General features: G+C 32.2%; 11 protein-coding genes, 1 non-coding gene and 1 pseudogene across 23 annotated transcripts; 7 read left to right on the top strand and 6 right to left on the bottom strand.

Annotated features, from left to right (window-relative positions):
• Positions 1-9,816: 9,816 nt before the first annotated feature.
• On the bottom strand, positions 9,817-12,984 carry LOC107432555 (uncharacterized). Its single transcript, XM_016043721.4, has 8 exons — positions 12,631-12,984; positions 12,171-12,287; positions 11,395-11,588; positions 11,211-11,316; positions 10,960-11,107; positions 10,675-10,814; positions 10,412-10,578; positions 9,817-10,328 (listed from the first exon to the last, which is right to left on the bottom strand). Exons 1-8 carry the CDS (start codon positions 12,689-12,691, stop codon positions 10,035-10,037), a joined length of 1,227 nt encoding a protein of 408 aa, XP_015899207.2. The 5' UTR covers positions 12,692-12,984; the 3' UTR covers positions 9,817-10,034.
• Positions 12,985-13,160: 176 nt separating this feature from the next.
• LOC107432557 (uncharacterized) lies at positions 13,161-13,766 on the top strand. Its single transcript, XM_016043723.4, has 2 exons — positions 13,161-13,322; positions 13,465-13,766. The coding sequence occupies exons 1-2, from the start codon at positions 13,250-13,252 to the stop codon at positions 13,581-13,583; spliced, it is 192 nt and encodes a 63-aa protein (XP_015899209.3). The 5' UTR covers positions 13,161-13,249; the 3' UTR covers positions 13,584-13,766.
• Positions 13,767-18,614: 4,848 nt separating this feature from the next.
• LOC107432482 (protein DOG1-like 4) lies at positions 18,615-19,946 on the top strand (the record flags this gene model as incomplete). The annotated part of the gene is made up of 2 exons (XM_016043628.3): positions 18,615-19,130; positions 19,265-19,946. Coding segments are annotated over 2 exons (789 nt in total), but the record flags the coding sequence as incomplete, so codon positions are not given.
• A 4,080-nt stretch (positions 19,947-24,026) lies between these two features.
• On the bottom strand, positions 24,027-25,027 carry LOC107432481 (epidermis-specific secreted glycoprotein EP1-like; annotated as a pseudogene).
• A 2,066-nt stretch (positions 25,028-27,093) lies between these two features.
• Positions 27,094-28,763, bottom strand: LOC107432504 (epidermis-specific secreted glycoprotein EP1). The gene has a single exon (XM_016043648.4). It carries the CDS (start codon positions 28,713-28,715, stop codon positions 27,381-27,383), a length of 1,335 nt encoding a protein of 444 aa, XP_015899134.3. The 5' UTR covers positions 28,716-28,763; the 3' UTR covers positions 27,094-27,380.
• Positions 28,764-31,727: 2,964 nt separating this feature from the next.
• LOC132799814 (protein trichome birefringence-like 33) lies at positions 31,728-32,360 on the top strand. Its single transcript, XM_060812514.1, has 2 exons — positions 31,728-31,878; positions 31,979-32,360. Exons 1-2 carry the CDS (start codon positions 31,754-31,756, stop codon positions 32,148-32,150), a joined length of 297 nt encoding a protein of 98 aa, XP_060668497.1. The 5' UTR covers positions 31,728-31,753; the 3' UTR covers positions 32,151-32,360.
• Positions 32,361-35,446: 3,086 nt separating this feature from the next.
• On the bottom strand, positions 35,447-37,056 carry LOC107432500 (epidermis-specific secreted glycoprotein EP1). The gene has a single exon (XM_016043645.4). The coding sequence runs from the start codon at positions 37,005-37,007 to the stop codon at positions 35,667-35,669; it is 1,341 nt and encodes a 446-aa protein (XP_015899131.3). The 5' UTR covers positions 37,008-37,056; the 3' UTR covers positions 35,447-35,666.
• Positions 37,057-38,974: 1,918 nt separating this feature from the next.
• Positions 38,975-39,048, top strand: TRNAI-AAU (transfer RNA isoleucine (anticodon AAU)). The gene has a single exon. It is a non-coding gene; the product is annotated as a tRNA-Ile (tRNA).
• Positions 39,049-45,200: 6,152 nt separating this feature from the next.
• Positions 45,201-49,556, top strand: LOC107432542 (tubby-like F-box protein 7). Of its 2 annotated transcripts, XR_001582715.3 has the most exons (5): positions 45,201-45,651; positions 46,621-46,708; positions 47,428-47,557; positions 48,538-49,177; positions 49,332-49,556. XR_001582715.3 is itself a non-coding variant. In XM_016043698.3 (4 exons), the coding sequence occupies exons 1-4, from the start codon at positions 45,298-45,300 to the stop codon at positions 49,115-49,117; spliced, it is 1,152 nt and encodes a 383-aa protein (XP_015899184.3). In that variant the 5' UTR covers positions 45,201-45,297; the 3' UTR covers positions 49,118-49,556. The 2 variants fall into 2 exon arrangements, 1 of the variants encoding a protein (XP_015899184.3); XM_016043698.3 differs by having other exon boundaries at positions 48,538-49,556.
• Positions 49,557-50,263: 707 nt separating this feature from the next.
• On the bottom strand, positions 50,264-54,461 carry LOC107432541 (uncharacterized). 6 transcript variants are annotated; one of them, XR_009634799.1, is made up of 6 exons: positions 53,494-54,461; positions 53,247-53,399; positions 51,865-52,473; positions 51,629-51,787; positions 50,941-51,026; positions 50,264-50,796 (listed from the first exon to the last, which is right to left on the bottom strand). XR_009634799.1 is itself a non-coding variant. In XM_048465068.2 (4 exons), exons 1-4 carry the CDS (start codon positions 54,367-54,369, stop codon positions 51,704-51,706), a joined length of 1,722 nt encoding a protein of 573 aa, XP_048321025.2. In that variant the 5' UTR covers positions 54,370-54,461; the 3' UTR covers positions 51,210-51,703. The 6 variants fall into 6 exon arrangements, 1 of the variants encoding a protein (XP_048321025.2); XR_009634800.1 differs by having other exon boundaries at positions 50,264-50,557; XR_009634796.1 differs by having other exon boundaries at positions 50,264-51,026.
• A 1,194-nt stretch (positions 54,462-55,655) lies between these two features.
• On the top strand, positions 55,656-59,238 carry LOC107432498 (peptide-N4-(N-acetyl-beta-glucosaminyl)asparagine amidase A). Of its 4 annotated transcripts, none has more exons than XR_007238442.2 (2): positions 55,656-57,749; positions 58,925-59,238. XR_007238442.2 is itself a non-coding variant. In XM_048465615.2 (1 exon), exon 1 carries the CDS (start codon positions 55,787-55,789, stop codon positions 57,650-57,652), a length of 1,866 nt encoding a protein of 621 aa, XP_048321572.2. In that variant the 5' UTR covers positions 55,656-55,786; the 3' UTR covers positions 57,653-57,859. The 4 variants fall into 4 exon arrangements, 1 of the variants encoding a protein (XP_048321572.2); XR_007238441.2 differs by lacking the exon at positions 58,925-59,238 and adding an exon at positions 58,656-58,902; XR_007238440.2 differs by lacking the exon at positions 58,925-59,238 and adding an exon at positions 58,487-58,633.
• Positions 59,239-59,454: 216 nt separating this feature from the next.
• LOC107432520 (peptide-N4-(N-acetyl-beta-glucosaminyl)asparagine amidase A) lies at positions 59,455-61,912 on the top strand. Its single transcript, XM_016043670.4, has one exon. It carries the CDS (start codon positions 59,836-59,838, stop codon positions 61,606-61,608), a length of 1,773 nt encoding a protein of 590 aa, XP_015899156.3. The 5' UTR covers positions 59,455-59,835; the 3' UTR covers positions 61,609-61,912.
• A 4,721-nt stretch (positions 61,913-66,633) lies between these two features.
• LOC107432506 (protein LIGHT-DEPENDENT SHORT HYPOCOTYLS 10) lies at positions 66,634-69,436 on the bottom strand. Of its 3 annotated transcripts, none has more exons than XM_016043652.3 (2): positions 68,675-69,432; positions 66,634-67,089 (listed from the first exon to the last, which is right to left on the bottom strand). In XM_016043652.3, the coding sequence occupies exon 1, from the start codon at positions 69,295-69,297 to the stop codon at positions 68,722-68,724; it is 576 nt and encodes a 191-aa protein (XP_015899138.1). In that variant the 5' UTR covers positions 69,298-69,432; the 3' UTR covers positions 66,634-67,089; positions 68,675-68,721. The 3 variants fall into 3 exon arrangements, with proteins under 3 accessions (XP_015899138.1, XP_015899136.1, XP_060669046.1); XM_016043650.3 differs by having other exon boundaries at positions 66,634-67,107; positions 68,675-69,425; XM_060813063.1 differs by lacking the exon at positions 66,634-67,089 and adding an exon at positions 67,127-68,128 and having other exon boundaries at positions 68,675-69,436.
• Positions 69,437-70,012: the final 576 nt, after the last annotated feature.

Genomic DNA, 70,012 nt, shown 5'->3' with positions numbered 1-70,012 from the left:
CAAAACCAACACATTTTGAAAAAAATGTCAACTTTAACTTTGAGTTACTCAACCCACACCGTCGAATTATTTCATATATATATATATATATATATAAACAAATTAAAAACTTACTTATACATATGAATTAATAATGTTTCAAAAAGCAAAAACAAAGAGTATAATAGATGGATTAGCAGCCGGCGAAGAATCTTTACAACCCACCTACCAAAAGTTTATATACACAATTACTTTTATACATGTGAATTAATAATATTTTAAAAAAGCAAAAATAAAAAGTACCATTGATGGATTAGAAGCCACTGTTCCAAATTTTTAAAAGTGATATTTTAATTGATAATTAAGTTTCGAAGAATCTTTACAACCTGTCTATCAAAAATTTATATATACAATTACTTATACATGTGAATTAATAATATTTTAAAGAAGCAAAAGCAAAAAGTATAGTAGATGGATTAGCAGCCACTGTTTCAAATATTTTAAAGTGATATTTTAATTGATAATTGAGTTTCAAAGAATCATTACAACCTGTTTACCAAAAATTTTATATACACAATTACTTATACATGTGAATTAATAATATTTCAAAGAAGCAAAAAGAAAAAGTACAATAGATGAATTAGCAGCCTATGTTTCAAACTTTTAAAAGTGATATTTTAATTGATAATTAAGTTTCGAAGAATCTTTACAACCTACCTACCAAAAATTTATATACACTTGCTCCACCTAAAAAATTTAAATGTAATATAATTAATATAATAGCATTGATTCAAGATAAAAGGTAAAACTGTAACTAAATAGTGGCTTGACAAGCCTATAGAAAGCGAGTTCAATGAAAAATACTCAAAACTAACCATCCTATGGTCAACTAGGAACATTATTATTCCAAGGTATTAAACTTGCATTAAATTGTCAACTTAAGAATTAGTATATAATTTACTAATTATTTGTTATGGCCACTAGTTGTCTACTTATAATGATCATTCGTTTTGGAATATTTTTCATCCAATATATAGATATGGTTAGATATGTATATGCGTATCGACATATTACTTTTATTGGAAATTTCATTTTTCATTTAGCTGCCGTTGTAAAAATAACAGACTTCAAAGAAACAATATGCGCAACCCACCTACCAAAAATTTATATAGGCTTGAGTCCTACCTAAAAGAATTTGAATGTAATTTAATTGTTATGACATTAAGTCGTGAAAATTTCTTTAAAACAAAATAATAATAATAATAATAATAATAATTTAAGCAAAAAAAAAAATTGAAATTAATCATCACGAATATTTAAAAATATTAAATTGTTTTGACATCAGTATACTTTTGGTGAAATATTAATATATACTAAATATAAATAAGTGAATAAAAAAATAAATTAATTAAATATTATCATATTATTTAAAATAAAATTATTTAATATTTTTATAACCTTAACAATATTGATTAATTATTGGCTGGATATACTTTTATATATATATTTATATACAATATTCTCTTCCTATTATGTAGACAAATAATTTCTCTAAAACATCCAAATTTTTCAATATATATATATATATATATATATATTTCTATGTCTGTTGTTTTCTTTATTTCTTTCAAAGCTTTGCTCCTTCAAATTATAGTCTCTCTTCTATACTCCAAAACAAATAAATAAATATAAAAAGCTATATAATTCGTCTCTTACAAACTACAGAGACCTTCTGGCCGATCACTCTTTAAGCACTTGTTTTCAATCTCAAATGACGATACTTCAAGCAAATGCATTTTTTCACTGTCCAAAATATACACACAAACACACACACACACACACACACACACGTATATATATATATACACATTTTTTAAATGCTTAAATTTTCATTAAGAAAACAAATTACTAATGACAACTTTTTGAAGCAAGTGTTAAAGCCACAATACTATGGCCTTCTCCAAGTCAAATATCCCAACTACATTTAAAGCAATTTTTTATTAAAGTAATAAATATTATGAAAATTTATGGGTTATCATATTAATTAATATTATTTATTTTAATAATTAATATACTCACTAAAACGAAAATTAGATTTAATAACATTCACGATTGTCCGTTAAAAGCTTGTTTTTAAATATGCTAATTGACAGCATCTAATAAATATGGTTATAAGCTAATTTATATACTGGAACCATTAGAACAGGAAGGTGCTAATTTGAATGAATTTACTATAACATCTAGTAAACGTTTAGATATACTAATTGACAACGTCTAATAAAATGTGGTTCTGAGCTAATTCATTCTTGTGAACACTAAAATTATATATTGGGGGGCTGGGGAAGAACCCAACAACTTTCAAGAGGGCTATAGTATTCATAGATAAACTTAGCTAGGCATTTATTAATCAATGCATACTTATATCAATATACGTACCAAATTAAGAATTTTAAGGGTGTAAATAATAATGGATATCTTCAATTAAACTTGCACTAATTTAATATATATATATATATATTATGCAGAGCAAGGTTATAATGAGACATATGCATACTATTTGATTTATATATATTCAGCTGAATATCCAACAATAGGAAAAATAATGAGGAAAAGCAAGAAATAAAGTGATTTACAACATTTAGACATTTTTACCTTCCACATAGTCCTGTATGTGTATTTATGCATAGCTAGATGCAAACATTATATTTATAAAATATTTTTACTTATTATTTGTAAAAGTAAAATGAAAATAATTTGCTATGGTTAAAAAAATATAACATTAAAAAAATTAGCTAAACTTTATCCCTCCGTAGATCGTTATGTTTAAATATTTAATTAAATGAGTAAATATAAAAACATACAAAAAGGCAACAAACTAGACCATTCCTGAAGATATAATTAACCAGTCAAGTAATTGATAAACGGCAAGACTCTAGACCATTCCCGATGATACAATTAATCAGGAACGGATCCCTCAACATCAATATCAAGAAAAATAAAATATTAATAAAAAATAAAAAATTTGTATATACTAAAATAATTCATGATTGGCATTACTTTTAAAATAAGGTTTGACTTTAGCGTCTAAATTAAATTTAAGCCGTTATAATGCAAGTGTATGACTTGTTATTATCCCTTTGCTATGCCTCTATATATAGATTGTGTATGTACTCACCTGAAGATCTGACGGCAACAAAGGTGATTACAATCACGTAAACCAATAAACAAAAGGAATTATAGCACCTGGACATTTTCACCTCTCATACTATATGCATTTATGTCAAATTAGTCGTCTGTATTTATGATATAAATTGCTACATTTCGTCTATATTTATGATATAAATTGCTAGATTTGTTTTTTTTTTTTTTTTTTTTTAAGAAACATAAATAGCTATATCTACATATATATTTTTTTCTCTTGATATAAATTGTGACATCTATATATTTGTTTTGAATTTAGACATTTTTTTTCACTTATTTATTTACTTATTTGAAAATTTAAAACCTATATTAACAAATTGTTTTTTGTTAACCAATTTTATAAATCTCCTTAATTACCTTTTCGTGTGTGTATAACAATTAATTAATTAAAGTTTATAAAAAAAAAACTTAATTTATTATTATGTGTGTGTGTATATATATATATATATATATCTCTAACGATATCTAATTATGGAAGGGCAATAGTATGGAAAAACTGTCTAAACTTAGAATTTCGGCATCTTTTTCTTGCGAGGACTATTTTGACCTGGTCACAGGAATGCTCTGCTTGGATTCATTTGGTTTTGGATGTTGATGTTTTTTAATACCTCTTATTGCGAAAAAGAAAAATAATAAAAATAAAAAGAATCGTATTCAAAGATCAGCACAAACCGAGTTGGCATTGAGAATGGAGAAGAGATGAATTGGGTAGTAATTAGTGAATTTAATGCTAATTGTTGAGGAACTAATAATATAGCGAGTCTAAGGATTTATCTCACACGTCAGCAGGTCATAAATTTGCTTAATCATACTAAGAAGAAACCAGGCTTCCTAATCCCTCAACGATCCTAACAGTGAGTCTGTTGTGGCTTATAGGTTAATTAATTTTGCCGCTTCCTTCAGACTTTAACAGAAAAGAAAATCAACTAAAAAAAAAAAAATTATTAAAGATCACTTATTCGGATTGAAAACTGGACCAGTCATGCCTTCTTTGAAAATGGACACTACAATTGGAAGCTATTGAAGTATCAGCAGAATTACAATTTTCTTCTATGCTAGAATCAGAGATAGACTTTCCCTTCAAAAGGCCACCAAATAGCTCAGCAGGATCGTAGTAAATTTCAACCTCTTCAGCCCTCATAAATTCATCAACCTGTTAAACACATATATGTTGAATTTATTCCAGCTTTAATATTTTTGAATTGTTAAGAAATACAAACATAGTCCCATATCGGTAAGAATTAAACTCAAGGAAAACTTAGATGAATTATTCCACCCATTACTAATTTGTTTTGGATAGAAATTTCGTTTGGATATGGACAAATGGACTGCAAACTCTCTATAAGTGAGTATCAGAATCAGAATTTATCTCCTTGAGAGGAGGAGCATGTCCTTTCTAAGACATCTCAAGTAAAAAATTATTGCATAAAAATAAATAAATAAAAAGACTATTACTATTATTACATACCATAAAAAACTATTATTATATTTTCACCACAAATAATACTGTGTTATTAGAAAGAGAGAGAGAGAGAGAGAGAGTTGAAAGATGGTTAACTATTAATTAATGCCGGCAGGATAAAGTTCATTGAGTCAGAATGAATTTCGAATTTCTGCAGTTAAAAATTCAGATTTCGTCTTTTCCCGTCGCAGAAGAAAAGAGAAGAAGTAAAATTGACATACGGAGAGTTTCAAAAGGATTTATTTTTATTGTGAAATAGTAATGTCATGATACCAACAAATTCACCAAATAGTTTTTTTTATCAAATAATATAATAAAAATGATGTGCCATATAACTTAGATTTAAATGAGTTAGTCCTTTAAAATATTAATGTTACTAATTTTTTAAATGAGTTAGTCCTTTAAAATATTAATGTTACTAATTTAATATGCAAACCAATATAATAATACTATATTATTTAATAAATTTTTTGGTTTTTTTTTTTTTTTTGTTGGTTACATGTAGTATTATTGCTTTAGAATCTTACCATAAGATTTCTTCTCTTAAAAGAGAAAACAAGATAATACATATATATGGTTCATTTTTATCACTTTATTTTTATTTTTATTATTATTTTAAGAAGAAGTTTGATTAGGACAATATATATGAGAAGATTACCATTGCATACCTATCAATATATAGCCCAAAAAGAAACTTAATTTGATATGGCATATAGCGTACATCCTTTTTAATTTTCCACGTTAAAGGTGGAGATTTAAACTTAAAAACTCTCAAAATTTGAATATGGAATAGTCTTTGGAAGAGAATCCATATCTTACATAAAGGTATACAAAAGTTAAAAATATATATGATTAAATATATGTATCGTTTTGTTGTAAAATACGTGTATATCCACGATATAAAACGCTATAGATTATATGTAATTACTAATTTATATATTTCACGTAACATGGTAATGTATCCTGCGGTGCAAGCGTTGTATAACGTGGTAGTGAACGCATTTTATAATACAATTATCCTATAAATATATGTATTTGAATTCATTAGTTGTCTCTATCTGCAAATTGATGATAAATTTTGCATAGAACACTTGGCAGTTCTCCACTGTACAGTTCAGGATAAGTGTGTTGAAATTGAGTTCATGTGTAAAGAATCTAGAAGTTAAGATCCAGTTTTATTTCATAAATTAATTACTTAATTTAAATTTTGTCAAATGCACACGTACTACATTTATATTTTTCATTCAACGAACCTATAGAGACTTAAAGTGAATGCACAAAAATTAAAAATACCAAGAATACTACAACGTTCAGTTGACATTTGGATGTAGATGTATGATAGAAGTTTTTTCTTTTTTTATAGACATCGAATTGATTATAGATGTATAAACTAATCCAATTAAATATTCCCATAAAATGTCAAGGATTAGCTAATGATCTTTTCATTGACCGAGTCCATATATTTACTCGCCTGGTTGAGATTTGAAAATTTTGTTTTAGTCAATGATTTTTCTAATTTAATTTAATATAACAAAAGTTCTCATACCATTATATAATATTTGAAAAAAGTTATACCAAAGTAACAAGAATATGTAAATAAAATAATAAATATTTATTAAAAAAATAAATAGTATAAATAAAATGTGTTGTTGGAAAACATTTTAAAATTTTACTATTTATTTTAAAATATATATTTTTATTCTAAATAGTCAATTGGATGGTCGGCAGATACTTTTATTGGATATTTCATTTTCCATTTAGCTAGAAATGTAACAATAACATACTTTCTAAAAACAAGATGCATATCCAATTAAGTAGAACTCCTAGCATCTCCGTTCTACATTCTTTTGATGTTCTACATCGTGGCCCAGGAGCTACTATAAATTTAGCTTTATCACCGCTTTGAGTTGATGTTGTTATACAAATTAAGAGAAAATTAAAATCTAGATAAGAAAATTAATATAATCTATTTATTGATAAATGAATTATTAAAAGGATAAACATAATTAAATAGATACTAATTAAACATTGATTCCTCATTTCTTTGTCAACATTTTGATACCTCATAGGCTTGGTTTAATGGCTTACACACTAAAGTGCATCCTCATATCCAAAGTTCAATCCTTATCCTGATGAAAAAATAATAAAAAAAGTTAAGCAAATAAAAAACTTTTATGGTACGTCTATAATATATATATACATATATATATAATTGTGATATGATAATGATTTCATAAAATATTTATAGACAGAGACGTCAGGTGCCATAATTTTCAACCATTATAATAATTGATAATAGAAGATTGGTGTTTAGTTAACTCTTTATACTAGAAAATATTGTAATTTGAACAAACAAACAAATAAAAGAAAAACCACTAATAATAATAATAATATTAAATGTTGGGTCCTACATAAACTTTCGGTTACTCTTTTCCTGTTTAAATTCAATTTAAAAAAAAATTAAATAAAATATTTAAACGATGTGTCATTGTTTAGATTGTGTAAATTGACACATAAGGTTGGTCTAATGGTTAGTTCTTTACACTAGAAAATATTGTAATCCTAACAAATAAATAAGCCCCACTAATAATAATTAATGTTGGATCCGACATAAATTTAACGTTGTTGTTTTCCTATTTAGATTTTATTTAATATAAATATATATAATATATATATATATATATATATATTAGTTTAAATTATATGTCATTGTTTAGACTGTGCTGGTTGACAAATACATGAGCCACTAGTATACATACAGGAGAGTATTCAATATACCAATATATTTGACAAATTATCTTGGTCCTTGATTGAGTATATCCAAGGATGTATAAGCATTGGAAAGTTATGGATAGTTATGCTTATACTATATTCATTTAATGGGCAAGATAATATCTATAAAATATTTTGGTATATAGAATTAGTCTCATATGTATAAAGAAAATTTTACTATGTGTATATGTATATTTTGCTAAAATATACATATAATACAGTGAAATAATAAGAATGTGGATATCCATAGTTTATTAAAATGTAAATATTCATATGGTAGAAAAACATATGATCTGTTGGAACTATTTTTTAATTTATTCTAGAAGATATAAAAATGTCATGTAGAAAATAAAATGGAAGCTACATTGACTAATTTATTATATTAACTAATCTATTTGATTATATGTTGATATGGATGTCCAAGTCATTGAATTATTTCAATTTTTATTTTGTTTTGTCCAAGTCATTGTTTTATTTATACTACATTCATTTAATGGACAAGATAATATTTATCAAATATTTTAGTATATGAAATTACTCTCATATATAAATAAAATCATACTATATGTACATGTATATTTTGCTAAAATATACATGTAATACAGTAAAATAACAAGAATGTGGATACCTGCACCTTGCTAAAATGTGAATATTCATATGGTGGAAAAATATATGATCTGTTGGAACTATTTTTCAATTCATTCTAGAAAACATAAAAATATCATGTAGAAAATAAAATGATAGCTACATTGACTAATATATTATATTAACTAATCTGTTTGATTTTACATGTTGATATGGTTGTCCAAGTCATTGAATAATTTCATTTCTTTTTATTTTGTTTTGTCCAAGTCATTGTTTTATTTACATTATATCCATTTAATGGACAAAATAATATTTGCTAAATATTTTGGTATATAATCTCATATATATAAAAAAAATTCTACTATGCGTATATTATATTTTGCTAAAATATACATGTAATACAATGAAATAACAAGAATGTGAACATCCGCACCTTTTTAAAATGCGAATATTCACATGGTAGAAAAATATATGATTTGTTAAAACTATTTTTCAATTTATTTTGGAAGACATTAAAATATCAAGTAGAAAATAAAATGGAAGCTATATTGACTAATCTATTTTATTTTACATGTTGATATGGATGTCCAAGTCATTGAATTATTTTATTTTTTTTATTTATTTTGTCCAAGTCGTTGAATAATTTCATTTTTTTTCATTTGTTTGTATTTATCTTCCATGACCCATTTAGTTTTACATACAAACCTTTTATTTTTTCTTTTGGATTACCATGTACATGAGACGTCTTGTAAACTAGTTTTGTGTGAGAGCTCCATTTCCCATCACTTCACAGCATTTTGAACTGCTTCTTCTAGTGATCCTTTTGGCCATTCCTGATGATCTTGCTGGAAGGCAGAACCAGTCAATAAATAAGCACAGAGAGACAGAGAGAGAGAGATAGAGAGAGAGATGAATTAGGGTACGTTACCTTGGTTCTGCCTTCCTCAAAGAGCTTTTTAACTTTATCAAATATGGGAGGAGCACCATGCCTCCACTCTGTGTTCTCTGCCTCTTCCAGCAAGATTGAACGGTACTTATCTCCTGCTAAATTTATATCCTCATCCACTACTTTCGCTAAGTACTTCACCTCCTCCTCCTCTTCACTTGCCAAGATATACATTACTTTGGCGCAAAGTCGCAGTTAAGAGAAGAGATTCTTATGGTAAAACATTACTGCCATTAGATATATGCTAAATACAGCAAATGAATAAGAGTTTCATGACTTTCTTTGCTAACAAATTTTATTACCTGAAATTGATAACTTTGCAGCATGGTGATCTAGGATGACCGTGAAAATGAGAAAGCGTAGGCAAAACTAGAAACCTTGGTTTTTCTATAACAGGACTTGAAGTTATAAGATGAACGAGAGCTAGAAGATCGAAGAGCTTGCTTAAAGCTTATCCATTAGCAAAGGATTAATATCAATTGTTGGTTCGAGAAGATCAGATGGCTTCTTTGGTGCTCAGTAGTTCCAAATTGCTGGCTGGCATTGCAGCAAATTCAGCAGGGAAGTGGATGTAAGTCTTCGGTTTTTCATGCCAGAAGTGGGGACAGGGAGAGGAGTGAAAAACTATATAGAAGTTAGAAACAGACAATCCCATTGCGTACCAATAGAATTCAAGACTAGAATAATAAGGGACATTTATATAAGATACAATACGAGTCAACTCAACCATTGCTTCTCAAATTTTGGGTTGGAATAGTGTCTCTCCCCAAACCATTTAAGGTAATCAACATTAATCACTTCATTTTTAAGAAACATACAATTTTTATCAATGTGCATTCTTGTGGCTAGTATCTATACAGAAGTAAAATCATAATCACCAAAACACATTTCTTATATTGATTCTCATTGTTACCACACTTAAAAACACATGGTATCTAATCAAATAATCCACAATCTAAGTGGGTGCAGAAAACAAAAATATTGGTTAGGGAAGCGAACAAGAAGCAACGTTGTCTGTTTTCCAGCATATCTTATATAAGGTCCAGGGAAATGATGTCATCTTATTAAATCAAACTGTATTAACGATTATCAGTCTATCTTATTCTGAGCAACATCAACAAGGTATTGGTTCAAACGCCGACCAAATATTTTTGTAGAGAAGGACTCAGTGACATGACGCCGAGCTTCAATACCCATTCTCTGTGCCATCTGTGGGTCTTCAAGGAATTTAGCCATAGCCAAAGAAAACTCTCGTGGAGTAGGGTCACAAAGATATCCTGTTACACCATTCTTAATCGTCTCTACAGGGCCCCCACTATTGCATCCAATTACAGGTTTTTGAGCTGCCATTGCTTCTAGAGGAACAATTCCAAAGTGTTCATCCTGCATCAGTTGGATTTTTTGAATCAGATCTTTGCCTTTATCCTATTCCAGTCAATTTTGGGAGGAAACCATAATCAGCATACCTTTGGTGTATAAAGGACACATAGACATTGAGAGAGAAGTGCATTTCTTTCAGCTGTTGAGCAAGATGTGATGAAATTAACCTTCGTGGACACTCCTTTCCTCTCTGCTAAACTTTTCAACTCCTCCAAGTATTCAACATTCTCCTTTAGTCGTTTATCAAAACCACCTGGCACATGGGCATTACAAAGATTTATCCTTCCACATATGCAGAACCACGCACTTGTTATACTAGGGTATTCAGTCAGATGATAGGTAGACTAACCTACAATAGTTAATGAAGCTTCAGCAAGATCTGGACTGTGAAGAACATCTCCTTCAAGGGTGTGAAGCATAGCAAAAGCTGAAATTGCCAAGTCTATATTCTTTTTCCTCTCAAAACGGTTGATGGACAAAAAGTTCAACCTATAAAGATAGAAGAAAAACAAAAACAAAATAAGTTAAGAATAGTAAATACAAAAAGGGGTTCACAAAAATGGTTACATATCGAATCCACAAAGCATGACAGGAGACAAATAAGAACCAACATATATACAAACATGTTCGTTACCTAGAAGAATTAGGTTCGTTAAACTGGTCTATGTTGACTGAAGGGTAAAGAACAGCTGGTTGAATCCCTCGTGCATTAAGATGCCTGAATGTATTTGCAAAAGTAGAGGCTGTAAATTTGCTATTAACAAGAATCAAATCTGCCATTCCTGCAGTGCTAATAAGGGAATTGATTAGAAATGGAGTATATATATCGCACAAGATGTGGAAGACACTTAAAATGAATCTGAAGGACAAAATATGGAGTCAGACCAGTTGTCATTTCCTCCACCAAGTCTATGGGTTTTCTATATATCCTCCTTAATAAAGTGGTGTGTTGAGCCAGCAATAAATCTGGAAAATGACAATAGAAGACAACCTGGATACAAAATATAACTAATGAACACAATGCAATACATCCTCAGATAATAGTTCAAATAAAATGGGTATAAAGTACCTTTGCTGACTTTTTAAGTTTCAATAGTGGAATGACAACAGAAACTTGATCCGCTAGTATTACATCAAAAGATGGCCACATGACCAGCAAACAGAGAGCAACAAAAAGACACCGAATATACGCACATAAAGCATGAAGACGGTAGAAAATATGTCGAGGTAAGAAAGCACCATATACAGTAACTGGAAAGGTGCCTGCAAAAATAGGGAGAGTACAGTATCATATAACCCACTATTATACAGAAAAGTAGAAATCAAGAGGGGGGGGTGGGTTGGGGGGGAAAAAAAAGAGATAGAAGAAGTAGAAGAAGGTAAAAGCTGCAGAAAAAGTGACAGAAATTGTTGTAAGAGGGAAACAACATGCTGCGAGCTCAACTCAATTTTCAATAAACTAAACATACGAGTTCCAAATGAGTTCTCCCCACTTATCTTACTAGATTTAACTATCCACATCGTTAAGAATTTACATTCTTTCCTACTATTCATAATAGTCTTCATAATTTCCCATTCCTTCTAGTATTATTACTGCTATTGAACCATTTAACCTGCACATCAAATTACACTCACAAGCACACATCATATGAAGCACACATCCTGACTCGAAGCCAATAGCAGCTAATAGAAATTAGAAAAACAAACAATAATAACCAAAAAAACAGAAAAATTCACCAGAAACAGAAAAATTACCACCAAACTAATGCATCAGACTGAAAAACCGAAAAATTAACACCAAACTAATGCATCAGACTGAAAAGAAAAAAGAGAATAAAAATTCACCAGAAACAGTCTCCTCAAAACATCGATTTTTGTCATGGTGTGCAGTAAATATATGAACGGTATGACCATGGGATGCAAGTTCAACTGCCGCATCAACAATTAATCTCTCCGCTCCACCTGAAGATCATGAAAACGTTACCACATTTATTTAATAACTAACCCATGAACATATTAATGCAGGGTACAACATCTTCAATTTATTTTCTTTAATTTTTTTTTTTCCAAGTATTAAACATAATTTATAATTTGGAACAAACACCTTTAAATTTCCATACAAACCAATGAAACAAATCAACAGAAAGACAAACCCATAATAAAATTAGCTTATAAGTCTACGGAAATAAATCTAAAGGTCCAAACTTTTCAGCTCATTCGTTTACATGATTAAAAAATATCAGAACAAACCAAATATATATATATAAACAGTAATGATAAAGAAAATAAGGAGATGAAATCTTACCTATACCAAGATCGGGATGAATGATGGCTATGTTCATCTTTGAGGCCAGTTTCTTAGCCATTTGGAACTTTCTCTCCAATTTCTTTCTCGTTCGTCCAAGAAATTATTTCACAAAAAAGAAACAGAGTAAGGGAGAAGAAACTCCATTCATATAGAACCCGAGAAAGGAGCAAAAAGAGAGGGCTGTCAGAGACTGCGACGATTAAATTCAAGCTTAAAACGGTGCCGTTTGAAGGGTTCAGTCAGAAAACGTTTTTTTTTTTTGGGGTCAATGGAGGAAGCGCAGCTGGGTTTGTATTTTGGTCGACCCAAAAAGAAGCGTGGAGGGCATGAAGATTAAGAAGAAGAAGAAGAAGGAGGAGTGAGAATATCCAATTAAATGAAATTTTACTAAAATTAAATCTTTTTGCTGATATGACAAATTTCTAACAAATGGCAGTAACCCATTGGTATAAACTACCACGTAGGACAAGGTGACGTGGTGTCACCGTTTCAGGGAAGAACAACGCTCGCTGAGATTGTGTTGTTCAAGTTCAGACTATTTGTGTGTGCGTTAGGATCAGAGAGAGAGAGAGAGAGAGAGAGAAGAAGAAGAAGAAGAAGAAGAAGAAGAAGCAGCATGAACGGTGAGGAATTGGCGGGCCCCGCCGGCCCAAAGCTCGTCCGCCTGCTATACTTCCTCGGCGCCGGCTGTAAGCTCACTGCTATTTTTTTCTCTCTCTACTCTCAATCTAGAAATATACATGGAAAAAAAAATATATATATATATATATATCTGATTTTGATATGAATCCGTGATACACTAAGATCTGCTTAATCTATTTCGGTTTTCAGTTATCTGCGTGGCTTCAATCAACAAGTGGCGTGATCTGCAGCGCAAGTCCATGGTTTTACAACAGCAGCAGCAGCAGCAGCAACAGAACCAGGAAAATCCCGCAAATGCCCTCAAATAGTCTCTCCAGGTTTTTTTTGTTTTTGGTGGGTGCTAGAGCTTTTGATGTGTAATTTATGGTTAGTGATAATTGATGAAGATGGTGATGAAAATTATTGCCCTTTTCTGTTGAATCTCTGTTACATTTGAAAACAATATTGTGTACGCTTACCATGTTATAAATATCCATTAGGATTCTTTTTTCCTTTCAAGTCTACAAGGGTTTTTTTTTTTTCTCGCTTTATTTTCTCTGAATATTTTATGGCATTCCCAGAAAGGGGGAGATTTGCATCGTTTCCTTTCGGATATATTACATTGACCAGAAGGATTTCTTGTACGTAGCTTTACCAGATATTGAAAGAAAAATAATTCACCAATAATAATTGGCGAAATTAAGGAATTTTTTTTTTTAAGAGTTTGTCTTGTTTATGTGCTCAAGTATTTTGTTGCAAACTAGTAGGGAAGGCAGTCAACAAAGAGAATGAGAGAAAGAAAGGAGGAAGACAAAGTATAGCATAGCACCAAAGAATTGTTGGCATAATGCATAGAATTGTGCAAGATGCTTGTTAAAAGGCTTGGCATATTGTTATGGAAAGAAATGGTGTGGCTGTGAAGAAGTTGATTGGCTACTTAAACAGGCAGTTTTTTATGGGTGTTTAAGCAATGGAATTTTAAATCCTTTATTTTCTGGACTGGATTAAGTCAGATAATGGGGCATTTTTGTCTGCCAGCGTAATTACTTCCGCTTTCCTCCTTCCTAAAGCTGTTTCATAGGAAAAAAAAAAAGAATTCAACTGTAAAAGAATTCCTCGCAGTGTGAATGCTGTTAAAAAACATTGTTCTCGGTACAGAACTTTCTGTTATCCAACGAATTAGACCATTTGGAGTTTATGAGGCTTGTTGACTAGATTTAGGTAATAGGGGGCATGCCAAATGTAACGTCTTCATGAGCGTAATAAGTTGTTAATCTTCTTAAAGGTTGAAATGGTTGGTATATAGATTTTCTGCTGATTGTAATTGGTTAATCCCAGGTTAAACCATAAAGGTTTTGTATGTTGTCTTGGAGAAAATTTCTGAGTCGAGTTGTCTGATGAATGGTGACTAAGAACGAATGCTTTTGTGGATGATATTTGGCATTTTCATGTGTCATCTTTGGGAGTAACACATGACGTTATTGGAGGTAGGGAAGGCCCATTTTTCACTGCTAAAATGCTTTTGCAGCTTAGAATATTTATTGCTCCTGATCTTGCTTAGGAGATGAATTCATGGATTCCAATTAAAATTTAGGTTGACTTATAAAGTTACTTTGGCATAGAGTGGTTTAGGTTTCCAAAGGCATTACAACAAGTAAATAAGCTACTGCTGTCCTTCCATTTGTTATGAGGATATAACATATTTTTATTTGCAGATGAACGAAATACTTGGTTGGTCCTCGGCACAATTTGGTTGGAGAACGGCGGAATTTGTAGGTTATATACTTGTTTAAACCTTTAATCATATTTCTTGGACTCACTTTTGCCACTGGGATGAGCTATATGTAAAGATGTGGTTGGTGGAATGCTGATTGATAAATTTGGTTCATGTTAGAAGTTGAGAAATATGTATGCTTTTGATAGTATGTTGGCATTTGTCAAAGCTGTTTAGTTTACAGCTATATGACAAAGGTACTGTTAAACTTTGTTTAGTTTCGCTCAACCATAATCAGGTTGATTGGTGTCAGATTTTGTTTTTGAGCTTCCTTGGGGAAATTTGTCCTCTAAATTCGATATAGATCCATTGGTAAAGTTTAATAGGTTGGGAAAACTGTTCTACTATCCAGGATGCAATAACATATGTTCTTTGTTCTATTGTCATGGTTGTTTTTCGTAATTTCTTTTCCATTTTCACACCGTGATTTTTGTCATGGTGCTGAGGTCTCTTTAAGCACCAAACAGATGCAGCGTCCCTGGTACACATAAATTGCTGATTGCTGCCGTCAAGTGGGAAGAACTAGCTAGCAATTCTAGTGTAAAAGTCGAACAAGCTGACATTGTTTCTGTCAAATCCTCTATTAACTGTTGAGCCAACAATGTTCCACTTATGGCCTTTTAAATGTCCACTTATGGTCTTTTAACTTACTGTTACAGCTTGGACTTCACTTAAATAGCTTTTGTTAAATGCAGCTTTTCATTTAAATCAAAATGTTTTCTTTGGACGATCTAAGAGTTGGTTTAAATGTTGTCAGAGTTTGTTGCTGCTGATGCAGCATTTTGATTTCCTAGATGCTTCCTATGTGAAGCTTGTCATCCTCCTGGGGACACAGTTATCTTTGCTGCCATTTTATAAACTCAAGCTTTGAGAAAGTTGTGATTAATGAGATTGACTCTTTCTGGAGATTCAGATTTCTTTATCTGATTACTTCCACTGGGTTTATTTCAAATTCAACAGACTTTCTACATCAACTTCCAGTTTTGAATAGATACTTGAGCCCAAACCCAAGGAGTCATTTTGTCAATTACTTGGAAATGAAACGTTTCGTTGTTATGTCTAATTTATTTTCCCCAATGTCTCTTAAACCTCTATAATTATCGCCCTCTGTTAATTGAATTCCAAACCCTCATAGATTTATAACACAGAAAAACCTCTGAGAAATGTACTGGTATTTGCAACTTTGGAAAAAATTTAAAAAATAAAAAATAAACATTGATGAAATAAACAATGAAGTGTTTGATCATTGAACTTTGACATAGAAAACATGTCCAAGACATAAGAACGCAGAGAACTTACACCATTGAAGTTTGAGCATTTGGATTTGGTATCAGAAGCATCTCACCACAGTTGGTCTCTGACTGCCTGAATGAAACAATATTCAATCCAATCCACATGGGGATTGAGCTTGTATATTCTGAAATCAATATAATTTATAATCTTTTCACCAAAAAAAAAAAAATTATAATCCGACAGAAAGTTTACTTGCAAAAGTAATCTGACAGAAAGTTCACTTGCAAAAGTAGTGGGCTATCGCTTTGTTTACTTGCATATTGCTAGGAGTTGAAGCAACACCATATCAGAAACCTGGAACGAGAGGCAACACGACATGATTCTGCAAGCTTCTGCGTAGTGCTTGCTGCTCAAAATTTTGACCGGTGAGGCTCTAATTGGTCCATCTGTTGGTGGCCTTACTGATATTTGCTATAATACACAACCATCATGTGTATTATATTGATATATATGGCTGATTTATACAAGGTTTTTTAACATTTTTATACTAAAAAACAACCATATACCAATAATTCTATACAAATTTTCTAGCACACAGTAATGAAAATATATGACCACCTAGCTCACAACCTTAACCAGATTACTCACATGTATCTCCTGCCTCTGCCGATTGGCTGCCCTCTAGCCTTTCATGCAAGGCTTGAGCCCCCCATCATCGATGGTGGTAAACTATTAGATTCACATATTGCATCTAAATAAATCCGTAAATCCAGAAAAAAAAAAAAAAATCATATTCTTGCCATTTTGAGGGGACAATGAAAAAGCATCGCATATGACATACCTATTGTCACAAGCACAAATTAATTCCTTTTTTAATTCGTTTCTTCGACTTCCAGGCTAAGTACTTTGTACAAATGATCAATTATACAAAAAATTATTAAAAATTATTATTAATTATTTTTTGTTTTTTATATTTATGAAAAAACTCATTCGCTAATTTTATTGGATAATTTTAACAGATCAAAAAATTATTAAAAATTAATATTTTGTAACTGAATAATATTTTAAAATTACAGTTACAAATCAATTGATAATTCTCCAAAGCACAAGATTTAAGTATACTTAAAGAAAAACCGAAATGGTCTAAATTAAAGTTTCTCTATTTTATAAAAACCTAAAATTAATTATTGCTTGTAAGCTATAAATAGCATGTTGTTCAATTGGTGCTATAAGAAGAGGCTTATAGAAAATTCACTATTCTTTTTAATATAAAAATTTGGGGTTCATAAAAAGATAAAAATAATAAATAAATAAAATAGAGAAGAAAAAGAAGATTAGTTATATATATATATATATATATATATATTTTTAAGAATATACACACCTAGGAATTAAAAGATATAACAAGGAGAAATTTCGATTAACAACCCACTTCAATGGTTCATATTTCAATGCATTAACATCCCTTTTGTAGTTCATTTGGAGAAGGTTCAGTAATAATTTTCTTTATTTTCTTAAATAATGATTTGAGTTCAAAATTTTTCACTTTAATATTAAAAAAAAAAAACTTTTTTGGGTGAAGGATTTATTTTCTTTAAAATGTTAAAAAATTTACCATAATTCTACGTTTAATTTTTTTTTTTTTATTTAAGATTGAAAACATCAAAACCGCAATTGATCACGCATATTCGTAATAACGTTTTAGTATGTTTATTGAAAAATTACCCACTTGATGATTTTTAAAAAAATAATAATAAATAACTGATTTTAAAGAAATTATTTACAATAATTAACTGATTTTAAAGAAATTATTTTCTTTTTAGGAAGTGATTATATATATATATATGATTTCCAAACGGACCTTAATTTTTTTATATATGATTTTTCTTTTTTTCTTTTTTTACAAATTTTTCTGTTTTTAATAATTAATTTACGTGGAACATATAAAATTATAAATTTATAGTTAGTTAAACATACGCGTGGTATTCACGTTGTAATATGTTTATTTTTAAATATTAGTATTTATCATTAATAATGACAAATCATTATTAATATGACAAATTACTAATTAATAATATCTAATTAATTATATATTATTATTTTATTTTAAAATTTTAATTTTTAAAAACCCACTTCAATTATCAAATAACATTTGCGTTCTACTGATAATGCTTATCAATACAGACAAATAGGATTTTTTTATATATATATTTTTTTAACAAATTCATTTGTCTTTATTTTAACTTTTTATAATGCTAATTCATATTCATATGTCTTTCATCTGAAATATTGCCACGATTTTGTTCCACGTAGCCTGTAGCAGCTTACTTAAGCCATGCACATATAAACCCGCACACACCCACAGCTCCACATCCCAATTTCCCAAACCAAAGCCTCCTCCTCCACCTCCTCCTTTCTCACTCTCTTTTCGTCTGAATCAATTAAAAACCAAAACAACATGACCAGCTTCACCAACTTCTACGAGTCCTGGTTTGACCACCTTCAACACCTTCTACACCAACTCTCCTCTGCTCCAAGACCCCCTACTGAACCCCAACACCACCTCGACCTCCTCAACCTCGTCCATAAAGTCATGAACCACTATTCCGAATACTACACCGTCAAGTCCTTAGCCGCCGATGGTGATCCTCTCTCCGTATTTTCCGCTCCGTGGGCCACCACCCTCGAACGCTCGCTCCACTGGATCGCCGGTTGGCGTCCCACAACCGCTTTCCACCTCGTTTACTCCGAATCCTCAATCCTCTTCGAGTCCCGCATAGTCGACATCCTTCGCGGACTCCGCACTGGTGATCTCGGCGATCTCTCTCCTAATCAGTTTCGCCGTGTTAGTGAATTGCAATGCGAAACGGTTAGTGATTTTTACCACTAAGTCAAAACCTGTGAATATCTATATTTTTGGTTATTTGTTTGAGAATATATATATATATTTTTTTCTTTTTTTTAGGGGGTGTTGAAATGGTTTTATTATGTTGTGTGGAAAAGGTGAAGGAAGAGAATGCTATAACCGATGAGCTGTCGGAGTGGCAGGACAGTGCGAGCGAGCTGGTGAATGGGTTTACGGATCTCAACGAGAAGATCAGACGGCTGGCAGATATTCTGAGAAAAGCCGATGATCTACGGCTGAGGACGGTGAGGAGAGTGGTGGAGATGTTGACCGCACAGCAAGCCGTGGAGTTCTTGATTGCCGCCGCCGAGTTGCAGTTTGGGATCCGCGGTTGGGGACTCAATCACGACCGTCTACGTGGCAATGCCTGAAAAATCGACGGCGATCGAGAATATCTTAGCTATAGCGGTGATTTAGATTTTAGCATTTTGTGGTGGATTTTTTCGTTCTTTTTTTTTTTTTTTTTTTTTGGGTTATTGGTTCTGGGTGTGTTAGAATGATCGCCACCGTCGGACTGCTTTGTAAGGGTCTGATAGTGTCCTATTTTCGCTAATTTTTCGATTTTTTAGGTAGAACATGCTTGCACTTGTACGTTTTGTCGGTCGAATAGCCCTTTGATTTGACCTAATTAATGTGTTTTAAAGGGCTTTTGTGCTTCGCGTTGAGCTTGTTGAGTCTTACAATTATAAGGGGGATAATGTCTGGTACAACTCAATGCCAGCACCAAGCCGGCATGGTGGAATCAATCTTTTTAATTATTAAGCTCATTTTTACTTCTTCTCTGGTTTTCTCAGTTTGTTGCTCTTTGTTGGCTCTTCTTTCTTTTTTGAAAAAGATATTCATTCTCTTACAAGTAATTGTGTTTCTCTTTTTAAGAAAATTATTTACAAAAATAAAATTAAGGAAAATCTATTTGTAATTTCTAAATATAATGAGAATGCTAGCTATTTGTGTAAATTTACAATACTTGTTTCGTATATATTTATGTAGGCCGCATTTCGCCTTACCAACCCCAGCGAGAATCGAATCAATATTTTCAAGACGGGTTATTTTGAAATTGATTTCTCTAGTTTAATTGTATTCAAGCTGATATTTATTTTTTATTATTAATTCTAGTAAGCATGTTTATTTACATTCTTTCAATAATCTTTCTCATCATTGATGCTATTAAAATATTAGACTAGATTTATTTATCATGGGGAAAAAAAAAAAAAAAGGTAAAATGTCATTTTGACCGGTCCCAATCTAGTCAAGAAATAACTAGGCAAATTAAATCTTCTCGAGTAATTAGTTAAGCAAGCTTGAAAATAGCCAAATTAACCCTTGGAAACTGCCTATCTTCCTCAAGTTGAAAAACAGTACGTAAAACAAGAATACTCTAAATAAATAAATATTCCGAAGAAGAGGGCAATTATGTAATTTCAAGAGTATTGTACGTGTCTAGTTAACAGACCGATTTGGCCATGCATGGTGACACGTGGGAGATGGATGAGGTACGTGTCAAGCAAGACCAATATCAAAGCCTAGTCAAATATCAGTTAAGATTGCTGATAAACATAAGTGAGTTTGACCAATAGGGATACTTCCTGACTTGTACAATCTGTTATTCTTTCAGTAGTCAAGGCTCAAAAAAAATTTGCTTTTCCTCTCTATTTTTCGTTTTTTAATATAATGAAAGATTTTCATGTATAATATATAACTTATTTCTGGGTATGAAATGTACAACACATAACTCAGAGCATATATTTCCAGCCAAAAAAAAAAAAAAAAAAAAAAAAAAAAACTCAGAGCATATATATTTTTGTATTGGACTTAAAAAGAAAGTTTGATTTCATTACCATGGGAAGTGTGGTTGATTGTTGGTGTTTTGGAGTTTAGTATTACGAAACGATGCAAGCAGTCAAACTCATTTCTCTCTCCTCATTAGTAGATTTGAAAAAGTAAAATATGGTTTTCGAAAACAATTAATACATCATTAATTAGAGCAGAAAAGGTAAATTTTATATTAGGAATTCCGCCGTAGTCAACCTATATAATATTTTGTTTATGTATTATATTTAAAGATAATTCCATTAATGATAAATTAATTTCAGATTTTTCATTTGTCTAGGTTATGTTTATTGCATTTTGCTGTAAAGATCTTAACATGTTGACAATGTAATGGTTGGTTCTTTTCTATTTAATAAATATTCAATTTGTTAAAAAAAACGTTTTGGTATCATGTGTAATCAACAATTTTAAAATTGTTGGAATCATTGTTGCATTGTTGAGTGAGAATTGTCTTTGTATTGTAGTTTCTGTCAACATAGAAATAAATAAACATATATATATATATGTGTGTATAATTAACAGTGTAAATTTTTAGGATTAATGGTAATAATATAGCCATAATGATGATCAGCAGCAAAAAGAGACGATGATCCTTTCTGTAAAACCCGAGACACAGAGAAACAGAAAGCCAAAAAGAATCAGAAGAGAAAAAAGCAAGATAACCATAACCGAAGGCGCATTCCTAAATAAATCCTAATTCCTAACGGAAGCTTCCCTGCTAGGCCCGAAGAACGATGCAGAGTATGAGACCTATAGATCTCAGAAAGTGCATTCACCTGTACGTTTCTTTGAATTTATAAAACCTTTCAACTTAGATAATAATATTGGTGACATGGAAATACTCTAGCCTTCCACATTATTATCAATTACAGAATGGTGTATTTTGGTGAGATTTATATCTTTATACAATCAATATCCACCCTAATTATATTACCTCAAACCTAATTATATTACATTAATGATTTTTTTATTGGATTTGTTTAAATTTGTTTAGTTGGACTAAACTTATCTTTAAAAATTAGGTATAAATTGTTGATTTTAACACATACTAAATTTGTTTAGTATGATGTATCAAATCTATTGCAGGAAAAAAAAAAACAAAATGTACAATATATCAAGTCAGCCATATATAAAAGACAGGTTGCATGCATAAGTGTATATCATCTATGAAACCGACCAAGGGTCCACAATAGAGTTTGCCACTTTTGTAAAGATCCTCAATCCATTCCATATATATATATATATATATATATGCGAGCCCAACACCTTATCCGCTTATATGTGTATATATATAGAGACCGGCTACAATAAGGACCGGCCGTATACTATATATCAGGGCCAAAAATATGCTAAAATTGAGAGTTTTTGGATTTGCTCATTTGTCATGAACGGACTAGATTAAAGCCTCTTCACGTGTGAATTTTTGCCCAAAGCTTCCCTTCCATTCGCTGGTTTCTCTTCCCTTCTCCTCTTCTCTTGCCCTCTTCTCTTGCCCACACTTCCCTTCCCTTCCAGCCGTTAGATGGTAAAAAAAACATAAAAATTGGAAACTCCTTAATTTTCTTCTTCTGCAACTAATTAATTTATAACAATCTTTCCATCTCCTTTCCTCTTCACCTTCAACCTAAAATCTTAAAACCAAATTTATATCCAAACACAAGCCATAAAATAAAATCAGTATCTAAATGGAAGTTCTAGTCCAATTCTTCTTCTTTTTATTTTTATTTTATTTTTTATTTTTTATTTTTTATAAACTAATATGAGTATCTATATATATTTTGCTTTCTTTGGATGGGTAAGAGAATAGAGTGCGAGAGAGAGAGAGAGGAGATCTAGGCAGATTTCTTTGGATGGGTAAGAGAATAGAGTGCGAGAGGTAAAAAGAGAGAGAGAGAGAGAGAAAGAGAGGAGATCTAGGCAGATTTGAACTTGTGGGTATGTGGAAAGAAGAAGAAAAGTCACGGTTATGTGAGAAGAAAGAAGAAGAAAGAAAAAAAGGAGAAGACAAATCCACACGTGAGGAAGCTTTAATCTGATCCGTTCATGACAAATGAGAAAATCCAAGGCTTTCAATTTCAGTATGTTTTTTGTCCTGATATATTGCATAAGGTTGGTCCTTATTGTAGCCGGTCTATATATATATATATATATATGCGAGCCCAACACCTTACCCGCTTGCTGGTTATAGGAGTAGTCCAAATACTAGGAATGCTTTGTTGTTTATTTATTTATTTTATCACATACACTTACAATCCTTAGAGATAGCCCAAACAATATTAAATTAAATATAATGGGTAACCGTTGGATTAAAATGAAATAGCCATAGAAAATGAAAGAAAACTTTTTCACAACAATTTTTTTTTTTTTCCTTTTAATCCAATAGCCGTAGAAAATGAAAGAAAACTTTTTCACAACATTTTTTTTTTCCTTGTATGGAGAATCCAAACAAACTTTTATTGGTGAGATTTCAACCAACAGGTACAAACTTAAAAGCATACATTATACTACATTAAAGCCCCTCATCATGAATCTAAATTGTGACAAACAACATCATGAGTTGGAGAGACCATAATAGGAAAGTTATTACAATGATAAATAAAAAATAAATTAAAAAACAAAAACACACACACACACACACACACACACACACACGAAAATGTAACCAACCCACTAACCATATACTAATGGTTGTACTCATTATTCTCTTCGTGAAAGTTTGGTGCTTTAATGTAACCCACATGTGTAGAATTAGTTACTTTTGTCAATGTCTTTAACTCATTAGCCATCAAACACCTTGAACTCTGCTCATTATAGAAGTAGCCCAAACACTTTTTCTCACAATCATTCTCCTTCACAGCATTCCCTCTAGTGTACCTGCTCAAGAAATGATCCAACTCCTACTTTATGGTAATGGAAGTCACCATCTTTACAAGAGCTCACCCTTCTCAGCCTCACAATTTTTGCTCCAACCATTGGAACCATTTGGCAAGGGGCATGCCACACATTGGTTGTCCTCGCGTACACCAAAATTCCCACATCTCTCAGGCAATTTTCACTCACTTTCCCAATTCGATCCCCTGTCAAAGAGAGTGAACGTGACCTCCCATCCTCCCCAAAAGACCTTATCATCGTAAGTGTAGATTTTAACATTCCCATCTATTCCAAGCCTAAGAAATGAAGCTGTGGAATTGTATTTTGGCCTCGCAAGCATTACATTTCCACCTGTTGAAGAGTGGACAGCTTGGTACTCCAATATCAGCTCAAAAGCAAAAGCGTCGCCGTCTTCGGGGGAACTTTGGAATTTCACATAGTCCAAGGAACCTCTTTGAGTAAACCATGGAGATGAAACAAAGTATGGAAGTGGGTTTGCGGAGTTGTTGCTCTTGTAGTACAATGAAAAACCCTTTTTGTTCCATTACCAAACTATAAGGACCGTCCAAGTTCTCCTTCTCGGAGAGACGGCTCAAAAGCTTGTTCACACCCCCTGCCTTCAGAGACTGACCCACCAACAAAGTGTCCGTAGGTTGTTAGAAACTTTGCCAAACAAAGTTACCCTTTGAGTCATGAAGGACGATATTGCCATTTGGAAGCAATTTGAAGCCCACCACACCGTTGTTGCCTGTATTGGTTTGCCAAGCGACATTGCCATCCGTTCCAAATGTGAGGGTGGCGCTTTCTTTTACGGGGTTTCCAAGGTTGGCTTCCCAAACCCACCTGTAAATCGGCTCGGTGCGTTGGATTGCCATGCGGAGGGCTAGGAAGTAGGCATTTAGGTTGGTGTTGTAGAAACAGAATTGGAAAGGAGAGGTAAACACATCGAGAACTCGGTAGTTTCCATCGTATTCCACAATGTATACCCAAAGTCTCCTTCATTGACAAACTTGAAGGTGGCATTGGATGGAACCTGAGCGTGAGAATGGGAAAGAAAGAGTGAAAGAAGGAATAGGGAAAACAATGGCATGGTCATGATCAAGGAAGAAGAAGACATGTTTGTGTGTTTTGGGTCGTGTTTTAGAGCCTCCACAGGGGCTTTTCTAACTATGGTGATGGTAGGCATTTTTAAGTCTTGCAAGTCAATTGCTTTGTTATTATTTATGTTGATTTTAGATCTGGATCATCATTCAGATATTTTCCAATTGAAAATCCGTATATAAACACATGCACACATATATAATATAAATATTTCTTTTAGGCATTACTTTATCTGGAAAAATAAATAAATACAATTGTAATGTGATATGTTTAATTCGTCCACCGGCATGTATTATATTTATAGTCCACCACTCTGGCTCTGATTTGAAGAACTTCACTGCTGTGACAAGGATTTGAAAAGGAAGTATTCCATTTGTGCTTAAAGCTTTAATCCATTCCATTATAACAATATGTATATACATATCCAACTAGGTTAAAGCTTGAAAGTGGGTGACGAAATTTTTTTATGAAACATTTTAATATTATTACTTTGACTAAAGGAGGAAATTATGTCGGGACAAGACAAGTATAGCAGCCTTCATTATTCCCCTGCCTTGTTCCCCAAAAAAATAAATAAATAAATAAATAAAATAAAATAAAATAAGAAAGTATAGCAGCCTTCATGTGCCATATACGTAGTGGATAAAATTAATAGATTGAGCATAATTTGATTATTTTTGGTGGGCAATATTATTTTTTTTTTCCTGAAAAAGGAAAAAGAACAGAATATTCGTATAATATATAACTGATCTGAATTAATTATTTATATATATTAAATTGTCATTATGGTCGTTGGGCTTTAGTTTAAAATTAAGATGTGCATCTAGCTCTACAAGTTAACAGAATTGGACAACTCAAATTCGCTAGCCATTTTACTTGTGTATAATGTATTTATATACAAATAAAATTAATAATACGTAGACGCGCGACATGGGGTCAATAATTATTTGTAGTTTATTACTTTATAAATTAATGTGTGATTCCATAATTGTAATTGTTTTTTGGAAGCAAAATCTACGATATGAGACTATATTTGCAAGATCAGGAAACTATTCATTTTTGAATTCTATATATAAATATATATTTATATAAATATTTTTTAATTTTCGTAACGAGGAGGACCCAGGGACCCTAAACAAAAATGGAATATTTGTATGTTAATTGCATACAGTTACAGACGCTTGAAAAAACTTTTTTATACCACATGAACATAGCAAGGTGGTATCTTTTTTAATTTAGTAATTAAAATGTGGGACAAGTTTATCTTTCTATATAGAATTCTATATCAAATAAACTATATGGCAAATATTAAACAAAGCATGACACCATTTGACAATAACAAACTAGCTTTGTCAAAAATTCATTCGCTTTTCCAGCCTTATCCTAAAGTCTAATAAATTGGCGTTATTTTTAATATTTTTAACCGAAAAAAAAAAAAGAAAGGTAAGATTTCACTATAAAAGCTTCAAGTTGACATGTCTTTTTATTATTTTATTTTATTTATTTTATTGTTTTTTTTTTTTTGGTGAATAAGGTTGACATGTCATGTGAGCTTCTTTTTATATTTTTCATGAGATGGAAATTGCATTGAGCCCATCACTGTTGGAAATACAAGAAAGTAATGGGAAGAACAAAGCCTTGTGGACGATACTCTTGTATGGTTGAGTTGGCTCTGTTTTTTCTATTTATGGGAAAAAAAAAAATAAAACTTATTTTGATGGGTCCCATTTGATCCTTAAAAATATAAAATGTGATGAAATTATTATTGAAACATACGTTTGATATGAGATCTTTCTTGAGCGTCCAAACCATCTAATACTAATCAGGCATACAAAATATGGTTGTTTTGCTATTTAGTATTTTTACTAAAATGTATATTTTTAAGAGTTAAAAAAAAAAATTTAAAAAAGAAGAAGAAGGTTTCTTGGGGCCTTTTAGTATATAGTTAAGCCCAAAACTTGAGCTTCTTTTAAAAGGCTATAATGAAGTTATCATCCGGCAAGTTCATATTACATTGGGAAAAAAAAAAAAAATAATCTCTACGAATTTTGCTTGCAATAGTCTCATCAACTATATAATATAGAAGTAAATTTACCAATATATATAATAATACAAGTATAAAATGTCTACTCCAACAAATTAAAAACGATTTATTGCAATATAAAAGAGCTTCATTGTATACATTAATAAGTTTAAAGACAAATATGTAGCAAATAAATAAACTTTCTTATTAATAATTTTTGTTCTCCATATGGAGAACCAAAGTAAGATATTTATTAGTGCCAATTCAAAAAACAAAAACAAACTCCAAGCAAAAATAAAATAAAATTACTGAAAGAACATATAAGATTAAATTAAAACCTTCACGGAATAATACCAAATACAACAACTGAAGTGGGTCGTCCGATAATATTAGTGGTTGGGTGCCTTAATGTAGCCCACATGTGTGGAATTCTCTACCTTCGTGAGGGTTTTCAACTCATAAGCAATCCAACACCTCGAACTCTGCTGGTTGTAGAAGTAGCCCAAACACTTGCAATCCTTAGAACACTTGCTCTCACAGACACTTTCCTTGACAGAATCACCTTTAGTGAACTTGCTCAAGAAATGATCAACACCCACTACTTTATAGTAATGGAAATCACTTGGTCTGCAAGAGGTCACTTTCTCAGCCTGACAACTTTTGCTCCACCCAATCAACCCATTTGCCGAAGGGCATGCCACACACTGGTTGTCCTCGCACACACCCAAATTCCCACATCGCTCCGGCAATTGGCACTCGCTCACATCCCAAAACGATTCCCTATCGAACAGAGTGAAAGTGACCTGCCATCCACCCCAGCTCACTTTGTCATAGTAAGTGTAGATCTTAACATTCCCATCAATTCCAAGTCGAAGAAATGAGGATGTGGCATTGTATTTGGGCCTGGACAAGATTGAAGTTCCTCCACTTGAGCCATCTTTTGATTGGTACGCAAATCTCAGCTCGTAAGCATAAGCTTCATCTGTTTCTGGTTCGCTTTGGAATTGGACAGATTCTAGAGAGCCCTTTTGGATGCTCAATCTATCTGATGAAAAAAAGTAGAGAAGTGGTCTAGCTGAGTTGTTGCTTTTGTAATAAAATGACAATCCTTTAGGCTCCATTACCAAGCTGTATGGTCCATCTGCGTTTTGCTGCTCTGAGAGCCTGCTTACAAGCTTAGTCACGCCCCCAACTTTCAGAGACTGACCCACCAACAAAGTGTCGGTAGGGTGATCGAAACTTTGCCATACAAAGTTACCCTTTGAGTCATGAAGGACGATATTACCATTTGGCAGCAATTTGAAGCCCACCACACCTTTGTTGGCTGTGTTGGTTTGCCAAGCGACTTTGCCATCGGCCTCTGCCAACACAAGGTTGCCATCGGTTCCGAATGTGAGGGTGGCGTTTTCTTTTACTGGGTTTCCACGGTTGGCTTCCCAAACCCACCGGTAAATCGGCTCGGTGCGTTGGATAGCCATGCGAAGGGCGAGGTAGTAGGCATTTGGGGTGGTGTTGTAGAAACAGAGTTGGAAAGGTGAGGCAAACACATCGAGAACTCTGTAATTTGCATCGTATTCATTAACATATGGACCAAATTCTCCTTCATTTACAAACTTGAAGGTGGCATTAGATGGAACTTGAGCATGAGCTTGGGAAAGAAAGAGTGAGAGAATGAAGAGGGAAAACAATGACATGGTGGTGGTGATCAAGGAAGGAGAAGACATTTTTTTTTTTTTTTTTTTTTCAAATGTGTGAAAGTTTTGTGTTTTTCAGAGGCTGGGAAGGGATGTATTTATAGTGGCTAAAAGGTAAGAAGCTGCTTCTTTAGTCATCGATGTAAATTTGGTTTATTATATTTTTATATTTGATTTTAGATCTGGATCATCTGTAAAGAAGATTCTTTTGATTTTAAACTATCTATGCTATATACATTTTTTTTTCTTTTTTTGGGGGGTCAATAACACTGTATAATATAATACATATATATACACACATATATTTCTGTCATCCATTGAGTAGTCGCCAACTTTGATCAGTCGTACACTCTTAAAAGAACTTATAAAATAATATTTTAATTCCTCTAACTCATCTACATTGAAAAAAACTGTAGTGCTTCTTGGACAACTAGAACGGAGCTCAGCTACATGCATTCATCTCTTTGGTCTGAAAGTCATGTGGTCAAAAAGCATTAAAGGAGGTGGTCCAATTTGCCTAATTTTTTTATGTTAATCCATTTTGGATAACGATTTTTTTTTTTGGGTGAATTAAAAAAAAAAAGTTTCCTATATCAAGAAGGGTACTTTGACTAATCAATCTTAATTATATGATTGTCCTTTTTATCAAAAAAAAAAAATCTTAATTATATGATTGTGATGTATCAGAATTATTTGTTTAATATATGGTGTGGAATGATATTGACATAGACTGCTGCGTAAAAGCAACATGTTTATGCAAAAACTCGTTAATTTTTTTCTTTTATATAAAAGATAAAGGTGATAAAGTTTATATTTGGAGTTATAATAAAACAAAGTGACTTAAACTAAGGACATTGTCCATATTTCATCAATGAAATGTTTTTTTCCAATTTGAGTAGTACCAGATGGATATAAAATATATACCCCAATTTACAAGCCTTTATTGTAATGTTTTTGATATAATAATATAAAAATACCCCTAGACAAGGAAATTGAAGTAGATGGTTTGTTTGTCTTTGGTCAATAACTTCTTCTTTTTTCTTTTTCTTCTTCTTCTTCTTTTTTTTTTTTTTTTTTTTTTTTGGTTATTTTGCCCGGCATTATTGATGAATATTAGGAGCAAAGTATGATCAAAATCTGGGGGTAACGTTGTGCAGATTTGACTGATAGTAGACGTAGAGGTTTCAGGAATTCAGCAGCCGGAAGGAAATGCAAAGAGGCAAGTAGATGATGAACATGATCCCTTTAAGTTTTTGACTGGGTAGGAGCTCTGTCTTGTCTGCGTTTAATTTTGCTGTCTAGCTGTATCTTTGAATTTCTCTCGAAGCTTTTCTGGATAATCTTCACTTTTTTTTTTTTAATAATTTTTTGGGCCAATCATAATATACAATTTACAAGGGTTAATTGTTAGATTTATGTTCCAGAAGCAATCTAAACCGTTGATCAAGAGTCATAATTAATAATAGATCGTAGGATTCCAAACTAACTCATTAAATGACAGAGCCCATTTAACTGATTATTAAGATACAAAAAAGAGCTCATTAATTGGGCCCAAAGTGTTGTAAAACCCTACGAGGATTAGGGTTAGCAATGTATAAATACACTGTTTACTAGACTCCAAAAAAATATATTTTTACGTATTATTTTTTAGAGATTGAGAATCTCAGTAAAGAATCGAACACTGTGAGAGAAAAACATAAATTGTGAGTTTGAGAGTGTTTTTCAAATTAACCTTCTTGTTTCTTTTGCGATCAGATGCCACCCACATACAAATCTGTCACTTGAGAATAGTTTGGAAGATCCTGGTATAAAGGTTAGTAAAATAATATATAGTGACATTATTTATTACATATTTTATTCAGTCTTGTTCAGACTTCCACTGTGTATATGATATCAACATTAATATATATATATATATATATATATATATACACACACACATATATATGAATATATCGTGCAATTCCTTTTTCTTCTTTAATTCTTTAAAAAAATACAAGTAAAGCTAGTGATTGCATTTCCTTTGAATTTGTAGCTTTTTAGGCGAGGATTACAAGTACAAAGTACAAAAAATGACAAACTGATGAAACTTCTGAGACCAAAACCTGTCTTCATTGCCAAACAAAGTTACCTTTGGTGTGTGTTTGTTTCACCGAACTGGACAAGTCAGGACAGGACTGTGTCCCAATCCAGTGTTTGGTAACAACATTCACTGTAGGGAACAACTTGATCTATACAGTAAATGACTCCCACTTCAGCAGGACTAAACTACCCCGCCTCTATCCTTGGGTCAGTTTTGTCCCAAACTCACTGTTCCATTCTCGTCTCTCTCGTTGGTGTCTCTCACCGAAGCAGGTCCACCGTGTGTCTCCCGTGATAGATTGTGTCTTTCCCGGTGAACCATCCTCTCTCTCTCTCTCTCTCTCTCTCTCTCTCTCTCTTTCTCTCAGATTCGCACTCTAGCTGATCTTGACTAGTTTTCCAAATCTTCGCACTTAGTCAAATTTGCACCCATGCAGTAAACTGCTAACCCACCCCGATATCTCTCGATCGGCACTCTCTCTTGGCTTGCTTCTCTCTCACAGGATCTTCTCTCTCTGCTTTTTTAGGTTTGTTCTTTCCTCTTTCTAACTCTCTCTCTCTCTCCCTCTAGATTGAAACCTCTAATGATGGTCTCTGTTCTTATGTTTTTTTTTTTTTTTTTTTGGACTTCAATGTTGTGGTTTTGTGTTAATGCATTAAATTTCTGTTTCGTTTTGTATTTTGAGGTTCTAAAATGGTTGTTTTGGATCTTTGATTTAGTTGATATATGTTGATGTGTTGAAGAAGCCTGTTTGATTTGTGTGTTCCGTTTTGTTTTTTTCTTTTAAAGCTGATTTTTGAGGTGTTGATATAGTAGTGTCTAATACATATATGTGGTGGATGACTGGCTTGAAGATGAAGATCTTGTCAGTACATACACACTTTGCTTGTATTGACCATTTACATTCAGTTTTCTGTATTGTGAATGTCTCTAACTGTTCAAGTTTTGCAGACTTGGGTCTCTTGATGATGAAGTGAAAGATATCATGGAGCTGACAACTGAGGATGCTTGTCGCATGGAGATGAAGAGTATGTTGAGATGGGTTCGCTTGAATATGGACCCCAAGAAGACAAGAGTCTTCTTCACTAGCATGTCACCTTCACATGGAAAGTGAGTAAAATTTTCCAAATTTGCATAGTTCATGATCTTCCTTCCTCCTCTGAATATGCATCGATTTAGAGACTAAGTTCAAACTTATATTTCACCACAGGTGCATAGACTGGGGAGGTGTAGAAGGTGGAAACTACTATAATGAGACAACCATAATTGAAGACCCGGCATATTGGGGTTCAGATTGCAGGAAAAATGTAATGAAGGTGATTGGTGAAGTGTTCGGCAAAAAATTGTTCCCATCACATTTCAAAACATCACCCAACTCTTAAGTTACCGTAAAGATGCACACACATCAATCTACAAGAAGCAGTGATGCCCATTGACTCCTGAGCAATTAGCCAACCCTGTAAGTTATGCAGATTGTGTGCATTGGTGCTTACCTGGGCTTCAAGATACTTGGAATGAGCTTCTGTTTGCCAAACTCTTTTACCCTTAAGTAAGATGATCATATCGAAAATGGTCCTCTGTTTCTTTTTTTTCCTCAGATTTCCATGTTTTGGTGATGGCATCTTGCAGAAAAGGGAGCTGATTTGTTTTCATTTTATGGTTCAATATTCAACGTATCCGTGTTAATACTTTTTGGGATTCTTTCTCTTAATTAATTCTAAGTCCATTATTTCTGTTTTCTTATATATTATATTTCCGCAACAATGCTATCCAAAGAGGAATAAACATATGGACATACAAGAATCCTATTTTGTAAATGTAGAACTAAAATAACAATAGAGAGAGAGAGAGAGAGAGAGATAATGCAACTTCTATTGTAAAAGTATTGCTCAAAATTTGAAAGAAATCCATCAATATAAAAAGCTAAGTAATTCTTAGAAAAGGTTGTCATTTTGGAGGTGCACATAAACAAGCTTAAACACGTTTAGAAGTGTGGGAAACATGCATAAAATCAAAAGCAGAGCTGTATGAGCCAATGATTGAATTAGTTGGTTATAAAAAAGAAGGTATAGAAGAAACCGAAGAAACTAAAAAGAGGTGATGAAGTTGAGGGAGATGGGAGATTATGGTGATTGATGTTTTACACAAACGATTCAGTAAAATCCTATGTTATAATTCTAGTTATAAATACCATTAAATTATTTTTATTTTTAGTTCATTGTTATTTATGAAATATTATGTTATAATTTAATTTTAATTTATTTTTAAAATTATATATTAATATAATTTGTGGGTTTAGAAAAATATTAAAATTTTGTATATAATTTTACAACTTTAATTAAATATAATATTTTTTTATTGTAATTATAAATAGAATTTTATAATTTTTCATCAAAAAAATTAAAAAAATTATAAAATAGTCCAATTTTTCACCAAACATGAAACAACTTGTCCATCATTTAGTCCGAAATTATACCAAATATAGGACTGCATTATTTTATCCTGTCCAATCCTATTCTGTCCAATCCAAACCTGTCCTGGATACCAAATGCATCCTTGAGTCATGAAGGACGATATTGCCATTTGGAAGCACTTTGAAGCCCACCACACCTTTGTTGGCTGTATTGGTTTGCCAAGCGACTTTGCCATCGGCCTCTGCCAACAAAAGGTTGCCATCAATTCTGAATATGTGAGGATTGGCGTTTTCTTTGACGGGGTTTCCACGGTTGGCTTCCCAAACCCACCTGTAAATCGACTCGGTAAGTTGGATTGCCATGCGGAGGGCTAGGAAGTGGCATTTGGGGTGGCGTTGTAGAAACAGAGTTGGATAGGAGAGGTAAACACATCGAGAGAACTCGGTGGTTTCCATCGTATTCCAGAATGTAAAACCCAAATTCTCCTTCATTGACAAACTTGAAGGTGGCATTGGGTGGAACCTGAGCTTGAGAATGGGAAAGAAAGAGAGAAAGAAGGAATAGGGAAAACAAGGGCATGGTCATGATCAAGGAAGGAGAAGACATGTTTGTGTGTTTTTCGGTTGTGTTTTAGAGCTTCCACCGGGGCTGTATCTATGGTGATGGTAGGCATTTTTGAGTCTTCCAAGTCAATTGCTTTGAAATTATTTATGTTGATTTTATATCTGGATCATCATTCAAATATTCCTTTCCAATTGAAAATCCCTATATAAACTCTTGAACACATACATAATATAAATATATATTTTAGGCCGCATCACTTTATCTGGAAAAAATAAATAGAATTGTAATGTGATATGTTTAATTCGTCCCACGGCATATATTATATTTATGGTCCACCACTCTGGCTCTGATTTGAAGAACTTCACTGCTGTGACAATGATTTAAAAAGGAAGTATTCCATTTGTGCTTAAAGCTTTAATCCATTCCATTATAACAATATGTATATACATATACAACTACGTTAAAGCTTGAAAGTGGATGACGAAATTTTTTTATGAAACATTTTAATATTATTACGTTGACTAAAAGAGGAAATTATGTAGGGACAAGACAAGCATAGCAGCCTTCATTATTCCCCGGCCTTGATCCCCAAAAAAAAAAAAAAGAAAAAGAAAAAGAACAGAATTTGATTATTTTTGGTGGGCAATATTAACAGAATATTGGTATAATATATAACTTATCTGAATTAATTATTTATATCAATTAAACTATCATTGTGGTCGTCCGGCTTTCGTTTAAATTTAAGGTGTGCATCTAGCAAGACAAGTTGACAGAATTGGACAACTCAATTCGCTAGCCATTTTAGCTGTGTATAATGTATTTATAGACAAATAAAATTAATAATATACATAGATGCGGGATATGGGGTCAATAATTATTTGTAGTTTATTACTTTATAAATCAATGTGTGATTCCATAATTGTAATTGTTTTTTGGAAGCAAAATCTATGATATGAGGCTATATTTGCAAGATCAGGAAACAATTCATTTTTTAATTCCTTTTCTTCTTCTTTTTTTTTTTTTTAATTTTCGTAACGAGGAGGACCCAAGGACCCTAAACAAAAATGGAAGATTTGTATTTTTAATTTCATACAGTTACAGACGCTTGAAAAACTTTTTTATACTACATGTACATAGCAAGGTAGTATCTTTTTTTAATTTAGTAACTAAAATGTGGGACAAGTTTATCTTTCTATATAGAATTCTAATATCAAATAAACTATATGTCAAATAATACACAGAGCATAACAGCATGTAACAATATAGCTGTAAAAGAATAACAAACTACCTTTGTCAAAAATTCATTCACTTATCCAGCCTTATCCTAAAGTCTAATAAATTGGTGTTATTTTTAATAGTTTTAACCAAAAAAAAAAAAAAGGTAAGAGTTAATAATAAAAGCTTCATTTTATTTTTATTTTTTTTGAATATTATAAAAGCTTGAAGTTGACATGTCTTTTTATTATTATTATTATTATTTTTTGGTGAATAAGGTTGACATGTCATATGAGTTTCTTTTTATATTTTTCATGAGATGGAAATCGCATTGAGCCCATCACTGTTGGAAATACAATATATTAATGGGAAGAACAAAGCCTTGTGGACAGGACAATACTCTTGTATGGTTGAGTTGGCTTTGTTTTTTTCTATTTATGGGTAAAAAAAAAAAAAAAAAATATAGAATGTGACGAAACTATTAGTGAAACAAAGTAAGTATTTATTATTGCCAATTCAACAAACAAAAACAAACTCCAAATAAAAATAAAATGAAATAAAATTACTGAAAGAAACAAACAAAAACAAACTCCAAATAAAAATAAAATGAAATAAAATTACTGAAAGAACATCATATAAGATTTAAATTAAAACCTTCATGGAATAATACCAAATACAATAACTGAAGTGGGTCGTCCAATAATATTAGTGGTTGGGTGCCTTAATGTAGCCCACATGGGTGGAATTCTCTACCTTTGTGAGGGTTTTCAACTCATAAGCAATCCAACACCTCGAACTCTGCTGGTTGTAGAAGTAGCCCAAACACTTGCAATCCTTAGAGCACTTGCTCTCACATACACTTTCCTTGACAGAATCACCTTTTGTGAACTTGCTCAAGAAATGATCAACACCCACTACTTTATAGTAATGGAAATCACTTGCCCTGCAAGAAGTCACTTTCTCAGCCTGACAACTTTTGCTCCACCCAATCAACCCATTTGCCGAAGGGCATGCCACACACTGGTTGTCCTCGCACACACCCAAATTCCCACATCGCTCCGGCAATTGGCACTCGCTCACATCCCAAAACGATTCCCTATCGAACAGAGTGAAAGTGACCTCCCATCCACCCCAGCTCACTTTGTCATAGTAAGTGTAGATCTTAACATTCCCATCAATTCCAAGTCGAAGAAATGAGGATGTGGCATTGTATTTGGGCCTGGACAAGATTGAAGTTCCTCCACTTGAGCCATCTTTTGATTGGTACGCAAATCTCAGCTCGTAAGCATAAGCTTCATCTGTTTCTGGTTCGCTTTGGAATTGGACAGATTCCAGAGAGCCCTTTTGGATGCTCAATCTATCTGATGAAAAAAAGTAGAGAAGTGGTCTAGCTGAGTTGTTGCTTTTGTAATAAAATGCCAATCCTTTAGGCTCCATTACCAAGCTGTATGGTCCATCTGCGTTTTGCTGCTCTGAGAGCCTGCTTACAAGCTTAGTCACACCCCCAACTTTCAGAGACTGACCCACCAACAAAGTGTCGGTAGGGTGATCGAAACTCTGCCAAACAAAGTTTCCCTTTGAGTCACGAAGGACGATATTACCATTTGGCAGCAATTTGAAGCCCACCACACCTTTGTTGGCTGTGTTGGTTTGCCAAGCGACTTTGCCATCGGCCTCAGCCAACACAAGGTTGCCATCGGTTCCGAATGTGAGGGTGGCGTTTTCTTTTACTGGGTTTCCACGGTTAGCTTCCCAAACCCACCGGTAAATCGGCTCGGTGCGTTGGATAGCCATGCGAAGGGCGAGGTAGTAGGCATTTGGGGTGGTGTTGTAGAAACAGAGTTGGAAAGGTGAGGCAAACACACTGAGAACTCTGTAATTTGCATCGTATTCATTAACATATGGACCAAATTCTCCTTCATTTACAAACTTGAAGGTGGCATTAGATGGAACTTGAGCATAAGCTTGGGAAAGAAAAAGTGAGAGAATGAAGAGGGAAAACAATGACATGGTGGTGGTGGTGGTGATCAAGGAAGGAGAAGACATTTTTTTTTTTTTTTTTTAAATGTGTGAAAGTTTTGTGTTTTTAAGAGGCTGGGAAGGGACGTATTTATAGCGGCTAAAAGATAAGAAACAACTTCTTTAGTCATCGATGTAAATTTGGTTTATTATATTTTTATATTTGATTTTAGATCTGGATCATCTGTAAAGAAGATTCTTTTGATTTTAAACCATATGCTATATTTTTATTCAATAACACTATATACTATATTATATATTTATATTTCTGTCATCAATTGAGTAGTCGCCAACTTTGATCAGTCGTGCACTCTTAAAAGAACTTATAAAATAATATTAGTTCTTCTACCTTATCTACATTGAAAAAAATTTGCAGTGCTCCTGGGACCCCTAGAAAGGAGCTCAGCTACATGCATTCATCTCTTTGGTTTGAAAGTCATGTGGTCAAAAAGCATTAAAGGAGCTGGTTCGATTTGCCTAATTATTTTATGTTAATCCATTTTGGATAACGATTTTGTTTTGTTTTGTTTTTTTTTTTTTTTTGGTGGATTGAAAAAAAAAAGGTTTCCTATATCAAGAAGGGTACTTCGATGATTCAATCTTAATTACATTATATGATTGTCGTGTAGCAATTTATTGTTTAATATATGGTGGGGAATAATATTGACAAAGACTGCTGTGTAAAAGCTACGTGTTTATGCAAAAACTCGTTATTTTTTTCCTTTTAAGATAAAGGCAATAAAGTTTATATTTGGAGTTATAATAAAACAAAGGGACTTAAACTAAGAACATCCATATTTCATTAATGAAATGTTGTTTTCCAATTTAAATAGTATCAAGTGGTTATAAAATACCCCAATTTGCACGCCTTTATTGTAACGTTTTAGATGTAATAATATAAAAATACCCCTAGATAAGGAAATAAACTAGATGGTTTATTTGTCTTTGGTCAATAACTTATATTACTTTTTGGTTATTTTGCCGGGTATTATTGATGAATATTGGGAGCAAAATATCATCAAAATCTGGGGGTATGGTTGTGCATAGTTGACTGGTAGTACACGTAGAGGTTTCAGGAATTCAGCAGCCGGAAGGAAATGCAAAGACTCAAATAGATGATGAACATGATCCCTTTAAGCTTTTGACTGGGTGGGAGGTCTGTCTTGTCTGCGTTTAATTGTGCTGTCTAGCTGTATCTTTGAATATCTCTCGAAGGATTTCTTTTCTGGATAACCTTCACTTTTTTTTCTTTTTTTATTTTTTTTTTTAGGAAAAGACAAGTAAAGCCAATGATTGCATTTTCTTTGAATTTGTAATTTTTAATGCCTAAGATTACAAGTACAAAGTTAAAAAATAATGACAAACTGACGAAACTTCCGAGACCAAAACCTGCCTTCATTGTATGAGCCTCTGATGATTTCCGAATTTTAGCTACCAGAGAAAATTAGCTAAAATTTCACTAACTAAACCAAGCAAAATTGCAAAATCGACTTTGATCGATAGTGTTAAGTGGTATATACTTTAACTCAGTTTTGGAACTTTAATATTTGATTCGAACTGTTAAACAAATCCATATAAATCAAAAGGTTTGTTAATTAATACTAGTCATGAAAGTGTCATACACCCTTGTGACAGATAACCTTGGTTTACATGTTATGAAATGTATGTGTATATATAGAGCAGATACTTGTTTTTGAGATTATAACTATCTCTTTTGTCAAGGGTAAAAAGGAGAATGAGTTATAATGCTTCTTTAGTGACAGTAATCTTCTTTTTTTAGCTGTATTGTTTGTTTATTACAGAGATACTTTTCTCGCTTGATTAGCAAAAAAAAAAAGGGAAAACAAGAAAAGGTACGTACTTTTTCAGCCTCTTGAAATAATAGAAGCAAAAAAACATTGACTCCTAATACATACAGGTTTTGCAATTTTAAAATCTTAGAATATGTGTTTGATAAAAGTTGTTATATTTACTTGGTTCTCAAAGGTCACAAAGGCCTATTAGCTCAGTTGGTTAGAGCGTCGTGCTAATAACGCGAAGGTCGCAGGTTCGAGACCTGCATGGGCCAAATGATTTCATTCTATCTTGAAATACTGTTTGTTTTTGGGTTTTTCTTCCCAAATGCATATGGCAAGCAAATGCTTCAGAAACTTCTGCAAAGCTACGGCATAAACAAAGAAAAAATAATAATACTAAACAAAAAAAAAAAAAAAAAGTAAAAGTTTTGCATTTTATCAATATAATGTTTTCAAAATGAGACCAGATTAAAAATATCCAGATGGACCTCCATATCCAAAAGTTGCCTAAATGTATTTAGAGATCGAAACTATTTGAATACTTAATGCCTGAATCAAGTAATAGAAGTGCCATAATAGATTCGAAATTCTAAATTGTCAAATATCCTTTATTTTAAAAAAAAAAACCAATTAAAAATATTTTTATTTTTTATTTTGAAAACAATGTTAAAAAAAAAAAAAAAAGGGTTAAACATATCTTAAATATTTGAAAATAAAGATAAACCTGGACTTTAGACCACCGCATACCTTATGGTAATGCTGGATCACCACAAATTATGTAGTTGACTGGTCGCATCCTTATAGTATCATACTTACCATGCCCAACTATACTTCACGACTTTTTTTGGTGAATAATGCTTTCATGGTCTTCCTTGCTGCAGCGTTATTTGTTTTACCGAGTCAATGAAAAAGTACATCTCAGAAAAAAGAAAAAAAGAAAAAAAAGTCAGAGAAAAAGTATATTGGTAAGGCTCAGTTGTAAGAAACACCATATTTCATTTCATAGTTTTTTGTTATCGTTTAAGGAAGGATTTGTTCTTTTTTTCTATGATCCAAGTTTGAATGATTTTATAATCGAGTCAAGCTTAAAAGTACTATTTTTGTTTTTAATATTGAAAATGATATTCAAACTTGGATTATTGTTTTTTTTTAAATAGTTTTTATCATTTTTTTTTTTTGTAATATAGTTTTTACCACTTGGACCTTATAAGTTCTCAGTATTATAGATTTGTAAATACAAATACTTTGCATGTGCGTATATATATATATGTATATATATGAAATATATATATATATTCATTAACTTTAAGTTTGTAAATCGATTGCCTGTGTGCTCAATCATAAAAGACTATTTAAACAAATATTTTAAGAGACAAGAGAAATAAAGAATATTTTAAGAGACATATCATATTGTAAGGCCATCTAATATTAAGTTGTGTATTTGATTATGACTGAAATAATACTACAAATCTTAAGTATTAAACATAAAAAAAAAACGATTACTTCAACGAATTTAGGAACTATTATATGAAATGGCTGCAATTCATCTTCAATGAAAAATCATTTTGAATTCATCTTCAATAAAACAATTGCTGCAATTCTTCGAAAGTGCCAACCAAATAAAAAAAATTGTGCAACCTAAAAAACAAAAAAAAAAAAAATGCCAAAGAAAAGTAGCGTAATTTGTTAATAGAACAAGTTGCTGAAGCTAATAGGGTTCTAATCATTATCCTACCAAGATAAAGCTCTCTCAAACTCCCTATTACTGCTTATTAAAACTTCAATTTGCATAAAAGAATCTGAAAGCATTGAATATTTTGCAAGAATATCAACTTTATTTAAACTTTTTAGTTCGACAAAGGTATATTATGGTACCTTGAGTAAAAAGCTTTCTTTTTTTTTTTTCCTCACTTTAATCAACCTCACTTTATGAAGAAAGTTCAAAACAGCTTCCTCCTTAATTAAAATGATCATATTGGCTGGTGAAAAGACATCATGCCCATCTTTATGTTTAATTTGCTAACTTTTCATAATGCTAGTATATCAATACCAAACCAACAAATTTACCAACTATGAAATTTATATCTAATAGTGTCAAATATGTCACTATAGAGATAATCTAGTAGCTTATGTTACTAATTTTTTAAATAATAATCCTAATTTTGAATTTTCCAACCTTGATATATACAAATACAATAAAATAAATAGTGCCAAATATTCAAGAAAAAATATATACCTTGGAAATTGTTTCAACCAATTGTCAATTTAAACATAACAGTAACTTCATCATCTAGGCACCTCTACATAGCAATGACCAAACCCCCTCAACTATATACATTGCACGCATGAGTCAGCATCATGCAGACTCCAAATGAATCCCTTTTTTATTTTTTATTTATTTTTTTCTTTGGCATGAAAATTCCAATTTGTTTAAATTATAAGCAACTATATCCAATTTTATAAAAAGCAAATAAAAACCAATAAGATTGAAAGGTAGGTACTAATTGTATATCATTGCCCTCTTGGTTGGGTAAGCGCAATCACTAATTTCCTACAAAAACATACACCAACATCAAAAGCAATAAATCCACGGAAGTTTTAGGATCTGGCGATCTGGCATTTTATTTTTGCTTAAAATTCATATTATATAATTTAATGAAAATGTTTTTTTTTCTTTTTTTTATTTCTTATATCAGGGTGGTGGAACATATTGACATGATTGTAAGCTGAAATTAATTTCAACGAAAAGAAAAATAGAAAGTCAAAGAAACCCATTTACTTATAATTAATAATACCAAATACATGAGAAATTTCATGTACAACAAGTAACCAAAAAAGGATAATTTCACCTAAAGTAAACAATACCCAAAAGATACGTTGAAATTAATTGATCTATATTTAAAAGAACAAATTAATTTAAATTTAATTAATACCTAATTATATAAATAATATATTTTTATAACTATTTTTTTTTTCATTTTATTTTTATGATAACAGACTGGGTTTCCCGTGGATTTTTTAGAGGCAACCTTACGTGATTTGATGCAAGAAATTGGGATTATTCCTCTCTTTTTTGTATCCTCATTACAAGTTAAAAACCTCCCATCCATCCCCAATCGATCACATCCTTCTTGCAATTTTTTATTTTTGTCATGTTTTCGTTAGTTTTTATATTTTTAAAAAAGTTAAAATGATTATATCAAACAATAATAATATTAAAATGAAGCAGTCCAGAATAAATTCTGCAGTTCGTTCTGCCCTCCCCAAAAAATAAAAAATAAAAAAAAAAAACCCAAAAACCAAAAACCAAAAATAATAATAATAATAAATAATAAATAATAAAATGAAGCGTAGGTGGTGTAGTAGTACATATAGCCACGTCTGGTCGCCGGTGGACTCGGGGGTTCAACGGTCGACTTCGGGGGCATAAAGACTTCGGGGGTTTTATTAGTTATTATTATTTCTTATTAACTTTCCGTGAGTGTGTATATACATAGAGAAAAAAATAAATAAATAAATTATGGGTGGAGCGGAACCCACCTCTTAACTTCGTTATTTGTTGGAACCTTTATTGACAAATTTATTTTGCTCCGTGACTGAAATGGCGAAAAATTCTACTATTCTAGAAGGATTTTCTTTTCTTTTCTTTTTTTCAAGGATTGTCTCAAAAAAAAAAAAAAAAAGTCTCTTCATATATATATATTTTTTAAATAAATAAATGTCTCTTCATATATGTATGTGTATAATAAAGATCTTTTGGAATAGTTCAATTAATAATAATTTTTAAAATTTAAATTTGAAATTTGATGATGACAAATTTAATCAAAATACATAAATATATTGTATAAAATTTTTAAAATATCCAAAATCACTCTTAAACGGATTCTCAAAAAGAAAATATACATACCGCGTTAGATGCCACCGAGAAAGATATAATGAACAATCCTCAATGGCAAGGAAAGAAAGAAGGAAACAGGCAATAAATAAATACGATTATTGACTTTTTTCTTTGTTCCCGTTGAAACCTATGTAAATATGAAAAATTTGTTTGATTATTACATGTAACTTGCATTTCGAAAATAATCAGTAAATAAGTACTGTTATTTACTTTATACCCTTTCTTGATAATTATAAAAAAAACTAAGTAATTTACACATAATTGGAAATAGAGGGCTTGAATTATGAATTTTTTTCACAGAAAATGCTTTCTAGGGAGACAAACTATATTTTTTATTTTATTGAAAAATGAAAAGAAAAATTTTAATAAGTATCTATTTGATATAGCTGATAAAAATAAAATTTTTATCTATATAATTTTATATAATAAATTTTTTTTAAAAAAAATTTATTAAAAAATTAATGAATATGTGATTGTAATAAAATAGATATATTAAATGCTTATTATCATATAAACTAAAAAACTAATTTTTTTAGAAAAGTTTAAAATTTGAATTTCTCTTAAATAATTTAAAAAATTATTTTTTTAATCAATAAATGATTGTATATTTTTACCAAACATTTTTTTTATATATAAAAAAGCTTTTCATATATAAAAATGAGATCTAAAATATTCTCACTTAACAAAATTAAACACTTGATTAAGAGAAAGAGAATTCACCAAACTTAATTAAGAAAGGTATTCGCGTAATTATCTCGTTTTATTAATGACCAAGCTTATATGTCCTTTTTTTTCTTTTCTTTTTTTTTTTTTTAAGTAAATCTAGCTTTTATAGGTCATGGTTTTACCAACTACTTCCAATATGTATTTAATATTTAAATAAAATGAAATATAAAATTTATACATGGGGTATGGAAATTGGAATCGAAAACACAATTCCCATCTTAGCCCCAATGCACGTTTTTTTGGGCCAGTTTCCTACCCTGTTCTCTGTCAATTATAGGCCAGGTCTGAATGGGCGTTTTAGTAGTTTACCAACTCTAACGCGGAGATTGCCTTTTTCGTTTTTGGGTACATGACCTTTTCCCCCCAAAAAATAAAAAAATAAAATCCATCAACCAAAGAAAAAAATGTCATTCAAAGTGGACTTCATCCAAAATATGACGTCAAGAAGAAAAATTTGCATGCAAGCGCGGTTATCATTTTATCTTTTATCATTGTCCGTTAATTCCGTGACATGAAAGTTCAATATTACAATAACCTTTAATTCTACATAAATGTTGGAAACTAAACATTTGAACTTTACAAAATATTTATGAAATATATGCTTGTATATGGTCTGTTGCACTATATTCATCTATACATTTTATTATATATAAGATTTTTTTCAACGTTGAAAGATACATCTTTATTAATAAAATTCTCCAATATCAAAAATAAAAATGGTTATATATATATACATGGCTTTCTGTTCGCTTTAGACATCATATTAATTTTTATGAAAAAACAGAAAAAACAAAATGGCAAATACAAAAACTATAATTATATTTCCATTTGTGTCTTGAGTCTTGATTTAGTTTTTATTTTTTGGGAATAATCATCAACATTGAGAATAAAAGTTATTATATATATATAGATACCTGGTTTTCTGTTTTCTATGGATATGGTATTGATTTTTATGAAGGAAAAAAAATGGTAAATACCATGTAATTGTATTTCCATTTATGGACTCTCAATTTAATTATTATTTTTTTTTCGAAATTAGTTATTTCTTTTTTGTAAATAACATTTTTAAATTATAAATTATGCCATAATATCAAATGAGCATTCCGTTACAATGTTTCTTCATGGACTTCCGACCCTCATATTATCAAAACTGTAGTGTCACTTATACAAAATAAAAATAAAAAAAATTATGTAACATCAATAATTATCTATAGTTGGCAGAACTTTAAACATATTTAAAAATAATATTGCTTAAGTAGAAAGTAAATAAAAAATTTAAAGAAATTTCTTTAATTGTTTAAATTTATTTTTGATGTGATAGCCAATATATATATAATTTTGAGGAATATAATTAATTTTGATAATTGGGAAAGTTGTTGTAAGTTGGGAAGTTAATCATGAGGTTGGGGTGTCCAAAATCGAAACTGGATATAATTGTCAAACGCCAAAGAACGGTCAAAAAAGAGTACGAAAGAGAGGAAGCCGAGGGTAATTTCGTAAATTCAACAACAAATAAAAGTACACTATATAACTGAAACAATATAAACATCGCTAAGTTAAAACAGTCTTTTGCGCTTTAATATGCAAGACCCAGTCAAACACTACCCAAAAAAAAAAAAAACAAAAAAAAAAAAACAAAACACCACAACCTGACACTAAACTCACTGTCACCGCCAATTACGAAAATTTCAACACGGTCGCCCGTACACCAAATTCATTGGTCCTTTTTTATTGCTCCCTCACAGCTGTGTCACTTTACCACTGTCGCTTTCGATTTTCATTTTCATCATCGATCATTTTTTCTCTCTTCGCTCCTCCTGAAACTCTCTCTCTCTCTCTCTCTCTCTTTATTTCTTCATCTTTGTGATGAGAGAGTGGAAACCCTAAAAAAAAAGCCATGTCTTTGAGAAAGGTCTTTAGGTCTCGGAAATTCTCCAAATCGTTCAGGGAACTGAAAGAGCAGGACGAAGATCAGCAAGGACGTGGACGACGGATCGTCCTCGGCAACTCGGCCGAGTTGGATCCGGCCGCCGCCGACGGCGGTGATTCGTCGGCGTCATGGTCCACCATGCTTCCGGAGCTCCTTGGGGAAATCATTCAGCGAGTGGAGGCTAGCGAGAACCAATGGCCTAACCGCCGAAACGTTGTCGCTTGCGCTTGTGTCTGTAAGCGGTGGAGGGAGATTACTAAGGAGATCGTTCGCTCTCCTTCCCATGGTGGCAAAATTACTTTTCCTTCTTGCCTTAAGCAGGTCTCGCCTTGGAAATATCAATTTTCCTTTTCACCCCACCCTTTTTTTTCCCAAAATTTTTGTTTGAGCTCGAATCTTTATGTCTATTTTGATTTAGGTAATGCGTAGATCATTTGTGATTGTTGGGAAATTTTCATTGCATTTGGAATCATATGCATTGTTTGTTTCTTTGAAATAGTTAAATTAGGATATGTTTATTGTAGTGCTTGGGTTTTTAATATCGTATAAAAATTGAATTTTGGGAACTGATTTTAATTTATCTCTATGAAAATGATGAATTATAAAATACTGCGGAGTTAAAAAAACTCTCCCTTTAGGTCGACTTTAGTGAATTGGTATTTCACATTGTTTTGTGATCTGAGAGTGCTTTCTCGGCAGATTCTAATATTACTCTTTTTTTTTTTTTTTTTGGGTTAATATATATATATATATATATATATATATATATTTTTTTATAACTATTGGTCTATTGCATATGATTTATGTGTTTTCAGAAACGCACTGCATGTAGCTTTGAGCCAATTATCATATTCCATTTTAATTGAATTGAAAATTGGTTCTGGCGATCAGAATGTGGCGATCCAAAATCAATACATGTTAAAAACAAGTTGTGAAAATTTCCATATGGTCTATCTATTGAGATATGCTTACTGTTGAGAATAACAAACTTTTCATGACCTGGATATTTTCATCAATAGATTGTTATGGTGATCATTGTGTTAAACCAGGGTAAATGCTTAATGTTGTGAACAATTAACTTTTATTTTTTTCTGCATTGGAAATATTTTTTGTTCTCATGGAATGTATGGAACATAAAATCTTGTAATTTTGCTGTTTGTTCTTGTGATGCTTCATTTTGGTCACCAGTTAGATGATGAGATAGAAATTTGGTTAGTTAGATGTTCTACGTTTGTTTGTGACTTTCATAATTTACTATTGAATTTATTACTGTTTTTATGCTTAGTGCAGGCTGGACCGCGTGACAGTCCTTATCAATGCCTTATAAAACGGAACAAGAAGGCCTCAACGTTTTACCTATATCTTGCCCTTACGCCATGTGAGTAAATATTGTTGAATTGGTTTTCTGACAGGCGGGTGAACTGGGTTGACTTTGATTGCCTTTTATTTTCTCCTATTCTACAAACTAGAATTTTGACTCTTTTCCCTTTCCGGGGTCAGAGTTTATTTTGATTTGGTCAAATTTGACCAATGCCATATGTTATAGGAGAAACCTGTCTGATTTTTTGGTCTTGCTTTTACATTGATTTTGGCCCTGTTTTGCATAGCTTTTGAGAAGCCAGAAGCTACTTTTAAGATTCAAAAGTTGCTTCTAGGAGTGTTTAATGGTATTTTTGGGCTGATATATATATATATATATATATTTTTCCCCTTCCTATATGAATAAAGTGACTTGACTAGTAAGGCTGTTTATTTCCTGTTCCATGATTTGTGTTCTATGTCAAGGATATTGTCTCTTTTTTGTTTCATTTTGAATAGGAGTAAAATGTGAAGGTGCAATAATTTAATGCTGTATGATTCTTTGTGAATAACTTATAATAAAGTAAAGCTCTTATTAAACTTTATGATTTCTACAGTGACAACTGTAATTTAAATATTTTGGCTTAGTTTGCACACTATTCTTATTGCAGTTTAAGCCTTTTTTACTTTATTTATTATTATTATTTTTTGTGGTGTGTCTGTGTGGCCCTTGACATCTTGCATGGTGTAGATTGTTGAAGTTTTTGCTGATTTAAGTTTTTGATTCCCTCCTACCAGCATTCACGGACAAAGGAAAGTTCCTCTTAGCAGCACGGAAATATAGGCATGGTGCTCACACGGAGTATATAATATCGCTTGCTACTGATGACATATCACAAGGAAGTAATGCTTATGTTGGAAAGTTAAGGTAAGAAATTTTATTAAGAAAGTTAAGGTAAGATTCTTTTGTGATGTAGTTCTCTTGTATTTAACATGCTTATGTTTGCACTGAATTTATTTCCTTTCCCCCACTCCCCAAACACTCCACATCTTCTGGCTAAAGTTACCTTTGTTGCCATATGAGATTCTAAGAATATTTAGTTCTTATAAGCTTGGTTGACACCTTATCTTCATCTTGTATAGTGCAGAAATAATTTCATATGATATTCAAAATGCAAAGTAGTTCACTGCTAAAACAAAATGCAAATTAGTTTGCATGTCAATATTTATTTTGTAAGTAGTTCATTTGTTGATTTGAGTTCATGTTGAAACTTTAACTACAAAAACTACCATTATTTAACATGGTTCTGCTTGGTTTTTGTGTTTCTTTGATTGTTCCGAGTCTTTCATAGAAATTTCTGTTGCATATAGTTACCAGCTGATGATTACCCGGTATGTCATAATTTATTGATATTAAAGAATAAATGAAACAGTGAGCTTGGATGTGCCCTAGGCAGAAAGTACTTGCAATTATAGTTTCTATCTATTCCTGCATCTTGAAAAGTAGCTTGGGCATGAAAACTTGTTGAAATGTCTTATTATTGGAAATCACTTGCATAAAAGCTATATATTTCTAAAGTAACTGTCAAATCTAGATGGTAACTGGACATTGCTGTAAAAGAAACCAAACTATTCTTTCATAATCTAGATGCGTCTTACACTCATAGAATAGTTTGGTTTCTTTTACAGCAATGTCCAGTCAAATCAGGAGAAATAGAAGGAATGGCAAGGCCTAATAAATTGGAAGAAGCTGGAGATTTCTCTTTTGTTTTCCAGTGCTTAAAAGCGCAACCTTAATTTGTCATCTATTAATTGTTTTCCTTTCTAGAATTCATTACTTGAGAACAAATTTGACATTCTGTTCGTAATTTTTATTGCCATTCTTATTTTATCCAAAACCTTTTGCAGCTCGGATTTCCTTGGAACCAATTTTACAATCTATGATAGCCTGCCACCACACAGTGGTGCCAAGCCGGCTATCAATAGAGCCTGCCGCCGATTTGCAAGCAAACAAATAAGCCCCCAAGTTCCAGCAGGCAACTTTGAGGTTGGGAGGGTCTCTTACAAGTTTAACCTTTTGAAATCAAGAGGTCCAAGAAGGATGGTTTGCTCACTGAATTGCCCATGGTCTGGTGAAACAGACCTTGAGAAATCCCCAGAGGACTCCAAGATGATGAAGAAACCCGATTATGCTGCCTCTGGCTGCACCGTTTTGAGGAACAAAGCTCCAAGGTGGCATGAGCACTTGCAGTGCTGGTGTCTAAATTTCCATGGTCGGGTTACAGTGGCGTCAGTGAAGAATTTTCAACTGGTAGCAACAATCGACCAAAGCCAGCCGGGAGGGAAGGGAGATGAGGAAACAGTTCTCCTCCAGTTTGGAAAAGTGGCAGAAGATACTTTTACCATGGATTATAGGCAGCCTTTATCAGCCTTCCAGGCATTTGCAATTTGCCTCACCAGCTTCGGCACCAAACTGGCTTGCGAGTAAATATCTGTTGCTGTTGTTATGTTTATTTAAGAACTGGTTCGTGTGGGATGATATTTCCGTGTAAGTTCTCTTCTACAGCACTAAAGTTAATCTCTTTTTTTTTTTGTTTTTTTCTTGGTTGAAATTTCCTACGGTTTGGTTGGAGGAGGTGTATGATGTAAATGTTGCTATTTGTATGATTATGGCATGCCTTAATTGTTGACATTATTGGTAGATAACAATTATACTGAGGGCAAGCTGTGGGGTTGGTGGTTTTCGTTCTTCTTGTAAATTTGCAAATAACTACAAGGACGTGGATTCCAGGTTCAAACTTCAAAGTTAGATTTCTAGTCATTAAATTATTAGAATGGCATGCAAGTTGTAGTTTCTTCCTCTGTTTCTCCATTTTTGTTGGTGTAAATTAACTTTTAAGTCTCTGTTACTTAACATCTTTCTCTTATCAATTTTGCCTTGTGTATCATCATTTGCTAAGATGTTATTACATGCTGAGACTACTCAAGGATTTTCTTTTCTTCTTATGAAGAGGCCCTTAGGGTTAAAATTTGAGGGGATTTTTCATAATTTTTATTTTCTTTATTTTTTGAGTGTAAAAAGAAATGCTTAAAAGGAAATTATTGTCTTTAACTAGCAATTGTAAATGCGACTTTGAAATGAAGGGTATTACAATTTAAATGTGCAGTTAAAAGTGAAAATGCTAGCAAGAACATTATTGGTTAAATATATAAAGAATTGAAAAACATTTTGTAATATTAGCACTGTGTATGACCACGATGTTTTGAAATGAAAGTTTGTTTTGGAAACAAAATAATAACATTAAAACCAAAAAAAAGAAAAAAAAAGAAAAAAAGAAACAGAAAAGAACTGTTGCGAAAATAATAGCTGAGCAAAGTTATTGAAGTGTGAGAAAGGCGAATTAACATTTTCTACGTAAAAACAAAGTTGTATGTTTGTATTTTATAATCCGTAAAAAACAGAAATGAGGATGATTGGATGAATTTCAATCTTTTAAGACGGTAGGGTCTTTCAAAAAGAAATACTTCTTTTTCAAGAATACGAAAAAGGTTAGTCAATAATCAACATCATATATTTTTCATATATAAGAAAGCATGTAGATTTTAATTAAACTCCGAGTATACTAAGGTAATATAAATAAACCACTTATAAAAACAATTTAGAATAAGAAAATTATAACATTAGCAACTCTCTTTCATGTTCAGTTTCCTCGCAGCTTTACACAAAGGGCTCACTCAAGTTGGTGATGGTGATCCGTTGAATAAGGAAAATAGATGCTAGAAAGAACACAATAGACATTCTCATGTTCGGCATGTTTGCGCAGATAAACAGATACAGAGAAGTTGAGCAGGTTTGAGTTCAGAAAACTTCTTATCCTTTCGAGCTTTCATTGAGAGTTTTGATTAGTTCAGTTTTGAATCCATCAATCTGTTTATAAATACCCAAAAAAACGAAAGAAGAAAACTTAAAATGATTAAACCCAACAGCCATATTCAACAGTTTCACCTTTTAAATGAGGCAAAAATGAAGCAAAGCAAGTAGGACCTAATAACCTTATGCAAGAGGTTAGTACACCGAGTATTTCAGGAGTTGCTAGTCAAGACACAGCAAGTTTCTGATGCTAAAAATGTTTTAAGCTAAATTCATACATAGCTCATGGAATACTTCTGATTCATAAGAAAAAAGCAAAAATAAATTCATCATCTACTCCGAACATAATCAGAAAGGAAAGAAGTACAAGAAAACAAAACAAGAGAAGGCAAAGGATGAAAATTTGTTTGAATGGAAAAGAAGGATAAAGCTGTATTTACAAGTTCCAAGCGAGTCTTTGTTTCTTCATTAAGTTTCCTTGCATTCAAAGAAAGTGCCACTGGAGGCAGCTTTGTGCAACCATTTACTGCATTTGATAAACAATATAAGCATCATAACATAAAGAAACTACAAGCTTCTCAAAATCAGTGAACTGCTTATGCAGTGGGCATCATAAGAAAACTGCAGTCCTAAACAACTTCAAGAACTTTTATGTTAGGTCCTAAATAAAAACTCTAGCCCCTTGTTTGGATTGGATTCTAACAGCAAAAATATAAAGTTCTTTGAATGATTCTCCTTCAATGAACATTTGAACATATTGAGATTCATAAACACTACCGGTCGATCTACCTATGAAGCATTAAGAAATTATCTACGAAGCAATTCACATTTTTCCAACATCAAATAGTCACCCTGTAACTTGTCTAGCTTTGCCATGGATTGACCAGGTAAGCTAGAACTAACATGCAAATCACAAACTATTAATGTGCCATCATAATGATGAACATCACAATCCTTTAAACTACATCGCTATTTTCTCAGTTCAAGTCTTCTCCAGCAAAACATATACCATCTTTACAACAGCTGGAATCTTCCTAAGGTTCACCCTGCATGGTCAATTAAAGCCAGTTCATACAGTTCAGGAATATCTATAAAATATTTGCATACATAACATACAAGAATTGTTACCTGCAGCTCACGAGCTTTTGATGGTCATTATTCTAATGAATGGATATCAGACTCCTCCTTTAAAGCTAATTCATGTTAGTCATGATTACCACCAGTCAAATTGTTTTCTGAAGATTGTAAACAATCTTTACAAGTGTCTGACTTTTCCTTAAATTCACCCTGCATTGTTAAATGAAGCTAGGTGATAATTCTGCAATAACTTTAACATCTACACATCACATGCAAGAAATAGCTACCTGCAAGTTGTCTGACTTAGCCAAAGATGGACCAAGAGACTTTCCTTCCAACATGGATGTTGAAACCCGATTAATATCCCAACCAAGTACCTTACAAATAATCTGTCCGTAAGCCCTATGAGCTAGCTTCTTTTTTGTCTTTGATATTGCAGTTGAATGCTGCACAAGAGCAACACAACCTGTGAACCTCTTCCAGATTTTCTTCCTTATCCCAGCACAAACTAGACAATAAAACTCCCCACTTTCATAATTGTTCTCATAAAAACTCCTCAAGTTGTGATCTTCCGTAAATACCCTCAAAAAGAACTTCAACTCATCGCAATCCTCCGATGCATCTTCACCCTTTAAATTGTAATCGTCCTCCTCTTGACTCTCAAATTCATCACTGTCCGACTCAGAATTACTTGCCAAGAAATCTTGACAAGTTTTCAAGGCCTTCTGCTGCAACCGTATGGCAGCAAACCTTGACTGATCTTCAGCTAATACTGAACTTGTTGCAGAAGCTGAATGAGGCGTCAAAGTAGGCCATTCTAACACTGCTGACGGGGAATCCTCATTGGGCTTTTCACACAGCCATTCAGAAGTAGAGACTAGAGATTTGTTAGATACCTGCATTTATTTTTACTTTTAACTGTATGGTCGAAAGAATTATAGGCCATGGAAATGCCCAAAAGCTTTAAAACATGTTTGAAGAAAAAGTCATGCGAAAATAGGCTAATTAAAGAAGCGAGCAGAAAAGATCCTCTTGCAAAGATTACGTGTGTTCAAGCTTTTTCTCAATTTTGTGTACATCTCCTGCTGCTTATAACTTATCAAGTAGCACCTGTACAATATTATTGCAGGTGGGTAAAAGATGTGTTGCAATTATCATTCCTTATCAGTGCACAGTTTTTAAGAGTTGGGAAAAAGTGTGGTAAGATTTGGAAGGAAGAAAGTAATGTGGACTTATTCATTTAATACGAAAGACTTCACCTGCCAAATTACCCTTGGATTTAACCTTAGAGGTAGATACTCCCGAAAAATTTAAATATCAATTTTATGATTTATTTATTTATTAAAAGCAATAAGATCGTCAATTCTTTATTTCTCATTCTTCATCCATAGATTCTTGGCACTTCCATGAGTTACCGAAAGTAACAAATGGAGGATACTGGGTAACCATTCTTAAGCAAATTCTATGAAAGCAACAAACTTAACATCACAAAAGCAATGAGTATGCCATACAAGGCAGAAAAGTAGAAAACCAAATATAGCCAATAACTGTCTCATCCTATTTAGTGTTTGAAAACCTGAGTTTCTTCGCATCTTTATGTCAAAATGAGCCACACAAACACACACACATAGATATACATATATATACATAAAATAATGATAAAACTAACCTCACAAGTCAATAATTTCTCACCACCATTCTGTTGACCATCACATTCAACTTCCTCAGCTGTTTCACTATCCTTAACATTCAAAGTTACTGCATTGTCAGCAACACCACCAGAATCATCTCCAATTTTACCAGCATTTGCCTCTGCTTCATCCTGTAATATTCATAACCCAAAATATTCCATTTACATAAAACTGGAAAAAAATAATCATAAATCAAAGGAATACAAAAAAGAACTGCAAAATTACTTGTATCTCCACTGCCTTGGCCAAACTGCGACCTAGAGGTTCATCCTTTGCAACAATCATTGGAAGCCGATCAATATCCCAACCCATAACCTTACAAATAACCTTTCCAAAAGTTCTATGAGCCCTTTTTTTTCCTGTCTTGGATATAGTAATAGAATGCTGAAGAAGCCCATGGCAACCCTTAATGATCTTCTTCTTAGAATTCTTCTTCTCTAGCCCACTACAAACTAAGCAAACAAACTCACCACCCTCAGAATTCTCCTCATAATAAGTCCTCAGCTCATTGTTCTCCACAAACAATCTCAGAAAGAAATCAAAATTTTCTTTTTCACCATCATCACCATCACCATCATCATCATCATCATCAAGCCAATATTCATCCCCTTCTCTGCTCCATTCATCTTCATCTTCATCATCATCAATGTCTGAATCGTCGTCGTTCCGGGAGAAGAATTCCCGGCAAGTATCCAAAGCCGTGTACTGCAATTGAAACTGGGAATGCCTCGCTTGCTCTTCGGCTGACATGGGGCGGGTGGAGGGAACCGAAATGGGCTTCATTGCCGGCCACCCAGATGAGGTTCCCGGTGCGCTGTCTTGGATAGGAGTCGGACACGGCCATTGGGATTGGGTGGTGGTGGTAGTGGAGGAATCGGGTTGTGGGTCGGAATTCAATGGCTTTTTCTTGGGTCTCTCGCTCCACTGACCTCTGACCCTCTTCCCGTTGGTGGTGTTTGTGAAAGTGTGTGCGTTTGCGTATGTGTTTGTGCTAGTGGCTGTGTTCGTGTTTGTGTTTGAGTTTGTGGGTGGTCCTTGATGCCAAAGATAATGGAGGTAGATCACTTCGGCTCTGAGTCTCTGCTCGTCGTAGGGATCCATCAGGGTTTGTTGGTTGGGCTGTTGGCCAAAAAACCCAAAAAATAAAAAAAACAGACAAGATTTTGGAATTTGGATGCTTTTTTTTTTTTTTTTTTTTTTTTCACTTGTGCATTTTGTGATGGAGAAAAGTGACTTTTGGTTTAATTTTTAATTAATTTCAGTGTATATTATTAAAAATATTTATTGAAGTAAAATAAAATAGCTTTCAGAAAGCTAATCTCTTCCAACACAAGCTATTGAATTGAGAATCATTCTCCTATGATATGGTTTTACTATTAAAACCTTTAATATTACTTTTAAATTGATTCAATTAAGATTTAAAATTGTAATATTAAATTACATAAATCTAGTATCATTATCCACATTATTATTATTATTATTGGCATTATATATCAATAAAATTTGTCATATTACCTTTAAAAATACAAAATTGATAATCAAAATCCATTCGGGTATGTAAATTAGAGTGCATACAGTACTCCAGTTTATACAACCCCAAATTTCTATTTTCATCAATTTTCAAAAGCCTTTTTTTTTTTTTAAGTTTATATGCTGTGTTTTAATTTATTGTTAAGTGCCTAAAGGTATTTTTCATTTATCGTTATTTTTCATTTATCAATAATTATTTTTGAAATATAAAAAAATTATTAATAGCAAACCCGTTCTTAAAAATAATAATGAAAAATTAATAGCAAACCCTGCTAAGAAGTGAGCTACCTCATTAGTAGACATGGGTGAGGAAACACAAGGAGAAAAAGGTAACCTCAGTAGCTCTAACCAAATTAATAACAAAAAATTCCTCTATCAAAGCATTAAGCAGCACTTCTACAGCTTACTTAAGAGTCTGATTCAATGGAAACACATTGATCAAAGTTGAAGTAAAACAATCTTTTTTCAATTGAATAATATGAGTTATATATGATCAATTTCATCAAATTCATAAAATGGAAATGAAAAAATTAGACAGAAGTGATAAGAAAAAAAAAAAAAACAATAATTCGATTAGATAATATGAGATTGTTTTGTTGTTTGAAGAGTAGAGTGTAAAATAGGTAATAATTTAAACAGTTTAAATGTAATATTTAATCCTTCTATTAATTGTGGATAAACTCTTTAAAAAAAATGGGGGTGATAACTCTAACTAATATATAAAAAGATAATAAATTATCAAGTTATCAACTTTTAATAGAAACCAAACAGCATTTAAAAAAATATATACATCCCCCAAAAAAAAAAAAAAACTTTTACTTAAAGAAGTGAAAAATATTAAACAGAAGAAGGAAAAAAATCCATGATTCAAAGATTTCTTTTCCTATGTCCAACGACTTCTACTGAAACTCTGCAACCATACAATAACAAAGTAAAGTAGGAAATCACATCATACTAACACAACAACAACAACAACAACAACCATTCAATGGCTTCCTTTCCATTCTCTCCCCTTTTCCCTTCACTCTTCCTCCTCCTCCTCCTCCATCAACCTCTATTTTCCACTGCAAATCTACACAAACTCAACCTCCTCAGACCACAGATTCTCACCGAGCAAACACCTATTGAGGTCACCCCACCTACTGTCTTCTTCGAAGTAACCAAACCTATTGAGCTTCCAAACACCAAACCCTGTTCCCATCTCATTCTCCAGCATGACTTTGGCTACACATATGGCCAATCACCGGTCTTAGTAAACTATACCCCTCCTTCACATTGCCCATCGCGGAAATTCTCCAGGATCGTCCTCGAGTGGAAAGCAACTTGTAAAGGAAGGCAATTTGATCGCATTTTTGGAGTTTGGCTTGGTGGAATTGAGCTCCTCCGTAGCTGTACTGCAGAGCCAAGAGCCACTGGGATTGTTTGGAGTGTTGAGAAGGACATTACGAGGTATTATTCCTTGCTTTTGAAGAATCAAACACTAGCTGTTTATCTTGGCAATCTTGTGGATAGAACTTATACTGGGGTCTACCATGTTAATATATCGCTACATTTTTATCCTGCTGATGAACATTTCGATAATGATTTGCATAACCGGCATGATTTGGTATCTGGGTACGATTCCTGGGCCGATTTGGTACTGCCCATTTCTCGAAAACTGCCTTTGAAAGCTGGGTTGTGGTTTGAAATTGAGAATTCAACGGATACAGCTTTAAGGGAATTTATAATTCCCAAAAATGTTTACAGGGCTGTTTTGGAGGTCTATGTTTCATTTCATGAAAATGATGAATTTTGGTATTCTAATCTTCCAAATGAGTATATTGCTTCAAACAACCTAAGTGATACGCCCGGAAATGGGCCTTTTAGGGAAGTTGTAGTTGGTCTTGATGATGAAGTTGTTGGTGCTATATGGCCTTTTACTGTGATCTATACTGGAGGAATCAATCCCCTCTTATGGAGACCGATTACGGGCATTGGGTCGTTCGATCTTCCTTCTTATGACATAGATATTACACCTTTTCTTGGAAAAATTTTAGATGGAAAGTTCCACAACATTGGTTTTAGGGTCACTAACGCCTTGAATGTTTGGTATATTGATGCTAACCTGCATCTTTGGTTGGATAAAATGTCTGCGAAAACTGAAGGAAAGCTTTCTAAGCATATTAGCTTGCCTCTTGCTGTTTCGATGGAATATAAGTTTAATGGTTTGGATGGGACATTTTTGACGAGTGTAGGACGGTCTGTGTTGTCAACTGGATGGGTTAAATCCTCCTATGGCAATATCACGACTCATTCTGTGCAAGACCTTTATTACAGTAATTTAATAGTATTGGGGAATGATGGGGATATGCAGACGGTGAATCAGACTATCTATTTCAATGACTCTGTTCATGCCGAGACACCATCATCATATGTTTACTCGTTGACATCAAACAAAACATTTTCTCTTTACTTGTATTCTAACGATCTGGATCAGGGAAATGGGACTTATTTATCTGTTGCAAACGTTACTTTAGGATTTGATGAGAAGTCATCCAAGGATGCTGGTTTAGGACTTTCAAAGTCCTCTTTGACAAATCTGCAGAATGGTCAGGGTTATATGGTTGTTAAGGACCATCTGGTATCTAGCGGGGTTGGGAGCACACAAGAAGTGTACTCATATGTTGGATCCGAATCCTGTTACTTCAGAAATATAAGCTGCTCAAACTATACCATTCTTTATGATGAAGTTGGATATGCATGCCAGGAAAAGAAACAATCTCATCTGGGTTCCGGGTTAAATAAATGGTGGCCATTTCCTGCGCGAAAGGCTCTTCTAACGTCTGACTTGCTAGTTAACAATAAAGGAGTTTAGATTACTCGTCTGGGTGGTTCGACAAATGCTTCACATAAGCCCTTCATTTGTAAGTCGTTCCAGAGGATTCCTGCAAGTGGATGCCCCGAATAATAATGTGTGTGTTTCGGTATCCATAATCATTATTCTGTGGAGATGATTGATAAATTTGTTATTATTATTATTATTTTAGTAGAATGAATTTTGTTAAGTTATTTGTTTGTAAAATGTTTTCTGGTTCATTTTTTAGGTTGTGATGAAGAGCATATTAACTTTCATGAATTACATAATCAGTTTAGTTTCAGTTGAAAATGAGCTCGGAAATGTGGAATAGGGGAATGCATAGCATACCATATCAATTTAGTAAGAGTATAAGCATGAAATGGGTATGATTCTGCAGATTCCTTTCTTTCTAAAGGAATCAACTCTAGGTTTAACAAGCATGCTATAATGGAAACATAACTGAATTTCTTTCACCTAACCAAATGATATTGCTACCCGATAGATGAGAAATGATATGCAGATGTTTTGTTTACGTGCTGAACTTTGTTTTCTAGCAATTAGTATCAATAATGTCTCTTTGTTGACGTGATTTTACCCTTTATGTAATAACAAACTGTAGTTTATCTGCTAAAATGAAGCAGTAGCCTGTCCATTTGAAAGTGAGCATTGAAACTTAAGTATGTATATTAACAACCAAAAAATATCATGGATGTGATATGCAATGGAAGTGCTCATGTTGTTTTTGCTTATTATAGTGACCTAAATCTGCGAAAGCCTCGGATGCTTTCCTTAGTTTCTCAAGAGACATGTTTGTTTTTAACTTCATCAATGTTCTGTGACAATTTTTTTCAGTTACTCCAACCATTGCTAGACCATTTGCTTCTCCTACGACGACAAGGCATGGTTTTTATATGTGATTGTTTTCTTGCTGGTTTAAACTTTCATCTATCCCACCATTTAGTTTGAGAATTCATTTGCTTTCTTTGGATTCATTTGCTATTTTGTTGTATAAAATTTTAAGGAAGAGGCAGCAGTTGAGGTTGGAGGAATTTCTCTATGGATTTCTACTAAATGCTGAATGTGTAGCTCACCATTGTACCATTAGGAGAAGATTTCCCCTTTCTCCAAATTTTATGTAAATGGAATTACGGGGGGCTATAGAAACATATATATTTGATGAATTCCCCATTGAAGTTTTGAGAAGCTGAAGAGCATAAATCCGGCTATTTGAACCCAAAAACTTCTGCATCACTCATACTACCTTCTCTAATTCATTGGATGAATTTGCAGAGCTAGGATCATTGCTGAGCTTGAAGGTTGCCATTCTTCAAGACATTATCTTAGGAAAGAAGCCTACAATTCAAAAAAGGAAGTTATTGAAAAATCCCCTGAATCTGGGTTGACTGAGAACGTTTGAAGAGTTTAGGGGACCAAAGAAAAAGTCTAAGCTCCCAAAGATATTGTCCAAGTTGAGAGGTAAAATTCATGTGCCGAAGGAGTTCTTCACCTACAATTTCTGCTCGAAAGATGTGTTGCTAAAGCTGCAACTTGAGAAGTTATTTTATGATTTATTATGATTCAGCAAATAATATAATTTACCATTATTAACAATTTCGAAGGTCTAATTTTTAAAATTTATTAAATAAATATATATTTTTTGAATTAAAATTTTACAAACACAACTTCAGAAAGAGAAATTTCTTTAAAGTTTAATTTTATTTTTTTTTCTTTCCCCCCTTTTCAAATCCTTCCATGTATTCAAATTCAAAAGATTTTAAAAAAAAAAATGAAAAAGAAAAAGAAACAATGAAATTAATAGAAAAAACAATACCAGAAAGGAAATAAAAAATGACAGCTAAAGACCATATTAGGCAGAACCATTTTTAGAAAGGGGAAAAAAAACAAAAAAAAAAAAAAATTACAAAAGTAAAGAAACTGAAAAGTATGACATCAAACGTGAATAAATAAATGCGAATAATTGATTCCTCAACAAAAGGGGATGGTCACGAAAGATTCTGTCACAACTTTCAATGATTACAGCGGCTTTCTAAATAAAAAAAGGACAAAGAATCCAAAAATCAAAATACATATACCAAATCAGGCGTTGGTTTTTACTCCAACCACACAATATGACAAAGAGTCTTTCCCTTCAAAATATTCAGTAGCAAAAGCAAAACCGTTACTGTAGTCTATGACTATTCATGGCTTCTTGCCAATTAGCTCTTCTCTTCCTTTCTCTCTTCCTTTTTCACCAACCTCTGTTTTGCACAGCAAATCTCCACAAAATCAACCTTCTCAGGCCAGAAATTCAAACCCAACAAACACTTCTCAATGACACCCCACCTACTGTCTTCTTTGAAGTGACCAAACCCATCGAAATACCAAAAACCAGTCCTTGTTCCCACCTCATCCTTCACCATGACTTTGGCTACACTTATGGCAAACCACCAGTTCTTGCAAACTATTCCCCTCCTTCAGAATGCCCATTTCAGAAATTCTCCAAGATTGTCCTTGAATGGAAAGCAACCTGCAAAGGAAGGCAATTTGATCGCATTTTCGGAGTTTGGCTTGGTGGTGTCGAGCTTCTTCGTAGCTGCACGGCAGAGCCAACAGCTACTGGGATTGTTTGGACTGTTGAGAAGGACATTACAAAGTATTATTCGTTGCTTTTGAAGAATCAAACTCTGGCTGTTTATATTGGCAATCTTTTGGATAGTACTTACACTGGTATATACCATGTTGATGTAACATTTCATTTTTATCCTGCTAATGACTATTTAAACGATTTTGTGCAAAATGGGTATGATTTGGCATCTGGGTACAATTTCTGGGCTGATTTGATACTGCCCATTTCTAGAAATCTGCCTTTAAAAGATGGATTGTGGTTTGAAATTGAGAATTCCACGGATTCCGCATTGAAGGAATTCAAAATCCCTAAAAATGTTTATAGGGCTGTGCTAGAGGTCTATGTTTCTTTTCATGAAAATGATGAATCTTGGTACTCAAATCTTCCAAATGAGTACATTGTTGCAAACAACATTACTGATTTTCCAGGAAATGGGCCTTTTAGGGAGGTCGTAGTCAGTGTTGATGATGAAATTGTTGGTGCTGTATGGCCTTTTACTGTGATTTTTACTGGAGGAGTCAATCCTCTCCTATGGAGACCAATTACTAGCATTGGCTCATTCAATCTCCCTTCTTATGACATTGAAATCACACCTCTATTAGGGAAAATCTTAGATGGGAAAATCCATACTATCAGTTTTAGTGTTACAAATGGTTTGAATGTTTGGTTGGTTGATGCTAATTTGCATCTTTGGTTGGATAGAACATGTGCAAAAACCGAAGGAAGGCTCTATGAACATACTAGCTCCCCTCTTGATGTTTCACTGGTATCTAATTTCAATGGCCCAAATGGAACATCTTCGACAATCGTAAGCCGGTCTGTGATGTCAATTGGGTGGGTTAAGTCCTCCTATGGGAATATCACTACTAAATCTGTTCAAGATTTATATTACAGTAATTCAATGGTGTTAGGAAGCAGAGGAGATATGCAGATAGTGAAGCAGATAATCCATTTCAATGACACTGTTCATGCCAGTATGCCATCATCATCTTATGCCTACCTGTCGAAATCGAAGAAAACATTTTCTCTCTACTTGGATTCTAACATCTCAAGTCTAGGAAATGGTACTTCTTTCTATGTTGCAAACCTTACTATGGGGTTTAAGGAGAAGAAGTACAAGGATCATGGTTTTGGAATCTTGAAAAGCTCTTTGGAAAATCTGCAGAACGGCCAGGGATATATGGTTGTTAAGAAAAACTTGGTAGTGAGTGGACTGGGGAGTACACAACAGAAATACAAATATGATGGAGAAAAAGACTGTTATTTCAGAAATATAAGCAGCTCAAACTATACCATTCTTTATGATAAAGTGAGAACTGCATGCCAGAAACAGACACTTCTGGTCTAAGCTACAACTTACAGAGGAGGAGATCATGAAACTTTTTCTTGCTTTATGGGATTTTGTTCATAGCAGTGAGGGCTTTGTTGTTATTTATATTGAATGATTATTCAAATGCTTCATAAAATTAAGTTCTCCATTTGTAAGAAGTCACAAAGGATTCTTGTAGGTGGATGCCCAAAATAAAAATGCTAGTGTTTTCATAACCCATTGTCATTAATTTATGAAAACTGTTGTAGAATTTCATTAAGCTATATAACTACGGTTTGTTTTTCAAGTGGTATAATTAATAAGTACGTTATTTTCCTTTCAATTCCAGTGGAAATTTCCTTGAAAGCAGTTAAGGAGAAAACATAGGACACTAGTCTTATCAGTGTCCAAGAGGGAAAGAGATTTTTGATCATTGTGTTGCATAAAGTGTGATTTTGCTGCCAATCAGCTTTCATTTTAAATGATTAGTGTTTTAACCAAGAATTAATTCCATAATGGAAAAGTATAACAGAGTGGGTATCTTTATTTAACAAACAATATCAAAAGAGGAGAAAAGAGAACCAGACGTTTAACTTTGTGGCTAAAACTCTTTCTACCTCTATCTCTCTTTTATATATTTTTTATTTTTCCTACTCTTTTTTATTTTTTAATTTCAATTTGAAAAGGAAAAACACAGTATATCTGATAAGGTGAAGCAATCAAGCATAATCCATATAGCAATACATACATGTCATGAAAGATCTTCTATTTTTATTATTTATTTATTTTTCCTGATATAGAGCTCATGGTGTTTGATTTTTTCAGTAGTGCCAGCTTTGAATCAAGATGATCAGATACTTGACTGAGACACTACATGGTATCAGAAATGCTATGATTGTTGACCATGCCCACCAAATGGTGCACTTAGGTAGGCTAGGCATGGATACCATAGTAAACACTGTAATTAGTAGCCATGAACACCAACACTAAACACTGTGCCCATTTTAACGCACAGTAACAAATCATAAAGCGTCAAAAGATTAAAGATAGAAAATCTTCAGTACACAGAAAATATATCATACCCTCTGTTCACAAGCACTTACAGAATCTAGATGTAGGATGGGGACTATGGCAGGGAGTACTGAAAATTTAACCAGGAGCACATGCTATTAGCCCTGATTCTCGACCTGTTAATTAACCTCGCATGCATAAAATTAAATGGCCCTTCTTCTCCACCTGCTTCTCCAACTAACACTTGGCTTAGGGGGCCCTTAATGGGACAATTTTGATTGCGATGTTGGTGGGCCAAATTAAGCTGAAAATAATAATAACAAAAATTATCTCGAAATGCCAATTTTTAATTTGTCTACCAAAATTCATAAGGTATCTCTCTGTTAATAAAATAGAGGACCATGATTAATTTTACTTTTACAGTAATGGTACAGCACCAAAATAATAATTCATTTACATATTATTATTATTGTTATTAGTTAATATATTTATATCATTTAAATATCAATAAATAATCTATAAATAAATTGATTAAATAAATTTTTATTTTTTATTATATTATTTAATAAATAAATTTAAAAAATATTGTAGTATTTTTAAAATGTTGTTATTTTTATGTGTACAGAGTGTGTTTACCATCCGAGTAAATGAGGATCAATGTTGACGTGGCAAAGATCTTTAAGTAATAATTCGACCAACGTGGTTTTAACACCAGGAGCAGATTAATGAAGTTCTGTCCAAATCACCAATGGCTGTCTTTTCGATGTCTTTTTCCAAATCAAATTTCCGATTTGTTTTCAGTTGGTGCTTTTTATTTTTTTCTTTTTTTTTTTTTTTGGGATATATATGTATATATATATATATATATATGTATATTTTCAGTTGGTGCTAATTGTCTCATTCTGATATTAAATTTCACATTATCGCTCTGATCAATTAGCTAGTGTTATTGAATTATATATATAATCTTAGTGTTTGCCCATATATTTGTGTTGTGGTCCAAGAGTACGAGTATTGCTTTAATTAATTCTAACATGAATATCATTGTGTTGAGGATACGATCTGCAAAGATTTCCACTTTTAACCTAGTTCCATGGTGTTCAATATTTCGGACATGCTTGGATCAGAAAGAGGAATTCAGAGGCATTTGGCATTAGCCTGCTCTCACATATATATATATATATATATATTTCTAAATCCTAATTACCTAGCTAAGGTGTCTGGTAATTATGCATTCATTTATTTATTTACTTTTTTGTTTTTTTCTACTTATTTATCTAGTTTACTTATTTCAAATCTTTAGTTAGTATAATTGAAATTCAACATCTCAATTAACTAAAAACATAAAGGAAAAAAAAAATAAAGAACAAATTGAGATTCATTTAAAATTAGGTTGGTTTTTTATTTTTATTTTGTTATTATTTTTTTCTTCCTTTCAATCTTATAATTATTTAAAATATCTCACAAATTCTTATTATCACTAGTTAATATTAACAAATATTTAAAGCAAGCAAACTACATAAAATTAAAGAAAACAAAAAAAACTAACATCTTATTAAACCACAACTAAGGAAATTAAACACGAAAATGAATAAAATATATTTTTTTTCTTTGAAATTATCTGCAAGTAATTGAAACAATAGTAACTGGTTGATTATTAACAAAGAACGAGAAAACGAAATGGTATCCAACTCAAAAGCTAACTTATACAGATGTTTTGAATTTTTGACATACTTACTGAGGTAGAAAGCTAAAAGAGGAATGAATAATTTTGAGGGAATGAAGAAACAAAAAAAAAAAAAAAGTTTTGCTATTTAATAGAAGCTGGGAACAATATCTTTTATTTTTAATTTTAAGAGTTGATAAGCAACTTGGTGTAGCCATCATTTTACTATCTTTGTTCGTAGTATTTTGGCGCATTTTATAATATTTTGTATGAAACAAATTGCATCAATATTTGGTATAACTACTTTTGGATCAAAGTTTGGCTCTCTCTCTCCCCTTTTTCCTTTTTTTTTTTTTTTTTTTTTGTTGGTTGTGCAAGTGGATCGAAGTTTGTTTGGCTTGTTCGTACATATAAAATATAGAAAATCTTTTCTTTCTTTTTTGTTTTTTTATCCCCTTTTATTTCTATATGTTGGTAACCTTGGGTAGAAAAATATTTGGCCTTTGATTTTATTTTCTTTATATATTTTAGTCATTAGTTCTTTCCATTTTACCTTGTCATCACAAACATAGAAATGACCAAGTATGATTCCAAGTATTCGAACCGTTGGGTGATAGCAAATTAACCAGATTAATTTTTAACATGATAACTGTAAATTTGAATATAAAAATTTTAATTTGGACAATCAACTTGGAAATTTGAATGTAAAACATATACATATTGCAATGTCTTGACAAAAGATTGACTAATATTAGTTATATATTTATATAATATTGGTGTATTGGTAAGTTAGGGGAATTCAACCATTATGCAAAAGGCTAAAGAGGGGGGAAAAGTATTATTACCGTCAGTAAATTTGGAAAATATATGTCTGAAAACAATTATAAAAAAAATCACCGTTGTCTACACAATTTAAAAAAAAAAAAAAATATATATATATATATATATACATGGTTATAATTAATATTTTCAATATATCCATGTTAGGGTTCACATTATGCAAGACGTGATAGAGGGGATAAAAGTATTATTACAGTCAATAATTTGGATAATATATGTCTTTGCAAATACAGTATTCCAATAGTAAGATCACTCTTTTTTTTTTTTTTCTTTTCAAACAATGATCGAAATTTGAATATTTTCATTTTCAATATTTTTTTGTTAAAAAGAAATTGGATAATATATATGCAACTGATAAAGTAATAGAGTTTTATATATAGATAAATAGACCTAATAAAATGTCATATAAATTGGTATCTAAATGTTTAATAAGTTGCATAAATATAATATGTACATCCTAAGATAGATTACATTATTAAAAAAAAAAAAAAAAAAGGTTTCCAGCAATACATATACGTGAATTTAAACATGTTTATATACTTATTACCAACCGATACAAAAAATAATAATAATAAAAAGTCTCTAAGAAATAGATGTCTAGAGTTCCAATCCCCTACGCTTAATAATAATAATAATGTTTAATAATAATACTGATATATTATTATTATTATTATTATTATCAGCTAGCTGCATTGATATAACTATTTATACAATTTGTTTATCATATTTTTGTTTACTTAATTGTCATGTCTTAAAGATTTTTCTTCCCCGAATCAATCAAATGGAAAGATAAAGACAAGAAAAGATGTAAACATTTGAAAAGAGCAGCCAAATAATTGAGGAAATCGAGAGGAAAAAAAATTTGTTCAAGCTTGGGGTCAAAGATATTAATGTAATTATTGAAATGACTTAAGAGGAATCCAAAGATATATATATATATATATATACATATATATATATATAAGTATAATTTTTTTTATCAAGAAATTCTGGAAAAAAAATTAGGAACATAAATAATATATTATATAATTCCCATTGTTGTATAATATTTTTATGGATAAAAACTTGTTAAGGACTTTAATAGAAGAATTATTAAATATATATATATATATATATATATATATTTCTTTTGGCTGAAAGGAATATATTATAAAAGTGGATTTCAAAATAATACTCAATTGCATGATGTATCATTAGTAACTGAACAACACATATAAGTTACTTCAATAGAATGAAACTCACCTTAGGTATAGAATTTGCACGAAAATGAAGAAAGCTAAAAAGTAAAAAATTAGGATGTGTTTGGTAATAATTCTTAAAGCTCTAAAACTGCTGTAGAAAACAAGCACTTTCCATAATGTATTGAAAAAAAAAAAAAAATCTTAGATACGCTTTTTAGTGATTTTATATAATAGAAATCACATACTTAATGATTCTGAAAAATACATCAATTAGGTAATTCATTGAGAATTACTTTCTAGAAGAGACAAACAAATCCTTGATCTGTTTTTGTTTTCTTCGTAACATAGCGCCGCAAGTTTGTGTCATTGACATTCATAATTTGTACCAGGAATATTTATTGAGAAACTTGGTACAGCTAAAACTGAAAAGCATTAATAATTCTTTTGCATCAATATGCAGACAAAGACTTAAAAAAATGGTTTAGATTACATATTTTTTTCACTTAACTATATATTGTCTTCGGCTAATAAACTTACTAAATATGAAAACTACACCACCTAAATAGAGGAAAAGAGGGGTGCTAACCTGTAGCAACTCATTTAACTCCATCGATCCGTACCAACTTCACTTCTTCCTTATTTAAACAAGAGGTGCTAATTGAGCTATAAAGATAAAAAAAAAAAAAAAAAAAAAAAATAGGACTGCTTGATTCAAGGTAGAGTCCATGGTTTTGCTACTCCAGCAAGACAGATCGATCGGCTGATATATTAGCTTCTTATGATGTTGAGATGGAATTTAGGACTTGGAAGTTGTTTAGAAGCCTGAAAATAATCAATAATCTAATTTGGGAATCAATATATAGTAACTGGAAGACATGCATGAAGCCATGATAGAATAATGAAGTAATTAATTTAATAAGAAAATGACTTTAAGAAAACCAAAAAAGTAAACCAAACAAAAAAAGGCAAATTGATGATCAATATATGTTGGAGGCATTAGGAATGTTTAATGATTAATTAATATTTATTTATGCTGGCAATTATCATAATAGTCTATTTACTACTAAATTTTTAAGAATTTTAGACTTGTATGTATGTATGTCTATATATATATGTATAAAATTTGTATCTACCTACTGGGTGTCGTTTCCCAATTTATGTGGGGCATTTGGTGCACAACTACACATAATTGGGGCAAATATATTGCGATATATATATATATATATATTAATTGATATATAACTAGACTATTGGGGTATAACTAATTAGACCTGTACGTATAAACAAACACTAATCCATGATTGGTCTATGTTAAATGCAAATTAAGCTATCCAGGGTAATTACTAATAGGGACCCAATAAAACGGTAATCGGATTTAGATATAAAAAAGACGAGTCTGATTAAGGTACAAAAGTATAAAAATACCCAATAAAGGGACATTCACAAGATGGGATATAAAGGAAAGGGACAAAATAAAAATAAAATAAAAATAAAATAAAAAAGAATGAAAAGGCAATGAGAGAAATATTATATGTCAGAGCAAAGACAAAGCTGCATAAAAATTTAATATTATGGTGTACATAAAGATCCTAGTAATATTGGCTGATGTTAATAACACAACCAAACAAATTAACAAATAGGCATTTTGGTTATATCCTACTGTCCTAAGATCTTGAATCAGAAGATTTTATTAAGATTGTGAAAAAGATATAATATATATCTATATAAAAATTCATTTATTTAATCATAGAATTCCAATATATTTATATATATTATATATGCATTATGTATATATGTATCAGACGTTGTGTCCGTTCATGTAGGGTACAAGATCATGCAGAATCCCAAAAGAGAACCATGACTGCAGAAAAGCAAACATTGGAATTATTATATTTCGAAAACCACAAAATTAAAAAAATTAAAATTAAAATTAAAATACCATGATTTTGCATGAGAGAGATCTTCTCTATATAATCATAGCATCAGTTTTTTTGTGAAAAGCTGTTTGTGGTAAAGTTTGCTGATCAGTACTGTTATAATGTCTTTACTCATCAAGAAGCAAGCTATATATTCTGCAAAATTAGGGTTTTTGAGGGCAGTTAATAGCCTAGGGTTTTACAAAGTGGATTATACACATCCTATATACATGAAGATGAATCATATATATGTTCAATTGAACCAACATATTACATCTTCAATTACTTATGAATTTCATTTCCAATCAAATTTTCCATCAAACTTTCAGATCAAGTAGAATTGCAAAACTCAATACTCAATCAACTATTTTTATCATCTATAAATAATCACATCAAGAAATAGAATTTCTTTGGTTATGCATGTTTGGAAGAAAAAGCCAACTGCAACATATTCAGATACATAGATTATGCATATATATGAGATTAATTACCATATTCTCCATACGCTAGAGAGAAATCCAAGTGAATCAAGGGGCTACTAATGCATGGAAGAGTTGGAAATTTCATCATTATTGGTCTTCAATATTGGATTATTTCTCTTCTTCTTCTTCTTCTTGTAAGGAATTCCTCTAGCCTTAGCTTGAGAATCCCTCACCTCACGCAAATAAACTCGAATAGCTCCACTGGCAAAAGGGTTTGTCTCGGGCAAGCCGCCGTTCTCTTCGTAAGCGGCTCGGAGGCGGCCGATGAGAGCATCGAGGCTGCCCCAAGCTTGTCTGAGAGGGCAAGTACAAGGGCCAGGAGGCTCAGGCTGTCCAAAATACCCACAACCTTGTAAGTGCACCTTAGTCTTTCCGAACAGATCTAGATAGCGAAGGAAATCGAGGACATGGTTGGAGTTGCACTGTGTAAGAGCAACCGGAGGTCTCTGATTCCTCAAATACTGCCCAAAAGTGTTCCAATCCCGCCGCTTCTGCGACTCGTATCGGCTGAGCGGAGGAGTTGGAGGAGGCTGCTGATGCTGATACTGATGATGATGATGATCAGGAGGAGAAGATAACAATCTGGATGTGGATGATGATCCTTCTGCTATATCTTTTCCTTTGTTGTTCATTTTTCTCTTTTTTCTTTTTTTTTTTTTTTTTTTTTTTTTTTTTTTTTTGGGAAGGTGTTTGATATTTGAGCTAAGAGGGAATAGATATGGTAGTAGATTGAAGAAATCGTTGGAGGGTGAATAATAGAACCAAAAAAAATTGCTGTAGATGAGGAAGGCCAAAAAAAAAAAAAAAAAAAAAAGTGAAAACAATGAAAATCACATCAAAAGGGGGGGGGACTAGTGAGGAGACATGGTATGGGGTCCATTGGAAGTGCTTTTGCTCCTTTATTTTTCTTCCTCTTTCGCATTATTTTGTTACTTTAATGGTACTAATTAACAATATTTTATTATATATTATTATGCTTCCATCACCAAAAGCAATCATTATTGAGTGTATTAGCGTAATTAGTATCTAATTTCAAAAACCCACCTTACTACGATACAGTGTGTTAGCTTAATTTTATATGTATATATATATATATATATATAAGTAACCTGAGTTAAATTAAATCTAGCTAGAGTCAGTGGTAGGGGGTTAATTATTTAACACGTAGTTACCAATTTTGGAAGCGACAAGATGGTATTGCTATGGAATCTCTGGCAACCTAATCTGCTACTCCATCATTTAGATGTAACATAAATAGATAGGATATAATCAAGTTGTAGATATTAGTGTCTATAAGCCAATGGAAATTAACCTTTAATCTTTGTCAAAAATAATTAACCATTAGTC

The sequence above is a fragment of the Ziziphus jujuba genome, chromosome 11 (genome assembly GCF_031755915.1).
Source record: "Ziziphus jujuba cultivar Dongzao chromosome 11, ASM3175591v1".
Taxonomy (NCBI): domain Eukaryota; kingdom Viridiplantae; phylum Streptophyta; class Magnoliopsida; order Rosales; family Rhamnaceae; genus Ziziphus; species Ziziphus jujuba.
Note: the sequence above shows the minus strand (reverse complement) of the source record. Positions and strands in the feature narration are given on the sequence as shown.

Bases quoted from the DNA above. Each gene is read 5' to 3' on its own strand.
- LOC107432506 (XM_060813063.1), bottom strand. From the start codon at position 69,297: ATGAACAACAAAGGAAAAGATATAGCAGAAGGATCATCATCCACATCC.
- LOC107432520 (XM_016043670.4), top strand. From the start codon at position 59,836: ATGGCTTCTTGCCAATTAGCTCTTCTCTTCCTTTCTCTCTTCCTTTTT.
- LOC107432500 (XM_016043645.4), bottom strand. From the start codon at position 37,007: ATGTCTTCTCCTTCCTTGATCACCACCACCACCACCATGTCATTGTTT.
- LOC107432504 (XM_016043648.4), bottom strand. From the start codon at position 28,715: ATGTCTTCTCCTTCCTTGATCACCACCACCATGTCATTGTTTTCCCTC.
- LOC107432498 (XM_048465615.2), top strand. From the start codon at position 55,787: ATGGCTTCCTTTCCATTCTCTCCCCTTTTCCCTTCACTCTTCCTCCTC.
- LOC107432555 (XM_016043721.4), bottom strand. From the start codon at position 12,691: ATGGCTAAGAAACTGGCCTCAAAGATGAACATAGCCATCATTCATCCC. The intron at 12,288-12,630 runs GTAAGATTTCAT...CATGATCTTCAG, and splicing joins TCATCCCGATCTTGGTATAG to GTGGAGCGGAGAGATTAATT. The intron at 11,108-11,210 runs GTCTGACTCCAT...TTAGCACTGCAG, and splicing joins GGTGGAGGAAATGACAACTG to GAATGGCAGATTTGATTCTT.
- LOC107432557 (XM_016043723.4), top strand. From the start codon at position 13,250: ATGAACGGTGAGGAATTGGCGGGCCCCGCCGGCCCAAAGCTCGTCCGC. The intron at 13,323-13,464 runs GTAAGCTCACTG...TTCGGTTTTCAG, and splicing joins ATACTTCCTCGGCGCCGGCT to TTATCTGCGTGGCTTCAATC.
- LOC107432541 (XM_048465068.2), bottom strand. From the start codon at position 54,369: ATGGATCCCTACGACGAGCAGAGACTCAGAGCCGAAGTGATCTACCTC. The intron at 53,400-53,493 runs GTAATTTTGCAG...TGAATATTACAG, and splicing joins CCAAGGCAGTGGAGATACAA to GATGAAGCAGAGGCAAATGC. The intron at 52,474-53,246 runs GTTAGTTTTATC...AAATAAATGCAG, and splicing joins AGAAATTATTGACTTGTGAG to GTATCTAACAAATCTCTAGT.
- LOC107432542 (XM_016043698.3), top strand. From the start codon at position 45,298: ATGTCTTTGAGAAAGGTCTTTAGGTCTCGGAAATTCTCCAAATCGTTC. The intron at 46,709-47,427 runs GTGAGTAAATAT...CCCTCCTACCAG, and splicing joins ATATCTTGCCCTTACGCCAT to CATTCACGGACAAAGGAAAG. The intron at 47,558-48,537 runs GTAAGAAATTTT...AACCTTTTGCAG, and splicing joins GCTTATGTTGGAAAGTTAAG to CTCGGATTTCCTTGGAACCA.
- LOC132799814 (XM_060812514.1), top strand. From the start codon at position 31,754: ATGGAGCTGACAACTGAGGATGCTTGTCGCATGGAGATGAAGAGTATG. The intron at 31,879-31,978 runs GTGAGTAAAATT...ATTTCACCACAG, and splicing joins ATGTCACCTTCACATGGAAA to GTGCATAGACTGGGGAGGTG.